Source organism: Sinohyriopsis cumingii, chromosome 12 (assembly GCF_028554795.1).
Source record: "Sinohyriopsis cumingii isolate HCF-2022 chromosome 12, ASM2855479v2, whole genome shotgun sequence".
NCBI classification, from domain to species: Eukaryota; Metazoa; Mollusca; class Bivalvia; order Unionida; family Unionidae; genus Sinohyriopsis; species Sinohyriopsis cumingii.
The window spans coordinates 55,344,416-55,416,504 of record NC_142972.1 but is presented as its reverse complement, the minus strand read 5'-3'; the positions used below and the strand labels follow the sequence as shown (position 1 = coordinate 55,416,504).

The 72,089-nt window shown below is 34.7% G+C and overlaps 1 protein-coding gene across 1 annotated transcript; it reads left to right on the top strand.

The window, feature by feature from the left end:
• The first annotated feature begins 28,302 nt into the window (after positions 1-28,302).
• On the top strand, positions 28,303-40,127 carry LOC149786493 (baculoviral IAP repeat-containing protein 7-like). The gene is made up of 6 exons (XM_089978213.1): positions 28,303-28,434; positions 30,445-30,508; positions 31,502-31,660; positions 32,088-32,263; positions 34,545-34,620; positions 38,237-40,127. The coding sequence occupies exons 1-6, from the start codon at positions 28,390-28,392 to the stop codon at positions 38,425-38,427; spliced, it is 711 nt and encodes a 236-aa protein (XP_089834339.1). The 5' UTR covers positions 28,303-28,389; the 3' UTR covers positions 38,428-40,127.
• The last annotated feature ends 31,962 nt before the right edge of the window (positions 40,128-72,089 follow it).

Here is a 72,089-nt window from a genome sequence, read left to right as displayed (position 1 = left end):
ATTCGCATTGGACCGAATTGTGCCAATCTAAGCAATTTGTTTCTAGAAACAAAAAATCATAAGAAGGCAGAAGAAATGAAAGATTGCTAAGGTGTTTCTTTCCCCTATACCCTTTTCAGGTATTAGGACATCGTGTTCTTTTGTTTTGTTATTTGTGGTGCCAGTATAAGTTGTGCACCATGTTAGGCTAGATTGCAGCACTGTTAAAATGTGTATCACGTGTAGTAACACTGAATTAATGGCCAATACAGCTTGCTATCTAGTAGAGTTATTCAATTTATTATTGTTACTTTACCTAGTTTAGAAACATTAAATCCGATATCTTGACTCTATGTTACTCCTTGAGAACCTGAAATCAGTCCTTGAATTGTTTTTTAATATTTTGCACATAAACCTGTATGAAACCTGTCAGTGTCACTTTTTATGTGGGCATTCACTGCTACAAGGTAGGATTGACTGTAAGGTTTGACAACATATGGTAACACGTCTATGTATTTGATATATGTCGGCGTGTAAAATATATCCACACGCGTTCTTTCAAAGTTATTTGAAAATGTCCCACGACACTAGCCTTAAGTTTAGGATTTTCAGTACTAAAATGATGAATGTCTTGTTTTCAATTCCTGTTGAAAAGCTTAGTTCCAAAATTTGGTACCCTTGTCTGTTTTCCATCATAAAGGAGGTCAACCGATTTGTTTCGGTGCAAGTCTGGAAGCTCGCAACTAAGTCGGAGCTCCAGCTGTAAGTCAATGGAACTATCCAAATTGAGATTGAAAATGCGACAATGGCACAAAACAAATATGTTTAACCTCGACTTTAACGCTAAATGAGAGACATCCGATTATATGCTTGCCACTTATGATCTATGCCAGCTACTTTCGTTTGACTTTTGTAAAGTATTTGAAAAATGTTTATTTTTACGTGTACGTCGATTGTTCTTGTAACCATTGGTGTGCGCCATGCAGACATTAACGTCTGAGTTTAGTGTTAGCGGTACTGTACAATTGCTTTGAATTTCTCTGTAGCCAGAAGCATGAGCAGGGTTGTAGTACATGCTGGGAAGAAATTCTCCGTTTAGTTGTAGCTAAGTAAGTCACCTATTGTTCTATTTTGCTCTTAGGGTGTTCTAGTGGTAATCCGGATTGCAACGCCAGACGTATCCGACGAGTAGTGCAATATAAGTAGGGATAATTAATGATTATTTGGTCGCTTGTTTAGACGTTTTCTTTCATTTATGTTTCCCCTTCTTTCGTCTTCTTTTCGTGTGTAAATAATATTGTTCAACCAAGCATTCAGGTCTTCTCATCTGGAAGTAGGGGATGGTATGAACAAAAAGACAATAAGGCTAACACACCACTAGGTGTTTGAGTAAATGTAATTTGAAATACTTCTCTTCTTTCTCTTCTTCCATCCCCTTGGTAGTGCATGCTAGTCTCTTTGGTATTTGCCGTTTTTATTCGCTTTCTATGACATTATTGAAATCTCTCAGAGCAACTAACTGTTTCGTATAATGCGTCCTGATGAAACAGTTGAAGGCGTTGCGATATTTTTGTTTCTAACAAATTTGTTCCATCCATCAAGGATTGCAATTCCTATTGCTAGTATGGCAATTCGGCAAGATTAGGGATATAAGGTAAATGCGGTGTCCGTTGTTCGTACCAACCATGCCGTTCCATCATTATTTGTAAGAAACTGAAGTTAATTTTCATCCTTCAATACTATCCATGTGAAAAAGAGTAATTTTTTTTCCACAAAAGTGTGTCCTTTCTACTTTCACGTCACTCTTCCAATAGGAGTTACATGATCGATCCTAACAAATAAGCATCCACTGTTACAAACGGTCCTGTTAACTTGGATAGCAATCGTCTTCGTTGAATGTGTATTTTTTATTTTGTATCGATTGTAATTTTACAGTACACGTTGAAGACATGGTAGCTTTTAATATAGTGAATTGTTGTAACTCAGCAGTGTTTGACCAAGGCTCGATAAGATCCACTGTGAGTTTGCAAATGTCAATGTTCTATACATTACGCATGTACAATCTTTTGCAATTCAGTTTCACGTTCTTTTAGGACTAAAAGCTATTTTATGATGTAAGTTTATGGAAGACATTTGTTAACACAGTTATAAAAGACAATTCTAAACCGCTGAATACTCATTGTCATTAAATATTCAATTCAAAAATAAAAAAAGTTTTCGTGTCAGTGAGTGTTATATTGTCTCCTTCTTCATCCTTTAGTCTCGATTAGATTATATTCAATTATTTCTGTCTTCTACGTTCAAACACAGTGTTAGGTACCATTTAATAACTGACAGAATGAAAGAAGACGTAAAATTCGTTGATCCTTTTTATGCGCAAGTTTAGTTGGTGAATGTCAGTCTTTATTTAAACCACGAGTTAGTAATTCCTCGCCACCATAGCTTGCATAGTGAATTCCGTGAAAGATCGTGTCTTTCTAAATGTTATCCATCGAGTATTGGTTTTAGATGGGGTTAGGATTGTCAGTGTGTTTGTACATCTCTCAGTTAATTTCAGTTTTGAGATAGAAGACACAACAAATAATGTCTGAGTTTTCAAACACAAAAGATTATACAGGATTAATACGTGATAATGATGATTTCTTCAAACAGTAAATAAAACTTGATGTTTACGAGGAAAGGTTGCACCAGTTTCAGAAATGATAACCAAAAGATAAGAAGAGAATGCATCAAGCATCATGCTGAACATGTGCTGCCACGTTTCTCAAAGAAGGTACATTCTCTATTGGGTGGAAGACAGATCAGGTTTGTACAGTCTCTCATCAAGAGAAGATTACGGGCTATGGGAAGTATCGTCTAGTGTCATTATACTGTGCCATCCTCAATATCGGCTATGCCTTCAACTTTTGTGAGGAATATAATAGTCTACACTCAATTAACATTGCTTTACAAGTGAGTGGAGCTGTTTGGAAACTTTTTTTTAAACTTTTTTTTACAGAAGACGGTTACCCTTAATTACTAGAACGTGCATACTTATAAGGCTTTCACCGGAAGCGATATGCGCATGACATCTGTCAAAAGGTACGTAACTCGATTAAAAACATTTCAAAAGTTTGGTTCGATGACTCTTAAGGTGTCATGGCGTAGGTGTAATAGTATGTACCAAAGGTACAACAATATTAGATAAAATGTATATTTATTTTCATTTTCTTTTAAAAAAATGAAAATTGAACAAAAGTATTTAAGAATGCGGACTACATCGGATCTAAGACTTTTCATTTAGTGTCGAGTCATGTCATTTCAGAAATCAATTATGAAAACGAATTCAACTCTTAACGAAGAAAACATTCCAGACACTATACAATGTGTGAGAGAGGGGCCCACTTAAGCACGTTGTGTATCTATGGTTATCATACAATATTAATTATATAAATTATCTGAAGCAAGAGTTGTGAGTCAATATATTGCGTCGGGGATTTGAAAACAGACTGTACAAGTGACCAACGTGGAAAATTCTCGAGCGCTATGGCCTCAATACGAACAATAAAATAAGCAACTAGAATATAAATTTCTTCCATTAGAAGTAAGTTGTAAGTGTAATTAAAACGTGCCTACTGTGCAAATTTCCGTATTCATTCAGTTCACTTTCAATATTTTAATCCTTTATTTGAATCGTTAAGTTTGCAAACTGGTTTTCCACCTTTGACTCCCTAGGTAAAAGTGAACATATCTCCCTCCAGCTCAGCCAGTATTCTTTACATTAAAAATCTTTCCATTCTAAGTATAAATACGGATAGTAATTAGTCTCTCTCAACTTGCGTCTACACTGCATCCTCACGTCAGTGGGTATTCCTCTCTGATCTAGGTGGTCTTATACGGTATTTGCAATCGTTACAATTAGTAAATACCTTACATTTCCTAAGGAGATTTGTTGGCCTTTATAGAAACAAAAAGACGTTTGAAAGCGAGAAGAAATAAACTTACGATATTGTAATGCATATTGTGCATCCGAATATCTTTTTCTCGAAATTTCACACTCAGAACCGTTGACATCTTGAATGCATCAAGTTGTTGACTACTCTGAGAAAGCCATACCATTGTAAGAATTCTTAAACAACATTTATACAACATGTATATTCTGATATTCTTGTATTAAGCACGTTTAAGTTATCGCTTTCCTAATATTGACTGGAAAGTAACATATTTGATAATTCGTTATGTTCATTGTTTCAATTATATATACTCTTTAATGCAAATGGTCTAAATACTGAGCGAAACAAACAACATCGGTGTAAGCATGCCTTGAGTTCAATTGTTTTCAATATTTACAAAGACTTCAAGACAATAGCCGTTACCAACTGAAGAGTTCTTAGGCGTGCAAATTCCACGGACATTCCTCTCTAGTCACCTAATGACCACGCATCACGAAACTCTAATTTCACACTTGCATGTTATTTTCTTGTTTCACATTCGTATGACATATCAGCATGCCTTTCCAGCGGATTGTTGCTACTTTATGCAATGCAAAACATTGCATAATGGGAACAATATTCTTCTCCTGCTCCGACGCCCTCTTCCATTCCAGGCAGACCCAGTCTCTATGTTTGCATTATTATGTTATTTTATTTTGTCTATCTCCAACGTCCGTTTTATTCGTATGCATTTCTAAGTATTATACGTTTTCTCAACATTCTTTTATGGCATTTGTAATTTCATTAATTTGATTAGCGTATGTTTGGTTATTGTTAATACTGTTTGATATAATAATTGTCATGCATGTACATCTCCATAATCATTTGATATTTTGTTTTTAATTTCATTCCTATCTGGAGCAGTCACTTTGCATTATAATAATATAGTATTACCTCTCGTTTTATATTGTATCTTTTTGCTTTTTTCACACTGGGCATGATGGTACTTTTGTTATTATATTTCTTTTACAAACCTGTTCCCTCGTGAGTCTTACATACATAAGGTTTTGCTCATTTCCCAAACCTCTGTCCACTGGAGCACATAGCGCTCGAGAAACTTCCACGTTTGTCACAGTAGATAGTTTTCTAATTCCTTGTATATATATATATATATATATATATATATATATATATATATATATATATATATATATATATATATATATATATATATATATATATATATATACTTGTGTCAATTACATCTTGAATGTATGTACACTTTAAGCTTTGTGTTTGAGTTGGGCCTACATTTTCCCGTTTCGTAATATCTCTGCACATTGTACGTTTGGATTGTTGAGCTCTATATGATCCTTGATTAGCTCTTTTCGTTGTTGATTAATTCATTTTACTTTTGTCATTGTTTTTACCACATTTTGTCTATATCTCTGTATTGGAATATAATGCATCTTCCTTGTTTTAATTTCCTTGGTAGTGCTAATAGTTTAAATCTAAAGCAGTAAATATATAGTGCTGCCCATTGATTTTTGTGTTACCTTTAATGGTCTTTAACCTAACAATTATGTTTCTAATGTTAATATATTGTAACTGAGGGATCATTCGTCAGACCTCTTCTTTGGATTTATATAAATACTTTCTAGGAAGATAATGTAATTTGCCTCACGTTAAAAAGTGACTTATGTCTTGTCTATTATAATCACCATAGGAAAAATGAACTCTCTCTCTCTCTCTCTCTCTCTCTCTCTATATATATATATATATATATATATATATATATATATATATATATATATATATATATATATATATATATATATATATATATATATATATATATATACATACATACATGCATACATACATAGAGACATACATACATACATATACGACTTGGACTTTTTCCATTAGGTTCAACTTAAATATGTCCATATTTCAATTTGAATTCAAATCTTGCCAAGCTTAAAGTTTGCTTGTACGGAATCGTGCCCATGTGATATTCCTAGTGCTAAAATTTGTTTCATTTTTACGATTTGGTGGTATATAATCAGTAGTGTCTCTGTTTTGTCGTGATTAACTTAAGACTATGTTGGCCACCCAAAATCTATGAATTTTTCAAAGAATTTGAACGAGAATACATCTTTTATAAAAATGTTTGCAGGCGTCTGTGTCTTTTACCATATTAATTCACATGCCACATTTTGTATTTTTTTTACCTTAAATATTTATAATACTGTTTATTTGAACTTCTATCACTAGAACATATAAGAGCATAGAAAGGGGGAATCCTTGTTGAGATGCGCACTCTACTGTGAAACTTTGAGTTTTAGCTCTATTTATCAAGCCTTTGAGTTGATAACTTCATATAATGTTCAACTATCTGTACGAACACCATACTGCGTGTTGTACTTTATTTAGAGTACATTACTGACCAATGAACATACCTAGACTGTACTGGCTAGTTCAATCAGTGCACAAATATTGTTAGATTCGTAATTGGAAATGCATGTATACGTATAATACAAAAATACATTGAAAATATCGCACTTTACAAACAGTTGTATTGTCATAGCTCACCAGTGCGAGACTTAGGGTAGATAAACCTACTGTGAGTTATCAAGTGTCTAGTGTCTGATCAATACATATGTAGGATCTCTGTACAGCAGTTCTTTCTTATTAAGGGGCTAAACACATTGTTCACGTAAGTATATGGAAGATACTTTTTAAAACACAATTTGAACGTTTGGTTAGTGTTATTGTTATCTTTCTTTTAAGAGTTATTTTCATTCATTCGAGTCATATGTGCCTTGCGTTTGTCCTCCTTAGTTATAGGACTCGAATGAATGAAAATATATATCACAATTAACTGCCACACTGCTTATATCAGAGGGATATGACTGAAAAGGTTTTAAAGCTACGTTAAAAATCCAAATCATACACTCACACATGTAAACAGTGGATTCCATGGAAAATCATGTCTTCCCAAATGCTGTCCACCTATTAAGAGTTTGGATGGGGGTGGAGGTGTGCATGTGTTTATATGAACTGAGCAATGTTTCTTTGCCTCATGTTTTGAGAGAGAAGACGATGCTGATACACCCTAGTTCTCAGACATGACAGATGATATGCAGTTTTCTTAATCAGTAGTAAGAAAGTTGAGGTACATAAAGGAAACTAGCTTTCTGGTACGAATCTATTAACCCAAATTACTAAGTGAATGTATCAAAGTATTATGCATAAAGGCTGCTGAGACGGCAAACTTCTTGTTGTCTGGAAGACTGGTCAGGTTAGTACGTCCAATAGGAAAAGGAAGAATGCAGAGTAAATAAATTGTAGTTCAGTCTCCTTATCCTGTCAGTCATAACATGAGTTACGCCTTAATCAAGCTTAATACCATGTGATTTTGGGGCTGTTGATGAAGGCTTTAATTGCTAGAAAGAATGCAGAATTTAATAGTACCTGTGTATGTAAGTTGTCCATCTATCCAAATATATATATTTGAATTACAAACTTTTTATTGGAAGGCAGGTAAGATTACTTGCGTGTCTCCTCTGGTGTGTGTTAGACTCAGAAATAGCACAGCATCTATTTTTGGTTCTTTCTTTTCCTGGTTTGTTCTTATGTTACCAGTATTCCAGACATAATGCATAGTAGCTTGGAAATGTTTGCAACTAACACAAATGTTGAAACAAAGACTGGTTTCATGATTTTTCTTTGACCATTCCGGTTGCCTATTATTTAGAATGTCCGCCTCGGATGCGGAAGGTCGCTGGTTCGAACCCAGATCGAATCATATCAAAGACTTATATAATTGGTACTAACAGCTACCTGGCTAGGCGCTCAGCATTAAAAGGTTAGTGTTAGGACTTGTCGGCCTGGTGTCAGGATAATGTGACTGGAGGGAACATTAATATACATGTCTGCTTTCATGATGTCCCAGTGCTAGACATCACTATAAACTCCCACACTGCAACCATTGTAGCGACATCGCTGAAAATGTTTTAAAGCTATGCTCAAAACAAATACAAAACACATCATTCTTCAAGATGATCGCAACAAGATATTTACTTGGCTAATAAAATGGCTTTTAAAACGTGAAGTGGCTAAACGTAAACCAATTCACCTGAGATACACTAGCCATAATTAGCAGAACACTGTGATAAGTGGTTAAGAAGAGAAAGACATTTAAGGGACATTTAAGAAAGGTATTTTAGAACGTAGACTACATTGGATCTGAAACCTTTCCTTCAGTACAGAGTCATGTCAGCTAAGAAAGAACTTTCACTATACAATACACTGTGAGTCCCATCGTAAACACTGTGTGTGTGCAGGAATAAATTTCATGCTTAGCTAATCATATTAAATATTTTCAGTAATATACGGAAGCGAGTCAATATAATAAGTCGGAGAGCATAGAACAGACGCAAGACTTGAAATTGGAAAGTGTTAATTCATTCAAACGGATTTTTTACCGCCAGTGTTTTCTGTTATTTTCCGCTCTCATTTGGTTCACTTTGCACTTTAAATATTATCTCCGTTTTAATGGCCATCAGTGTTAGTGAATACTAGAATCTTTAAGGTTACAAATTGTTTTCTCACTAAAACAAAGAACAAATAGCTCCCTCCAGGTCAAGCTATATCCTTCTTTACATATAAACGGTTTACTTTCAAACTCTTAATACTCAAAACAATCACACATTACCGATAGTACACTGTAACCACAGAAAAAAAAACACATACTGTATTGATATTGTTTTTAAATGTGTTTCAGGGATCTATAGTGAAAGGATTTTGAGTCGACATTAAATTCCCACCTATTATGTCGATATAATGTGTGTTGTTCACCAGTTCATGAAACTTATGTTCTCGGCTAGATTCCGAAGAAACTTCGTTTTCTGTCTGTTTGTTTTTGTGTCAGAGAAATTATCGGTACGTAATAGCTGAGAGGTGGTGAAAGCACGCTGACCTTCTTTTTCTTACAGTGAACTTCAGAGGTGTCACTCATTTATTGGGGCCCTGAGTGGCCGAGTGGTCACCGTTACGGATCATTGCTATCTCACCTCTGTCTGCGTGGATTTTAGTCTCGTGTTCGGCCAATGTGGGTATGTGAGAAAGCTTGCCAGTAGCTTATCGTGGGTCGGTGGTTCTTTTAAGGGCTTTCCCGGGTTCTTCCTCCACCAATGTTACTGCCGCCATGTATAGCCTATCTTGTGCTGACAAATTGCGTTAAACCCTACAACAACAACAACAACAACACTCATTCATGGAACTTGGAATACGTTACATGTATGCGGTACAGGTGTTGGCAACAAACAGTTTTTAGAATGATAAAATTGATATTACAATTACAAACAATAATTACAAAAGTAATAAGAAGCAATTTCTAACATTACTATATCTGGATATTTTCTTTTTACTTTGGCATACAATTTTCCACAAAGCTAAGCAACATAGTTAAAGTAAAGATAATAACTAAACCATGGAAATCCGAGATTTCCTTTTGCAGTCGTCAAAAGAGCACTAACCCGTTTTGGTAAAATTACAGTTAATACACATTTGGTGTTATGAAAATTTAATCTTCTACTAATGAGTTTACCATCCACTTCATAGTCTATACCAAGAACCAGATTCTCTTTCTTTGATGTCTGTTTTTGAAATGGATTACTGATACAAATTTGAAGAAATAAACTATTAAAACTTATTATATGGTGGCTTGAAATGGAAAAGATCAATATGTGCGTGGATTTTATTTTATTATTTAAAGAAAACATCGATCCAGAAAATGATTACCCTTGAGTTTATTTTCCATTCTTCCAAATATATGACGAAAATCCTATTTGAAGTAGTCTTTATGGCAGAGTGAATAAATAGCTAATATCTTTAAGGTAGATACATTTTAGTAATCTTAGCATGTATATAATTGTATAAAGAATGTATTGTTCAGATCAATGATTATTCCTCTCAAAACACAAATATTGATGTATCCTAATATTATTATTGAAAAGTTAATGTACAAAACACTGGGTTGAAAACGTAATTTTCTATGTAAACCACATTGTAAATGACGATATTTAATTTGTAATTGGAAATTATAAAATGTCCAATATATAACATAATGGATTGGAATGAAAGCCTATGGCCTATAATGTTCTGCTCTATTTTGCGGTAAAAAAAATAGTATATACATACATACATACATATATATATATATATATATATATATATATATATATATATATATATATATATATATATATATATATATATATATATATATATATATATATATATATATATATATCTATATATATATATATATCTATATATATATATATATATATATATATATATATATATATATATATATATATATATATATATATATATATATATATATATATATATATATATATATATATATATATATATATATATATATATATATATATATATATATATATATATATGGCGGATGATATCAAGTTTTAGTGACAAAATAAACTCAAGTTTTAATAGTCGTGAAAGGTCTTTTTCAAACATGAGCATTTATTCGATGTATTTAAAACAGGATGATGATGAACGATGTAGCAGTTGAAAGACGAGTATTAAGAAAAGAATGTATAAAGAAAAGAATGAAGTTAAAAGGAGAAATTATCAACTCAAATATTCTATAGAAATTTGAGTAACTAGGCAGAAAAGAAATAGGAGGCAGAAACTAAATAAGTAAATAAATAAATAAACAAAAAGCAAACTTAAAAATGAACAGTGATTCCTTCTAGAAAGAGGCGTTGCGGTGGAAATGGAAAATCATTTGGAAAATAGAGGAAATAACTGTTTGTTGCGGCTCATGACCCGTGATAGTAACACGTTCGCGTAAAAAAAACGTTTTGACTTTTCAATGCATTTAGAAACGACATCAGAAATTTGAATGTTTACCTCATGAGGAATCATTATTTCACTATATAAGAGGGTATTTAATGTTAAATTACTATATGGTGTGGGGAATTGAAAGAGTTCGATGTGTTGCTCTTGGTCACAAACACAAGATAATTGTGTTGTGTATATTTTACATATCCACATCTATAGATAGGTGATCCTGCTATATGTTTGTAAATACATTTAGATTAAGTGAAATGCAATTTTTAATTGAATGACGAATTTGAAATTGTATTCTAGCCCCATAAAAAAGTGTATGGGGACATACGTGTCGTGAGTATTTAATATGCATTTGAAATTGGTAATGGAGTCCCTCAGACGTGTCGTGATAAATAATGTAGTTCATTCTAGAATGATCGAAGGAAGAAACGAGCTGCAATAAAGACTCGTTCTAGCCTGTACCAATTGGAAATAGCTTACATTACGTAAGTCATAAGGAGTAATATAACTAACAGCTGGTGGAATCAGGGATTTGAGATACTGAGTGCTTGAACCATTTGTTATTAAACACAGGAATGCAAGTTTGTTTTTGTCGTCAGGATTCAATATTTACCTGTACTATTTCTCCGTGAAGGGTTCCAATATATGCACCAGTCGCAATAAATTAGGAGTTAGGAGTTATATCATATACGATTCCATGTTTGTATGTCAAGAAAGTTAAGGGACCTAAAGCGGATCCTTGGAGCACACCAGCTCTACTACACCTGTACTCTGAGAACGCGCCCGGAAGCATGACTTCAGTTTTTGAGATAGCTAGAGAACTATTTTATAAAGCTTCTTATGATATCAGTAGCTTGCAGTTTTTGAACGAATCCTTTATGCTAGACTCGATCAAAAGCTATAATTGGTTCAATCTTGATAAGTTTTGTAATAAATATTGATTCCGTGTTAATTTCCATGAATTTCAGCTGTTTTTAAATGCCATGAAATTCTACAGAAATAAATGTGATGTCTTATCGTTTCCAATATACAAAATGTATGTATTCAACCATCTGTTTTGCTTATAACAATGGGTCAGAAGGGTTGTAAAAGAAATTAAGGGTCTGTTTTGCTTATTGGAGACACCTAGCAACCACATATCCAGAAAGTAAACAAATGGGTGGAAAATCTAGCGAGCACACAATTTTATGTTAAAAGCATGAACGCAAAGTAAACCATCCATTAGATTTGGCATGCAAACGTGCGAGTAAACATTGGGGCTTTTTTCTAAAGCTTGACCGAAAGGCTGAAAGAGCGTGCTAAAGTGAATTTGTTTTATGAATCAAGAAGAAAGCAACATCTTTTAGCAAATGAATTTTTAATACGCCCAGTTATTTCAAACATCAGAAAATGAAGAATTTGGATTTGGGCACATATTTTTGTTTTCATTCACAAATATTCAAACATAAAGCTAAACATGTTCAAGATTGACAAGACTCGTAGGGTCAGACTAGACTAAAATGATTCAGTACAGTGTCTTTTTGTTTTTGATGCAAACTAGGTTTCTTAGCTAAAGAATACTAATAGGCATGATATTCACAGAACCGCATATCTACAAAACAAGACACTAAATGTTCTAAGGGAAATCGAAGACTTCGTTCAAGACGAAAATACACACAATATTGTCCACACAGAATTTAATCTGATTCTTGTATTCTCGCATTAGAGGGTTGAATAAATACACAATTTCTTGTCATAAAAGCAATGACGTTTTCTCCCAGATGTTTTAATCCATAAAATTCAAAATATTCCACACTGTGATCACTTTGGAAATAGAAGGCTACCAATAGGTTCCTGGACGAAGACTGTCGTCCATGTTGATGAAATAGGCTTAATACCGTGAAGTTTTTGATATGGATGTTAATATTTAGCACACAGGTATCCCTTTTTTACAGGTAATGATAAGTCATGAGTGTTCACCTGCAATTTTCTTTGCAAATATGTGTCAGTCTATAAGCCGATGAACTGGCAGACTCATTCGTCTGTAGCAAGGGAACTTTGCTGTATCGTCCCCAGAGAAGTCGATGGAGGTAAAAGATGGTCAACCGAAGTCTTTATACCGCTAGTTCGAATTCATCTCGTCTGTGATGAGGGCTGATGCATCTCCTAGATACTGTTCAAACGTTTCTTCCGAACTCATAATCAAGTATGTTGCAGTGTTGATTCTGATTCCGATTATCGAGTTCACATCCATGACAATGCTATGTCGAATAATATGTCTGCCAAGGCAAACGAAAAGTAGGAGACTAAATGTCATTCTTGTTCTGGACAACTTGACATCATAACTGTACCGTTTCCGTCTTTATAAGTAGTCTGTTAACCGCTCTTGCTCTGGATAAAGCAAGTCCTCTTTACCTATTTCAACAGCTTCCGTCCTTTTTCTTGTAATAGTCTAGGATCACTTCGCACACACTGTTGACTTCCAGAATATTTGTCCAATTCTGTGTACAAGATGTCGTTCACTGTACTTTCCAAGAAGACCGCATACTGAAATTTCACACGCAAGTGATTCATTTATAGGATGGATATGTACTTCTTCACTATCTTGCTCTGAAATCATATATTTGAGGATAATGACGATGAACGCAGATTAGCCCTCGTTTATTTTGATGACCAAAGCTATATCCGAACGAGCATCATGTGTGAACTGTGGTAATTTGTTGTCGGGGAAACACAACCATAGAACCGTCCTTAGACAAATTAAAATCACACTGATTTTTGATAGCGCGATTATTCTAGTTATTTGATGTCGAAGCATGACTTTCCAAGCTCATGAAAAGGGCTGTCGTTGTTCTGACTGTAGGAGTTGTTGCTACAGGTGTTGCGGAAAGGCTATCGTTATTGTTGTTGCTATCGGTAGTAAGTTTCAACTACAGATTTGGGGGAAAATAGGCAATACATTGGATGAGTACAGTAATCTTCTGTTGTTTATCTCCTTATGACAAAGTCAAAATTTCAATTGCTGCTCAAATGACACAATACGTCACAACAAAAAACACGATTTGATTTGTCCTCCTTATCAAACCCATAGGCGTTGTTTTTGTGATCCGTTGAGAGTGAATCTCTGAGAAGGATAAGTAACTGTGCTGAACGACCTGTCCGTAACTTCTACGTCACAAGTGATAAACAAGTTATCTTTTAATAGTTTTTAACGTTACAAACAATCGATCAATCACTATTGCATCGTCTGTATGTGTCTCAAATCTCAAAACCATGTACTAGCGTTCGTTCTATCGTATGCATATCTCTAAATCTCCTATGGTTTTGAAATCCCTTTTCATGTCCTTGAATATTCTTTAACTTTGTGAAAATAGGAACAAAATGCTATTTCTAAACTATATGTTTATGCACTTTATTTGTTGCATTATTAATATTTTGAAATAAAAATTTGCTTTCAAAGTTTTGAGTGGACAGCGAGTGAATGTTTTGTTCTACTAAATGAATGTGAGTGATCTCCCTTATACAGCATCCTGAGAAACATTTGCATGCTGGGCGTACATTTGGTTTGCTCATTGAAAGTGTACCACTTGTTCGTTTAGAAGGTCAACAAATATACCAAAGCGACTGATCCATTATGCGCCGTCACTATAAACGGGATTCTTGCTTTTTTCGTGATACATGGTCTGAGAGGAAGGAATATAGAAATTATCTTCGAAAAATTTATATAAGCGCCAAAAAAGCCTTCTGCTTTCCATGTAGAAAGCAGATTGATACTTCGAAATGGGATAGTCTGCATTGACCAGCCATGCAGGCTGAAATAAACATTCGGCGTTAATATGAGCAAGTCGCACTGCTGTTTCAATTAGAGACCATTTTACACATCAGAAATCCATTATGAGGAGCTAGCTACTATCACTGTGCCAATAGGTGGAATCCCAATTCGTGCTGCAACTAATTTTAATAGTGTGAGTATTTTTCTCACTAGAAAAAGAAACTTATCAAAAAACCGAAGAATTGAAAGACTCCTAAGCAGTTTCTTCCCCATACGCCCTTTCTTCAAGCTCTTTTTTATATTTGTTTTGTTTTGTTTTGTTTCATGTTGAGCCTGTATTAGTTTTACACCATATTAGTTTTGATTGCAGCACCTGTAAAAATTTTACGACTTGTAGTATCACTGAATTAATGGCAAATACAGCTTGCGTTTTAGTTGAGTTATTTCATCTTATTATTTTCACTTTAGATAGTTTAGAAGCATTATATCTTCTATCTTTATTCTATGTTACTCCTTGGGTTCTGTCCTTGAAATGATTTTTAATAGTGTGCATATAAACGTCTATGTACCCTGTCATTATGCAATCAATGTGTAAATATGCTTGCGGTGACTGAGTGGCATTGTCATAAGTATAATGTAACCAAAGAGTTCCTAACTGTTTGGTTAACACTTGTCATTGAGGATTTGACTTGAAAACACCACCGCATAATGGGCATTCAGACTGATGCTAGGATGTGCATTTTTGTGTTGAAATAAATTATGAGTAATGTAAATAATACTTGCATTACTATTGTGTCCTTTTCGTGTAAACCAAAGTTTAATTTCTTCTTAATTTTCTCATAACATGTCATTGAAGATGACGAGATGTGTTTGACTATCACATCATCTTCGTGAGTAATTTTACCAGCCGAATGGATTCTCTTTGACTTTATTCCAGTTTATATCAATCACTTTGAGAATTCAGTATGCGGGCGCAAAGCTTAAATTTAGAATTCTGATATTCTACAAAACGACACAAGATACTCTATGAATTTTATACAGGTTTAATAGTTTAGACTGTAACAACAACAACAACAACAACATATTACACATACCAAAGTAGCAAGTTAGTCATTCACACACAATGTATTTAGCAAATTCAGCTACCTGTTGTGCCCAAGCCTCGAATATAATACTTTTTCAGGCATGTACATCATTAGACTAGTAAAACTGCTAGCGGATCTAACTGATAAAGTACGACGAATGTCTTCTTCACACGAAGATTCAAAATAGTGTGTATGTCTATTCGCTAAATTTCTAAAAGAATATCTATTTCATGCGCAGGTAAAGATTTGGTTGTCTTGTCTTTGCTGCGTGTCTTGTTTATAAATTTGCAAGACCGAATCTGCTGGTAAACAAATTATAAGCAATATTGTCACACACACACATACACTACCTCATACCAAATAGTTATTGGAAATGTTTTGTCTTGTGGAATCTGTTCATTAACATAATTTAAATGGGCTTGAATTCTTGCCATGGTATTTGGTCTAACACTGATGACAGAAATTGTGAATGACAAGCTTTATAACATCATCTCGCTTTAACAGTGTCTGGCCGTTTGAATATTTTCAAAGCAATGGTGTTCTTATAACATTCAGTTACTATTTATTAAAACGCACAAACGATTTTGGATGCAATTGGTTTTAGCGTTTCGCTTGAATCTAGACCAACTCTTTGCAATTGCATTCTCGCCGTTCCATTTGTCGATTCTGAATGTTCCGTTCCCAGTTTAGATTATCATTCACTGTTTCTTCAACAGACATTAACGTAATTTCAAATATACATTCAGTGGCTTGTAATTCTAAAACATTCTTTTGTTGTGTATTCATGACATTACAATTGTATAATAACTTTCTTTCTATCGTAGTTATTCTTCTAATACTAGTTATATATCTTCTCTTTGCATTTATTCTTATTTTCTGATACCAACACCACAACTACTAAAAGCAATCATGACTATTAAAAAAGCAAAAGAACAAATAATAAACAAATTTAAGTTTAGTTTTAACCTAGTCGTTCATAGGAATGTCGTTTTGACGAAATTGGTATACATTTTTCTAATCAGAATCTACTGGCAAATTATATCAAAGTACGTCAGTCATTAACTCACACACCACACGTTGTGCAAAAGACTCTCCTGAGGCAATATGTGTTTTAACAGTCTTTGTATGTCTGTAAATCTTGAGCCCTTTGCCGGACATCGTCGCATGCAGTTCCGTCTATTATATTAACATTATAGGCAGAAGCTGTGCATCCGCAATTTTATCTCTTGTTCAATCTAGAACAATATCTGACCATTTGAACATTTTCTGACATATCAGGTTTTTTAGCATTCGCACACAATGGATAAAACATCTATGCCGTAGGGCACGCAATGTTTCTTTGCGTCCTTGTAGTTCCAAAGATAAACTGCGAATTCTCTCTGCTAAATATCAGTGAGGATAATAATTATGACCCACCAAGGGAATGTACTGACAGTACGGAGACCATCTGGCATGTTCCAAAAAGGTTGAATCTTATTGCTTCTATTCATGGATTTTCACATCACAACTGAAACACTGCAATTTGTCTCCTCGTCACGTGCAGACAAATAAGGGCTCAGGCTAAAGTTTTGGTAGGGGTTAATCCATCTATATCTTTAGGCCATTTTTGAACGTTTACAATCGATTTTCAAAGTCATAATAGTCAGGCAAAGCCACGTTTAACTTGTATCTCCAATTGTTTTGTAAATCTCGATGAACCAGTGGTATTTAGAGTTGGTTGCAAGTTCATGTATGCCATCCGTAAATAGGCACACGAACGGCATCGTTATAGCTAATAACGTTGAAAGGACGTGTGGCATCACTTGTTTTGCTGGAAGAGCGGAATGGTTGTGCTGCATAGCTTTCCATAGCAGAACGGCTAGTTAAGCCGTTTCGTTAAGTCGCAGGGTATACCATCACTGTGGTCACAAAGCATCCCATCGCACTCAAGTTCAGTGAACTTGGATGCAGTATTTGGTTCCTCGCTCGGTTGTTTTGTTGAATTCATCTTTCGACGTAAACCTTTATACTCAAAATGATCTTTCATTATTTTTGTTGGAACCTTTTTATACTGAAGATGAGCCTGCTCCTAAGGTATCGAGTTATGACTGGGAAGTGGCAAATGTTTTTGCTCGACGGCCTGATATAGTTTTTCCATTGGTCGCCGGACGATTCGGTGATCTTCCAAACATACAATTATGTGAGGATCTAACGTTTTCACCCGTAAGTCCTTATCTCGTCATAGCTTTAAGGCATCTTTATGTGTGTCAAACTTCACAAATGGACTAGAACGAAAGTTTTTCACTTTACAGCGGTATAAATTTGTCCATATTTGTCTTGGTACTGGTATCCATACCGTTTTGGTCCAACACTACTAAAACTCAAGATTGTGACTTAAAGATGTTCATCAAACCAAGCTCCTAAACCTTCGTTCTCGATGCAAAAGTGATGGCTTCCAAGGAAATCGATGTGCATGCAAGTATCTGTGTCCTAAATATTCCAAAACAGACTGCACGTTGAAACAGGTATTGTCCGTCACGCAAACTGCAATAATAACGTTTCCGAACTCACTGGGTGGTGCGATTGATGCGACTTCAGCGAGTAATTAGACCAGGATCAAGAGCTCACGTATGATTCACACGTGTTTAATCAATTTTTCATTATCCTTGATGCGTTGATCTTATTGACTTGGATCTATCAAGTATTCGCTATATGACAATATCGAACAAGTTTGTTTTCCCCACCAACAATTCAGCTTCAAATTTTCAAACAAATTTCTTCCATTGTTCTTTTCTACGTGTTCCGAAGTGATGTCTTCTTATGATTGGTGATGTTCTTTGCATTGATCTTTGTCGTCCTGAGTCAGACACTAGGAATGATAGCCACTAGCGTCTTGCTTCAGTTTCAGTTTCAGACGTTTCCGAAATTCGCTGGCGTAGCCTGATAAGATCCATAGACTCGATTCGTATTTCTTTTGGCATTGTCCTTTGGTAGCATGGTAGCAACATGTAAAATTTCGTACATTTAAGTAGCTGCTATCCGCAATCACTCTATCAAGACTCGTTCTTAATCACGATGATAAGTTGGTTTTGATTACATATTTTCAATACATGTACGACATACAAATCAGTTTTCCGTGGCAGTAATATTGCAAAATGGAATGGTACAAGTTCGTCTGTAGATTACCTTGCATTTGATCACAATTTTGTATTCGTGCATTTGTTTCACGTCGATGCGCTCTGCCAATAGTTCCGGATGAACAGAGGGGAATCAAAAATATTTCGAGACCTAAATAAACTCAGAGCCCATGTTGATGTATTTCGTTGCTCTCTTTGGGATGCTTCTACATTGTACAGCGTGTATGTATCATTGCATATTCCTCCAAACAAACTAACCCGTTGATTTAAATGTTCAATATATACTACATTATAATCTTCGAAGATACGTTTAAAGTCTAGCTTTCTTCAACGGTCGATAATAGTCTTATTTCCACATTTCCATTACATAGTATCATTTACTTTCCAAATTCTTGCACCTTTTCCTAGTAAACTCTTGTTTAGATCTGGTTGAGGAAAACAAATATGACATACATGAAGTAAATATCACTTGAATTCGTAGACTGTTAGGAGTTTATTAATTCCTAACAATCCACAAATCACAGAAGTAGTTAAAGTTTCGTTTCTCCGACGTTTCTAGCATATTGTATCCACTTGTCTTAATTTGTGACGCAACTGATGGAGAGACCGTACTGATATGGCTGAATATCAGCGGCTACTAGAGAGATATAAATGAGTTGGTATGTTGGCTAGTTTGTACTCAGGCATGAACCTCTTGGTAGTATAATCCGCACACTCTAACAATGGCAGACATTTTCCCCAAGAGCTCGATACCTTCGTGATCGAGAAATAAAAGTCAGAACCCTCCACAACAACGTCGTAAAATATCCACATCAGATCAACACTATTTCAATATTTCTTCCTAAAAGTCTTCTTGAAGGTCAAAAAGGTCAAAATGTGAAGTTTGGTACCAAGCATAGAAAGCTTCTCGTTTTTTTTTTGTTTTTTTTTTTTTGTGTGCATACCATCAGGGTGGTAGCAAGGAACTTCAGGCAAATGCGGCAGCACAACGTGTTTAGTAGTTTCGGTATTAAAAAAGTTTGTACATAAGCCTGCAATCGGTGCTGTCAATGTATATGTTCAAGGCAATATAGTCAAAGGCATAGCCAAATTACTGATGAAATCTTTAAATTGTATTTTACCTACTTTCATGCAAATGATGTTGCTCGGTTTATGTTTATGTTTATTATTTTCCTTGTACTGAATAATGTTTCAAAATAAATTGTCCGTCCAATCCTGAGAGAATGTGTGCCACGAATGTAGAGTATTGATGACAGTTTCAGCAATGAAGAACTTCATCTTCGCTTCAATCATCGGTGCGGTGCAAAATGTTTTCGGCAAACTCAGTCCCAGAGCCTGGAAAGATCTTTTCGGGTCCTCCTGGAATCATGTCCTATTTTTGACACTGACAAACTATCAGTTCTTGAAAGTATTTATCCCTAGCACTATTAGTTCCACAATAATTAGGCATCTGAAGTTTAGTGTCTTGTGAAATATAAAGTTTAAATAAATCAATTCTGAACGTTTTTGCTATAATCCCCATGTAATGCTTCTCATCAGAGTTCATTGTCCTATCTTTGATTATACCATTGATAATTGAATTCAATAACTTTATCAAAATTATTGCACAAAACATGAGACATTTGCTTATTCGTACGAACATGATGTCCTTTAGCAAAACAAACTGTCGATAATTCGAAAGCTCTTGTCTTTTGTTTGGAAATGTATCGTACGATTTTGCTTGTAACATGAGGAACCGAGGAATACATGCTTGCATGTAGAGTTTGGAATCCGTTTTAGACCTTCAGGAATGCATAGTATTAAGGTGAAATAACCACGGCATCACTCTACACCATTGCTCCTGATTAGTAAATCGATGGTCTGGATTGTCGTATTAATACGACTTTTAAAGAATACCTTTTTTGAATGCTGTAACAGCATCGACATGATCTCGATGGGGATAACTGTGAATATTTTGTCAGTCTGGTAAATCTGGTCCTCAAAACGCGGGAGCTCCAATGAGGACTTAAGGCATACTTTGAATGTATAACGTGGCATCAACACGTCTTGAAGATCTGCATTTCAGGAAATATGCACAAAGGTTCTTTGGCAATGCTTGCTTGCTGCAAAAGAAGTTCTGATTCTCTATATTGTTTAAGTTTGTCAGATCGTCTACTGTTTTTCCAAGCATGTTTACTTTATTCTTTACGATTTTTCTCTGCATCGGTTTGACCCACTATGATGACATTAGCTAATTATATCTGGCCTTGATGGTTGTTAATTTGGACAATAGATTGCCTGGAACTGCTAAGGTTTTCTACCAGTTACAATATGTGATGTTTGGTGCCTCTTGGAGGTGAAACGTGTATCATGTATCACTGCTCCGGTGGCCTAGTAATTAGAGCGTCCGTCTCGGATGCGAGAAGTCGTTGGTTTTTAATTTCCCATTAGATGGGCAGTTATGTTAATTGCCAGTATGACTTTTAAGTGCTCAAAGGGCACAACGTTTCACGTTTCGTTTTCCTTGTGCCATACTATACTACTGATTCGTTATTGTTAAAAAATTTAAATAATCAGAGAACGTTAAAAATATTCTATCCTCAAGCAACTTCTACCTAAAATAGTTGTCCCATTGATGTCTTTATCTTGCAATTATAATTGCCTGTAAGTACAAAATCATGATAATATTTGTAACGATTCGATAGATTTTCTTGTTAAACTAACAGCGTAAATAGATTGTTTTGACAGTCGTAATTAGACTGGAAGATGGAAGCCAGTACGAGCATCAGCAAGGAGATATACTGAACAAGTAAAATAACTTTCAATGGTACACTTTTTCTCACCATAAAACAATTATCAGTTTAATAGCAACTTAGTGCAATTATTAATATTATATTGCTTTATTTTTAAAAATGTATTTTATTTGCAGGTTTACTAATGCTCTATGAATCGATCGTTGACCATTCTACATCGACATTCGCGGAGCAGCACAAACGTACACAGATCTATCTAATCACATTGCTAACGCCAGTGCTATCGGTCATAATCTTTTCTTACCAGCCGTATTGCATCTCATTTAGGTAATTGCATTTGAAAATTGGACGTAACTGTGAAATTTTTTGTTCTGTATTGGTAACCTTGCCAGTTAAATACTGTAATTAGGGTTGATTTTAAAACTCTAGTCATACGTAGGAATGAAAATCCCGATTTAAAGTTCGTTATTTGATCATATTGTAGAGAGTGGTTGGATTATTCAACTGTGTACAGTCATATTATTTAGACGAATCGAGAAAATAATCAATGTATAATATTAATATATATTTTGGTTGGTTTGAATTTATAAATTATTCTCTCCGAGTTATGTTTAGTTTTGATTTACTTCTTTATTTGTTTCTACAACATTCAGCACTTTCGAGATAGTTAGATTGGCTGAAAATTAGGGAAAGCATGAAAACCAATTTCGATCCAAATAAACAGCTGACAAATTATTTTTAATCATTCCATAATCATATTAACAGAGGCCTGTGAGAGTCCATGCTTTAATTGATTTAGGAAATGCCAAATTCTTGTGGACATTGACCGAACTACATTAATAGTGCTGCAAGATATATATATATATATATATATATATATATATATATATATATATATATATATATATATATATATATATATATATATATATATATATATATATATATATATATATATATATATATAACGCAAACCCCATCGAAATGGTGTATTTTATATTTGATCAAAATATGTTTGGTATAAACTGAAACCTAACCTCGATAGATCTGCTATCTTCAAAAATAGGCAGCCAAGCATTTTTTATGTTAAACAATACGTTTGCGAGAAGGAAATCGAGCTGTACATAAGTTAATTAAAACATTATATATATATATATATATATATATATATATATATATATATATATATATATATATATATATATATATATATATATATATATATATATATATATATATATATATATATATATATATATATATATATATATATATATATATATATGTAATACAAACAATACTATCATACAGGTGAGATAACCTGCAATTCGTACTCTACGGAGATTCGAACCCAGGTCCGCGAGTAAACGGCACCCATCGCCTTGACTGCACACACCAGCCTATATTCCATCAGGATTAAACACACATCACCGAAAAATGATCCTACATAATCGACTTTATATGCGCTCATGCGTAGCAGACACATTCACATGACTACCCAATAATTGATTCTCATCTATCTATACAGTCATTCTGGATTACTCTGAAGAAATCAAGGTATACATGATTAATTATAGAGATTAATAAATATACACTAGACTGAACGGAAAGTGCTATTCCTGGATTCTATAGGCAAATGCTTGATAATAGTAGGCAGAAGTAATATTTAATACAAATAATACTATCATATAGGGTAGAGAACTTCCCATTCTGGCGTTTGAATTTCCCAAAATGTACCAATTTTGAAAATCCTAAAGTTTCGTGATTTATCATTAGCTTCTTGTGTTATTGGTCAAGTGAAAAACAAAACAATTTATTCACGTTCTTTTGTAGGAAAAAATGTTGACAAGATATGTTAACAGTTGTGGTTGCAAATATCAACATAATTATTATACATAAATCTGAACAGTGCAACATGGATCACTGAGATGTGTTTTTAAATCTTTAAGATACTGGGCAAACATCATCATTTACAAATTAAATTCTCATATCTGCTGACCCATGGCAACCCATAAGCATGCCACATAATTGCTTTCCTTCAAAACTTGAACCACCAGCCAGTTATAACCCATAGCATTATTTCATTTCCTCGTGTATGAAATTTCCTATAGTTTCTCATTTTCTTGACATGGTGTTTATACCTGTCACAAACCACTTTATGCTCTGTTATATTTCTTTACTGAAGACGATAGTGGGACTTTCTCAGCTGCTATTGTTTAAGAATTATGTTTGTGCTGTTCTTGAAATTGATGTAATGCATCTCCGCCTATCATATTTACTGCACTGACTGTAGACAGTAAGATATCAGTAGAAGAAGAGATAGCCACCATAGCAGTAGACAAATGAGTTTAGGGTAAGTAGAATATGTAACAAATGGCCTGGATTGTATCTATTTTCAATTGCGTCGTGGTGTTTAGTATACAAAGTGTTTCAAAAGTATCACCTAGTACAAGAGCTTGACTTTGCTCTTTGAGTACAACTTTATATTAGAAACGATCTTAGGTCGTGAAAAATGCATGCATACATTTGCAGTTGGGAAGCATAAAATTCTTTTGTTATGAACTTTGTTAGCTTGTCAGGCAAAGTGTGTAATATTTTTATGTTTTGCTTCATTATAGCTATCCAAAAATATTAACCCTTCTTATCATACTTGTGCATTGTTTTACGAATTTCCATATTAGTCAGTTGGATGTGGCATTAAGGGATTCCACCTTAAGAAAAACTGTTACCTTATTGTCATAGTCAACCATTGTTATTGGTTCTGTTTCTTTGTATGGAAGTAAGCAGTTATTATGAATTAGCCACACTATACTACCTTTATTTCTCAAAATGCTGCTCTCTGCCCTATGGAAAGCTCAATTGAGGAGGAGATAACTGCGTCTGGTACCTATATGATAGAACAAGTTCCATAGCAACAAAGTTACTTATGTGGTGCTTAACGTACTAGATAAGGTAAATGAATGATGGTTGTATTTTCTTGCTCGTCCTGTAGGTAGCAAACTCTGTACTCCTATAGTAATAAATATTACTCATATTTCATAGCAACCATACAAAGATAATTGCATAACATGTCATCACACATTCTTCAAAGGTTAGATTCTATCTACATCACATCATTGACTGTAAAGTTGACAACAGAAATCTAAAGCGATAAAAATGAATGCTTCAATCTTGAACATTCCTGGGTATGTTATCAAAGGGGCGATAGCTTAAAAATAAGTAGCAACCTGTGTTTGACAAAATTGTTGCATCCTAGGTCGTAAATATTATGGACTAATTCCAGAGGAATGTTCATTGTTTGTGCATGGCTCGGCAGAACTGTAAAGTGAACTTCCATGCAATTTCCTATTACTTTTCTACTTCATCTTGTATGCCAGTCTTTATTTGTACCATAAAGCTATGTATCAACAATACCTTTAATATCTAGAATGCATAGTGAATGACATAGCGGATTGGGATTTTCTCTGGGCATGCTGATTCCCTTAACCAAAATCAGAGTTACTCTGCCTTTATCAACTAATTATACAGGTATATGCCTTGTCTTTCAAGAATGATCACAAGAGGAAAAAGTTTTTATGTCATTAGATTGAACCATTTTAGCTAGTTCAGAAAGTTTGTTGGAGTTAACAATACATTTTTCCTGTCAAATTCTCACATTCCTCTGAGCACTAAAAGTTTATCAGTATTACTCGTTTCTTTACTCTACTCCGTTCTAAATTCGTATGGTAAACGTTTAGGATTAATCATACTTATAGCAAGCAACAGCTCGATCTTCATCCAGATAGTCATTTTCATCAAACTGCACAAGATATTCACATTAACGGACAAATTTAGCTGTCACAAATCTTGCGTTTTGTTATATCTACCTTTTAAATGCCAAGCCATTGAAATCATGAACTGAATTTTATACTGTTGCTATTTGTTCAATAACTAACTAAACTACATACTATCGTTTTGAAAACTCATAAATCATTAAAGAGAGTTATATGTTAATGTGAGTTTGCACACTGTGCTAATGAGGTGTTTATATATGCATGGTCAATTTCAATGGCCATTTATCATTGGATTTGTTGTATGTGTCGCTTTGTAGGCATATTAGGGTCCAGTGTGTCAGCACAACAACCTTCCAACATGAGCTAACGTTTGTTGATTAAACTTTGATCTTACTCAACGAACAAAATTGTGAATAACCCCCCACACAAACACACAAGTACACAAACAACAAGACTGCTGCTATTAACAAGACCAGAACAATAACAATATGTTATAAACCTTTTATCTACATATCAATCAATCAATCTAAAGTGCCTTATTTAAATCACTGATTTTATTTTGCTTTCTGTTCAGTTAGCTAGCACAGTTTATAGACCATTTTCTGTTTTGTCATTGACAAATAATAGAGGATCTATCTATCATTCACTCATAACATTTATAACTCCAAAATCCTTCATTTCATGTAAGCAACATTGTAATATACTTTTAGTTATATACTTTCTATATGGTTGTAAAAAAAGACAAGAATTATCTGAAGTTGCGCATAATTGTAAACGTTAGAACAAATGTAGACCGTCAAAATTTATTATATATATATATATATATATATATATATATATATATATATATATATATATATATATATATATATATATATATATATATAATGCAAAGCTAATTGCCACACTGTAGTAACTTTTCTAAAATAATAATAATAATAATAATAAGAATAATAGCAGTAGCAGTATGTACACCCCGAATATGGTGACGCCGGAAATATCTGTAACGTCCTAAGACAAAGGCGGAGAGTAGTTCATTAAACTTATCAAGCAGACAGAATTAAATAATACCTGCAAGAGTAACATTTTTAAAACATTTCCATCTTTTAAATTATCTAAATTAAGACAGATAATAGCACAAGCAATTAGTTTACATTACGAAAATGATTAATCATTATTTTGGACGATATCGATTTATTTATTTTTGTCCATGCGTGCCGGTGAAGTGTACAAAAGCACCAGATATGTGTTTTGCGATGAATTCGGATCTTAAATGAACATGAAGATTCAAATCTTATATATTGTGTGTGTGTGTGTGTGTGTGTGTGTGTGTGTGTGTGCGTGTGTGTGTGTGTGTGTCTGTGTGTTCGCTTGGCCCACGAACTTTACATTTTTTGTCCATTTGACCCACAGTGTTTAATATGTAGGTCGACCAAACTAGTCTGGATCACTTTCTTGCTCAATGAAGAAACTCAAGGATATGTTTTGGGAGCTGATTTTTTCAACGTAAAATTGTCGATAGTGAGGTCCATGACATTTATTCTACATTGCACTCAGTGGGTTTTGTTAATGTTGGTTCGTAGTACATAATTAATTAGTTTATTTTTATTTCATTCAGAAATGCGTTTGGACAACGAGTTCGCTGTTATGATAAAAGCCATTCCGTGTAATGGGAGGAGACGTTTCGATATGTGAGAAGATCGGTGGGTACGTTAGACAAGAAAGAGAATTCAAAGTAGAAGAGAAATACAACCTCATGCAACTACAACTCAAAGTGTGCCACCGGTTTGATTGTTTCTTGAAGTATGAAAAGCGTTTATAAGCTTTACGCATTCTAATTCAGAATGGCGATGTTAAGAGACCTCAACATCGTAAACATAGATTTGAAGAAGGCCAAAAAGAATCATCGCATGGACATTTACAGGGAAAATTTAGAAATGATTGAAAATAGTACTTTCATTATCGATATACAGTTTAAAACAATTGATTACATTCCTGAGTCAGTTTCTAACTCTGAAGTTCAGGCATATATGAGAAACAACAAGTGTATGATATTTCCTTCAGTTCATAAATGTCTTTGCAGTTTGAATCAACAAAAGCCAAATGTTGTCTTAGCCGACAATAATCGCGCTTATGTCACAGACAAAACAGACAAACTGGTTCGGATTCTTCAAGGTCATTCTACTGTATATGGAAAAACATTTTATCTTGAATACGATGCAGTTAAACACTGTTTGAAAGAGAAGACCAAATCAAAGGAAGGAGAGAAAGATGCAATCAGTATCAACCATATTGTCAAATTTCAACATATAGCGGTTTATGAAAATAATGAACGTGAAAGTAAAAAAACGACGAATACTACACGAAAAATAATAAAGCCTCGGAAGAAAATGTTGCAGTCTTTGTGCGGCCATCCATTCTGTCATACCAATGATAGAAATCTCGTATTGGCCAAAGCAGTAATCAAAAGTAACATAGATCCTAGACTTTTATGTGATGCATATTCACCATTAGAAGAAATTATGGCCGATTGTGCAGAACCAAACCCTATGATTGTATCTTCAAGACGTCGGCCACAGCCATTCCACCAATCACATACCAGAGAGTATACTGCACACAATGCCATAGTAAGTAACAACAATAAGACTCCAATAGGACGATTGGTACAAGCGTCCAGCTCGGGTTCAATTCCTCCTTTTGTTCATGGTGCACAAGAACAGGACGGAAACATGCAGCGACCGCCTAACCATCCAAGAAACAGTACCATTTTTGAAAGAAATGCATTAGATGCTACCTTTAATGAGTTTCGCAACCTTGATGCCAAAGAGCTGGCCATGACAGAATTATTTTATACAGGTGGGTGTAACATTTATTCAAATATTAGAAACCTATATTGCCTGCGAACTTTCAACCGATTAGTTGTACCACTAGCAATATGGAAATAGCGCCCTGAATATAGGTTTCTATGCATTTCTGTTATATTCAGTCATATTTATTGGTTACTTTACAGTTTAAATGAAATTGCATACACAATTTAGAATCTTAAAAGCCAATTTTTTTTGCAGTCAAATCGGATGAAGTACAATGTTCAGAGTACACAACTGAACATCGGAATTGGAGACCTGGCAAAGATCCCCTGTTAAAGCAAATGACAGAATCACCAGATGGCCTATTTCTGGAGACACATCTTGATGTAAGCACGCTGAATCAATATAAAGTAATCATATTGGTTATCCTTAAATTTGAGCTAGAAAGAACGCTGCATAACAGAAGACTAGAAGCTGAGATCATGTTTGAAGAAATCGCATTAATGACATGAATATATGATTTTGGTAACATCCAAATATGTTATTAAATGTGCAAGGGAATTATTAAATCTTGATTGTTTGTTATTTAAGCCGTTCTTTTTTAGTTTTTTGCAGTGGGTGAATCCAATAGTTTTCTTCCCATTTCCTATTGTATATGCTTCATTTTGATTCAAATATATATCACTGAAAGTATGACTGGACGAAATGAATTGTTCTACCAAAGGACTGCTTCATTTTTATTTTGTTGTTGTTTTTGGTTTTTAGTTTGCCAGTCTGACTTGTGGAGATTCAGTTTGTTATTTAATTTCCTTTTTTTCCAACATTTTGGATACTGTATACCTTTGATGTAGGAGATAGTTCCAATGTTCAATGTTACATTGTATAGCCTATATCTGAATATCCAACTTCTTGTTTTATTTATTTTAAGGTATACGTTTAGTAAAATTAATTAGGCATTTGTTGTTTCATGAAAGATATTGTACAACCATATAAATATTCCCCATGTCAGTAACTATAGCAATCCCTAGATATACACTGTGGAGTTACATCATCTGTCAGTCCGAATTGCATATATGGTGATTGACTCTTTAGGTTTAAATTTTCAAAAGTATTGCATGAGACACATGAGTGGATTTTAACTGCAGTGCATAATGTCCTTGCTTCTTAATTGGATCATAGATTTTGGAACAGTAAGGAATACATTCAAGTATATATCCAAAATTCACTAATTACAGTGCTTTCAGACTCTTTTTATATTTAATTAAATACAAGACAGTATTGATGCATTGAGTCTTAAAGGTGATAATTTAAGAACATAGGTTTAAATAAATGAAGAGTCAGTATCTTTCTAAAACGGGACTATATTTGCAAAAGTTATTCTAATATTTTAATAGGAAAGCCCTAAACAATCCAATGTTCTTTGCTTCTTTTTCTACTTGAACAGTGGTAAATATTTCTAATCAGCAAACATACACTTCACTGCATGTGCTTCATTGATGAAACATTGTCAAAAACATTGTAACTAGATGTGCTACTTCTACATTTACGTCACATTGCTTCTCTGTTTGACACGTCTACCTTTATGTTACAAATGTTTGTCCTGTTTATCATCAGATTTACTGAACGATATTGATTTTTCTGTAATATTAAAAGACGAATCGAAAGTTACTCCACTTAAATTGCTAACCAAAAATATTTTGAAAATCCACAGATCATATTATTGAAACTCTGAAGCTTGACATTTAATTTGGATAACTTGGGCAGATGCAGGAGCCGTAGTTACTATCCCGCAATTATATGTTTATAGCTTAGTTGTAACTATTAAGAGGATCTGTTTCATGGCACAAACCATTGGGTTTCATTAGGTTTGCCAGGTGGCACCAGTGTGTAGAGTCTATTTAAAAACGTGGTAAAACGTTTTCCAAACATTTGGTCATTTCTTACGGAAGCTTGAATCTTGACATGATTCCTTGGGTCTTTCTTAGCTTGTCTGGATTCTTTAATTTTTCAGCACAAGATTTCAGGGGTGAATGAAATGCTCTCTCTCAGACAAACACATGTTTGGTGTCACTTTGCACACAAGATTAATCTAAGAACTAATTGTCAGACATGTATCCAAAATGCTATTATCAACCTCAACTAACTGAAACTGATCAAAGCTGCTTACGGTATTCTCCATTATCTCCAGCGCAAGCGTAATTTCATATATGTCTGCATTCCTTAAATTATACAGAATCAAAGAGTAAACAGTTGTGACAAATGCCTGATCAGCCATGGAAGGATACATTAAATGAGTATGCATATATAATGTTTGTGCCTATTACAAATTTGCATTCTTTTGATTTCTATATTAAGACTGTTACATTCTTTTAACAAAAACTATGTTGTGTCTTCAGGCTCATATCAGATCAAGTAAGAAGATATCACCAAGAAAGCGATTCTCAGGTCCGTCCACCAATGGTTAGTTACATTTCGTGGACGTATGATATTGAATACTCACAAAAATAATAGTTTTAAGACCCCTAGAATAAAGTAAATCCTGATTCAGTATCTTTTAGCGACGTTTCGTTAGTCTGTAAGATGACACTGCATCAGTCTATATTAAGTATTATAATAACATCTAAAACGTATACAGACACTATTCCTACATTTCGTATTCTTCAGTCCATATATTTGCCTGCATGTTTACCTAATTTTATATTTACCTATATGCATTGCTATATACCCAACTACTTCCACAGATGCCTGTTTATATATCTTTATATTTACCTGTTTAACTAATATATGAATGCGTTTGTATAGGTTTTTATATTATGAAAATTATCTAAGTAATATACTATTGTATACGTGCGTATGCAGTTGTGCAATAATTCCAATGAATATTAACGAGAATAAAGAAACAGTTTTCTGATGGTATACAGATATGCCGCAATAAAAGAATACTTTGCGTATTTGTCCTTTCACTAATATTTATTTCTTGCTTTTACTGTTTGGGGTAGGGGAGGTAAGGCACTTTGAGCATATTTTGGCAACATACGAAAGCCAGTCGAACAATTTCCAAAAAGATGATAGAAACATTGTATGAAACTAAACATGGCTCCTGCATAATTCTAAATTATTCTTTGATGAACTGCGGTCTGCATACTAAATTGCCTGAACATATATTCATGAGCATAATAATAAAGATATCTTACTATCCTGCAACATGTATTCTCTGCCAGCAACCTCCTTCTGACAAACATTAATGATATTTAGGCAAGAAAATAAGTGAATGGGCTAGCAGAACATTTTTTGCAGTTAACGAATACTTAATTTTTGTGATGAGGTGTAAGGACACAAGGGGTCTGACTCAACACAGCAAGTCTGACCTACGTGTTTATGACTAAACGCTGTTTCAATGTATATTCAATGAGATATTATTTGCACATTACTCCTTAGTAACTTTATTTCCAGGGAAAGAAACTGGTAAAACCTCTATCTCAATTTTTACATCGAATGTCAGAGGTTCACCATATCAGCCCCACCCTCTGCGCCTCTTAACCTTCACAAAGTGGCCGCCATCTATTGCACAAAAACCGGAACAACTTGCTCAGGCAGGGTTTTATTATACCGGTAAATCATATTTATGTAATTATTCAGGTAATGTTGCACTTTACATGTGTCCCTCAATTATCTATTTTTAAATCTAAACTGGCTAAATATGAAGGATCTAATACGATTGATAACGATTTTCTCTGGAAAATACTACGAACTAAATAAACAGACATCGACATTACCACATATTTGTGAATTATATAGTTAAACAGAGCACTCGAACTTATAGCATGATGATGAACGCACATGTACTGCATACATTTGAGTTGCATATATACAGTTCATTCAAAGAAACTATAGTAACAAAACTCACAGTAACGCATGATATGGTGTGTACTGTGTTTTGTAATTTGTACATCCAACCTGCTGTTAACCTTAGTCTACGTATATCGTAGAAACGTCGTGGATCTATGGACGAAATGTCAATACATTTTTATTTCCACAGGTCTCCAAGATGTTGTGAGATGTTTTGCTTGTGATGGAGGTCTCAAGAACTGGGATCCATCGGATGAGCCCTGGGTCGAACACGCACGTTGGTTCCCACAATGTCCTTTTGTGCAGAAGGTAAAAGGTACTGAATTCGTTGACCTTGTCAGAAGAAGGACAGGAAAGTTTGGCGAGGTACGCCTTTCCTTAAGATTTCATCGAAGATCAGTGCAGTGTAGTAGAACAATTTACAACCTTTAACATTCTGACATTAATCTAAGGATTTACGTATTATGATTTTTAGTGCTGAAAGTTTTTGCACGAAAGTAAATTATGTAACAGCATTAAATTAATTGCATGCCTTTCAGTGTTTGTTAATGATGTTTGTAAATAAAGTAAAATCTTCATATAGAGCTCTCCATAGAAATATATGAATCAGTTAGTTAACAGGTATGCGTAGTATCATTCCACACTCATCGAGAAAATATTAAACATAACGTTTGCAAATTCTATAATACATATCAATATATTTGCATGATGTTTGAATCACTCACATTTAGAATAACACAAATTACAAATTGAAAGTATTTGGTAAACTCGTTAAATAGATGCAGTTAGAATGGCTTTATAAAATTGTACCATCTCGTTCTTTTTCTTTCAACATATTTGTCACTTTTTAAAGTATGCACCTCACTGATCAGGTGTTCCTTTAAGGTATTCTTCATCCCTACGGTAAATATCTTAAATGCAACCGAGACCTTGCTATGTAAATAAAATCAGTGATCAACGAGTCGGTTCTATAGGTTTACACTTGTATGTGAAAAGTAACTATTTCATCAGCTTTATCTTCACGTTCTGGCAAATGTGCACTAATAAAAGCACATGTAACACAACGCTCCAATAGTATCACACCTACGAATAAAATATTTATTTCACTATCCAAGGGTAAGGTGACTGATTATTTTTTATCTCTCAAACGTCTTGCAACGACAAAAATTCGTTAAATGTTTGTGAATTGGACGATTTTAAATGCATACCTGTCTATTTAAGCATACTAGTGGCTACTTGACAAGATATTTAAATTAATTGTACATGATTTGATTATTGTACATACGATATGCCTCGCATGAACAAATATTAGACTGAGTTCACTTTTTGTGGTTTTCTTCTTGCGTTTTCCCTACATGGCCAATAATCTACAACCTAAACATCGCTGATTTTTTAGTAAAAGTATTTGAAAAAGTAAAACATCAATAAAATAAATAAGAGCGCTTTTCAATATTGGAAAACTCTGTATGAGGTTAGACATGTTTGGAAACAGATTAAGTAATTTGACAATCTTAAAGAACCAAATTATGTGATGTAGTTTCGTAACGATTATAAAATACATAACACGTCATTCAATACAGCATTTCGTATGTTTATATTTAATTTACACAGGATGTTTTTCACCAGACTGTTGCAAAGACTGTTCTTTCATTAAATAATGAATTCTCAGCATAAAGATCTGACTGAGGACCAGTATCTTAGTCATGTCGTCTGCGAGACACTTTTATAATCCCTGGATAAAACATTAAAGTTAGATATATGAGAGAAATAACTTTGTTGATTGAAGAATTTGAACTAAAGTCGTTTTTGGGTAGTATCTACATTAAGCGCTTCAATCTGAATTAAGTCTAGTTTACTAAACTTGATATAAAATGAAGGAAGCGTCATAAGTTAACATCGCAAAAATTACAAATAATAACGGAATCATTGCAAAGTCTAGAAAATCTGACAGGCAATTTTTTAGCATTCCGAATTCTTGAAAGTTCTATAAAGAGAAAGTTCCCAAATATTCCTAAGATGACCTTTTCTCGTCATGCAAAAACTGGGTGTTTATTTATTTCGTATGATTCTTTATTCTTTTCAGTACAATTAAATATAATGGGGCAACATCATTGAAATTAATCATCCATTGCACTGGTTTTGAATACATGTGTCTATACCTAAATCTTTATTCACTTTCTAATTTTTTATGAGTCATTCAATCATGCTTTATTTCAAAGTGACTCCTTCCTTACTAATTGTCATTATACCTACAGCACACGCTTTTTCTTATCATGTCTTCGGTAGACTTTAAAGTAAATTTCGTTATTTTCGGAATATTTCATTCTGAGTATCAATCTCAGAGAACCGGCATTGCAGCTCTGGTATTTTCACAATCACTTCAACAATTTATTTACTTCAGCAATTTATTTAAACACTAGCTGCATCAACTAGTATGCCTTATCTGGATAAATCATACTTACTAAGATCTGTAAAGCATATATATTAAGATCTGTATTAGTGGAACTTCTTCATTCTGTCTTGTTTCCACTGACGTGTCTATCAGGTAGTTTTATTTCCAGAGATATTTTTATCGTGATAAACAAACTATGTGCACAGTTTTTGAAGACAAACTGAAAATACAGGACGTGTATTGTCTTTGATTTAGGAAGAAGATAATGTGAAGCAACCTCCATATTTTCAGCCTCTATATTTGGAGACGTCTAGGCTAGTAACAAAGTCAGGTGAGAATTGTATCTAAGTACGTCACGGCACGTTGATATTTTCAGAGTATGCATTAAATATTAAATTGCCTTTAAGCTGAACATGTTTAGAAGTTTGAAGATTTATAATAAATGATGGGCATAAATCTTACATCAAAAAGTCAGACTGTACGCGGTTTTAAATTATCATATATAATCAAATACCTATGGATACATTAGTTTTCACAGTTTGTTACAGGTAACAGATTGTTCAAATTTTATGGGACAAATTACCAAATATTGTGTGAAGCTCAATCAAAGCTTAGAGTTCAACGCTGCCAAAATGTTGTAACATTGCACTATAGGTGCGGCAACGTTGTTATATATTACGTTGCATGAAAGTGGGGTTCTATTTTAATAATGCGGAATGTTGCTACAACATTATCGTATAAAGTTATTATTTAACATTTGTACAACCTTTTGCAAAGGTTAATAATCTAATGCAATTGAAGAAGGAAAGCTACTTTGTGTTTGTGAAGTACATATACCCCACTTCTAGTAAGAGTGTCCAACCCACAATTAAGCGCTTAACGAATATAGCAAAACAACGATACCATAACTCCTCAAAGATGTAATCCAAAAGATTCAACACCTAATACACTTTTTAAAATGTTTTTAGAGCCTGTTCATTCACTCTACCGCTCTTACATTCTTGCGTTGTGTCTCTTTCTATGTACTTATAAGGATAGGAACAGAGACATGAACGATATAACCAGTTTAATATCCAGTCCCACCTACTCCAACCCCACCCTCTCTTTTGTTTGGTCATTCATCATTTAAAATTCTTCACCCCCAATTGATCCAGTTCCCCCTCCTTTCGTTCTCTCTATATATCTTTCTCTCTCGCTCGCTCGCATTCTCTTTCTATCTCTCTCTCTCAATCTCTCTCTCTGGATCATAGTCTCAAGCCACGGGTGAAATTCCGTGACAAAGGAGCGTAGAGGATCTTTGCACATTTCATGCAACAATATATATGGACCTATGTTAGTTAAACATGCAGACATACCGAGAAATAGAGAGAGACTTTATAATTAATTTATGGCCAGTGATAATTGAAAGTAAAGAATAATAAGAATGATAATGAATTAGATCAACTGTAAACTTTATATTTTTAAGCACCCATCAATTATTCGTCATTTTTCTATTTCCTAATCGTTCCTATTTACGCGCATGTGATCGAATGTCTTTGCTTTTACTGATTCGGACACTAGCCATGCAATGTTTGTAGTGTCACTCATTCTTATTTCAACCAACCGTTTATGCGTAAATATGTTTTATTTATTTAGTTAACATGAATGTAACTAAAATCGAACAAAAAGAAACATATTAACAGTTTCTAGAAGGATATTGAATAGCTACAATAAATAAAGAACTACATGTTGTAGCTGTCACACAGGGGTGATATGGGGATAGTTCGCTTCCTTAGTCAATACAGAGTTTTCGAAACTCAGCCTTTAACACCGTTTGGAATAAAGGCATGTGTATTTGTATACGATATAAATTAAATTATGTATATTATACACGTTGCATCTTTGATATACCACTAGTTGTATTAACGTTTTTCTTAAAAGGAAAGTCGTCTTACATAATGCACAGATAACTGTATAATTAAGTATATATTTGGCTTGAAGAATTTAGATGAGCGAGTCAGGTAGATACGGATGCTGCACAAATTGTCATTCAGACAGGATATTTTGGACCGTGGTTGCCATTGCAATTGATGCTTAATAAGTAAATAAGAATAGTAATTATTTGTAGTTTCTTCTTATTAGATGAGTCTTTTTAAGGTTCTTTAATCATCAGTTAACTGTAAAATATCTGATCCGCCTAGCAATCTCTGCAACAAAGGTAATGTTAACACAAAGCTATATGTTCTTAAAGATGAATAACATAACTTGCATCATAATTTGCAACAGTTGGCTAAATACTAAACAGCACCTACAATTAAAAGCCATTCTGATCAATCTGCCTAAGTCAGGAATCTTCATTCACATAACATTCTCAATCAAGACAAATCAAGACAACGCCCAAGGTGAGAGAGACAAAATAAAACAAATTTTATTTTTTGGATTTGTGAATAGTTACTTCAAACTTTCACACATATTCTATCCGACTTGATCCATGTCAATCCAGCTTTTCAGACTGTATTGTACTTTACTCTGGTTATGACCATCAGTGAACACTGTACAACAATAGTAATGACTAAAAGTAATTTATACTGATAGAACATGTTTGGCAGTGAAACTAGTTGATGTTATGGTTTTATTTCATCACTGAAATTTTAAATAAACATCATGTGCACACGTGTGCTGGAAATGATATCTAAATATATCGGTAAAAATGGCAAATTATATGAGGTTGTTCATCCGGTAAGAGGACGCATACAGCCCAGGATCTCATGGAAGTTATGCCGGATAAAGAAGACAGAAGAGTACCTCTGCCAGCAGAGAACGATTCAAAATTATTTCGAATTCCAACCCAGAACTTCAAATCTATACCATCTGTAAATGAGGTCACTGTAATTTATTTAAGAGAAATTCCAGGGTCAAATGTTAACATATTTTAGTATATCTGTATATTTATATGATACAAAATGATATGTTTCAGACATATCAAGATCCAGCGCATGTACCGTTTTTGCTTCAATATAATATATCTAACATATTATGCTATCTTCAGTATTAAACTTAACAACTCAATTAAAATTAAATTCAGTGTAATAGGAAAATGCTGTCACAATGGTCACGGTCACAGCTTTGAATCGCAAAATATGGGTTGAATTGAATCATATGAACATAAACTCTAACGGTTATTTCTGATTTGAAAATAGCGTCCTGGATGGTATTGAAATTTTCAACTTCTAAATTTATCACGCCACTACAGGAACTCTGTTTTACACAAATGCAACCTTTCTGTATTAAGGATACAACAAATGTATACCGAAAACTTCAGATCAGGTCCATAAATGATAATCTCTTGTTTTTCAGATTAGCAGTCATTTAAAAAACATAATGCCTGTCCTATTCAATATTGTCTTGTCATATTTTGATCGTTATTAACCGATATTATATCGTCGCATTAATCGCATCATTAACCATTTAATTTGATTACGTTACTGTTAATGTGACATCGAAATGTAAATGTGTATAGATGAATTTGCTTAATTATCCACGGATATTGGGAGAGAGAAAATGTGTTTTATTCAATTTTGTAAAAATCATGTCCCTTCTTGGTTTGCACTTACTAGTATGCATAAACTAATACATGACTTTATACCTCGCCTGGTATTTCTTTAATTCTTTTTTTCCGTTTTTTCATTCATTAAGTATCGGTAAACGCAGATGTTTCATATCATAAAATCAAGTTGATTCTACCAAAAGGAGCCTTATATCACATTTATGGCTTTGTCTCAATAATACTGCATTTGTTTAATGTTCACTCTGTCTGAATATCAGAATTACATCAATCTTTTAAAGCTTAGTAATCATTAAAACTTGCTTGAGAAAGTTATTCATTAAAAAAAGCATATTTCTTGGATATTAGTGTGACTTTTGAGCTTTATATTTGATGTTTATAAAATATGTTGTTCTTCTTTCAGACACATTTCAAAGAGAGAACGATGATCTGAAATCAATCGTCACGTGTATACAGTGCAAAGTTCGAGAGAGAAATGTACTCTTCCTGCGATGCACACACTGCTGTCTATGTCAGTTGTGCGCTGAGAAGCGCTCGCTATGTCCAATATGTTACAAGATCACAAAGCATAAGATAGAAACTCAACTGAATTAAAATCCAGGTCATATAAATATCAGTCATCATGGTATATGATGCAATTATAAGAAAAGAAATAGCTTACATTGGTACATATGTAAGTCTCTCTTTCAAAACAACGCCAATAGGACAGAGATGGAGGTGAAGGAGGAGCAAAAAGAAGGGAACCAACTTAGGGAGTGACAGGCAGCGATGAGTCAACTTTGACAATAATGGCAAAACAGAATGGAAACCCATCGTGAGGTAATAGACCTTTCTTGCAAAACGCTACCTGAAAATGAAATATATTTTCTTCAGAAACGAATAAAATTTGGACCTACACCTAAGGAAATATAACAGACCAACGTGCAGACATAAAACCATTCAGTCGTAGCTGTAACTCACCGAAATAGGTTACGCAAGTGTGGATGAAGAACAGAAAGAACATCCCTTGGTTAGAAATAGAACTGATGGAATTCACCCAAAAATACAAACAAAGTATTAGAAGATGTAAGTCGAATCTGAACAGAACGTTCACTAGATAATATCCACAAGCAAAAGGTAAAATATGACAGGGTATATTTTATGTCTGTATTAGACATCACATCAATTATTATTAAAGAAGCTGACAATGGCGGAGCTGTTATGCTTATAGATAGAGTTATTTTACAAAGACAAAACATACGAAATCCTAAATGATCAGCAATTCTGTCTATGAAACATGTGGACAACCTAATATTGGCATGCAAAGACTAATAAACCGTGCAATTTAAATCATGGAACGACGAACTTTGTAGAGAAACAAATCGTTATTTAACGAATGACAGAAGAAACTACTGAACAAAAATCTGAATATGTAAAATCTGAACAGGCCAAAAGAATTAAAGCTTAGACTTAATGTAGGAGGGCGTAATAGTTGCACACAAGGATTAAGTCATTTTCTTGCTATAATAATGAAACCACTTAGCAAAGACGTTTCTAGTTTCATGCGGGATTATGTTGATTTTCCAATCTAATACCAAACACCATGAAAAAGGAATAAATACTAGTGCATTGTGATATAGTACACCTTGGACTAACATGCCTCACGATCTTCAAATAGAAGCTCTGAATGTTTGGCTACAAATGAATTGAAAGGGTGGGGGATCCAAGACAGCCACCAGAGCAAATAGCTTGTGAAAAACTCAAGCATTGGTGTTTGTTCTGTAAGTTACAATTTTATGGAGTATCATGGTTGAAAATATGAATCAATGAATGTTTTTTCTATGGATGTATCTTCTCAGACGTTTTGTGGAATATACAGTTTAGAAGGACAACCGTATGTTTAAATTGTATTGGAGACCTCTTGGTATGACATGGCATCCTAATCTATTTCTGTTTTCTGCTGTAGATATTCACAAAATCAGCCTATTGGTAACCAAATACATTGATATTTGTTACAAAATGATTACATTAATTGCAACTCTAATATTAGCATTGCGTGTAATACTACGAGCACAGTTATACTACCCTCAATGCAAATTTGCAGAGACAAATAAAAGGAAGCTCGAATCCCCATCCATGTCAAACACTAACTCACAATCAAGTGCAACACAGGACCCAGTGGATTTAATCATTGGCAATGAGGAACACGGTTTTGTTAACCAAATCCATAGATACTTGCAAGAAACTGACGATAAAAGGAGATGCTACAAACGAAGATAAGAAGATGTCAAGTTACTGGTAACAAGAAGATTACGGTTGGTGGTGTCAGAAATTTTGGAAATATGTTGTATATAAGAGACACCAAATTAAAATTTAGAAACCACACAGTTAGCTAAATAAGTTACATTCAAAGGCATATATCAGAGAGACATACTTGCCAATCACATTACTCCCTGTCTGAGGTCAAAATAGTCCCTGTAAAGAGAGGAAGAAACTTGTACGAAAACATTGAATAATAATGTCTGAATAATGTAACCCAACTAAACACAGGTCTCTCGTTAACATGCTCTCCATGCACTCGAAGAAAATCTGCATGGCACTTTAATTAACGTAACTTTGCACAAACAAAAACAGGGAGAAGACATAGATTCGGGCTTTTTGATGACATTGATTCAGCGATTAATTAGAAAACATAAATCTCATATGTATGGTTAAAGGTATAGTTGGATATTTTTTCACCAGTCAAAATACACAAAGCACCAAGATGTGCGTAAATTAGTCCACACCGTCGTGTTGGTGGTAAAAAGGTTTGCATATATCATTTTGTTATTTGTGCATAGAACGTTTCCTAAGTATTATGAATGGTATGATATTTCTTAGGTATCAAAATGAATATAAAGAGTTACTTGTAACCAGATAGTATAAGAGGATGAGAATTCGTCTGGTAGTAAGAATTAATTATTAGATAACGTTTACATGTTGCTGCTATTCTTTTTGCTTTTCTTCATTTACTCATTTATTTAGGTATGGATAATGCTTAATTGTGTTCTTGCTACAAAGTTCTATCTTGCATCTTCTTATTTATGTGTAAAAAAGTAAAACATAATAATCCATAGATTAAGTAATTTAACAGCTACTCTTTGGTCAAGCTAAGGTCTTCATTAACCCAAACAATTTTGTCTGGTCTTGGTGCTTTAGCCTTAACTGGAAAATATGAGTAGTAACTCACCTGTAGCTGAATCATATTAGTATTGTTGAGTATTTGATTGCCATAATCTTACTCAGCCTATCATGCTGTGCTTCTTATGATAGTTAAGACAGCTTATATGTCAGAAACTCTGTATACAACTTTATGGATAAACTAATAATTACAGTGATAAGTTATTTGTGCCATTCATGCTGCTGGTTGGTTCGAGATGTTTGACATATAAAGTAATAAAACTTAACACCAAATTTTTATATATTGTCTCTAGTAGACAGCAGGTGAATATTTATCACTCATCTCACAATATCCTGGAAAGGAGATCATATTGACCTAGTTTTATTGCGAAATATTTTCATTCAGAGTTGCCTTCTTAGTGTAATTCCTAGGCTAAAAGGTGTCCTATATTGAGCATATACAATATCACCTCACTTCTAAGATGCATTCTTAGTGCATTTATTATAGCAAAAGGCGATGATGCGTTTAAATTTTAGCCAAGAAATAACTGTCACCAAATTTTTGTGCTAAATAAGAGGTCATAATGACCCAGTGTTCATGTGCGAGACGTACCCATTCTATCACAATACGCACACATAGTACACGTTTTTTGTAAATATGTTTAACATATAGGAGTTTGTTATATCTTTCTATATTGCATGTTTAATTTTTGTACATGATTGTACAGTGTAAGGGTCATTTTGTACACAACCTATTATATAGCTAAATTTTGTCGATGGATGCAGACATTAAGATAATATTTGCAATCATGTTTACTTGGATCTGAGTTCAGGACATTGTTTTTTTTTCCCTTAAAAAGTCCAGGTCTACTGATGTTTGTAATGTTCTTTACTAAAATATAAGGAAAAGACCTCGCGTAATATATAACTAAGAACTTTCTGGAAATGGAACTTTATGTCCCTCGTCCTGGTCTTCCTACTGTGTCTTAGGCGAAACTACTGTGAGGAAAGTATAACTTAAGGAATGCTGATATCGAAACAAAATCTCGAACGATGAATGGAGGTAACCGTATAATCATTAACCCGTCCTCAATTGCAACTTATACCACACTGAATGGTATTATTTACAAGATGGGACGAACATACGGATAATTACTTCGATGTAATGATAATACAAAGACTGTTTTAGAACAAATGAAAAGTATTAATAGTAAGAGAAAACCCAAATATTAGAAACAAATTGTCACTAGGACCAAATATAACTTCTTTAAAATTGTGGCCAATGTAACTAAAGTGGTAGGAGTAAATGCAAAATATGTTCTAATATAATATAATAGCACTAGATTAATTTTAAAGGGGTAGGATATTCAAAGTCAAACATGACATTTGATTTCAATTCAGCAATGTGGTTTATATATTGATATTAGCTTTGTATATTATAATAATATTTTACAATACTTAGGAATAAATGATGTTCAGATTTAACTTTATCTTCTTTTAGGTCATATTTTTAAACGACATATATCAACGCATTTGCTTTAATCGCAAGCTGTTCTCCTCGGTTTTAGTAGGTGTTCCTCACTCGATAAATGTATAATCACGTTTTTTAATTGATCAAATGCCTCCTTTTGATAATTAAAAAAGCATTTTATTTATGTATGATGATGACATAGCTGATCAAGCTGTTACTGGAAAGACTGAAAATACTGAGGGCAAGGTACATTCTGACATGTCTCTCATTTTGATAGCGAACTAACCATGAATTGCCTCCATGCAACAAAACTTTAACCAATTGGCAATACTCAAAAGAGTAACATCCGAACGTATATTTCTTTATAATGTTAAATGACAAGCTTGAACATTTACATTGTCAAAAATATTAATCTATCATGGAAATAGCTACTCAACACTGTAAGCATCATTCCTTTAACGCAACATCGTTTGGAAAAGAATAACCTTTTTTATTCCGAAATGAAGAATTACTTTCTTTTTATAAATGTTGCATTATACTGTTAATTGTGTCAATATTCGTTGACAATATTCATGTTGACTCTTACAACGCATTGTACGCCTGCAAACACAAAACTAGCTACATTTGATTCTCTCTTGGAGACAAGATATTTAACGTCCATAGAAAGCTAAGATGTTCACCTTGTGAACATAGATAAAATTGCAAATAATCTTTTTTCCCATATACGATATCGAAAATAACCTGGTATCAACAACACAAACATAACTTTAATTCTCAACTGTTTCTGATGTTAATTGAATTTGAACATTTTGGCAAATTTCCTTTAAAAATAATATTTGCATTTTGAATGAATTCAATTATAATTGTGCAAATACCCGGACTAACAAGAGTTCAATACGCCTGTATATGATTGTTGCTCAAGATGAGAGTTGAAGAGACTGAAAGTGAAGCCTTTATAAACAGATTAAGTTCTCATGTATCTCCACTTAACAATTTTTAAATTAGCAGGATTCCCATGACTCTCACATTATTTAGCATCTTATAACACATGGACTTGAAATTTGTTATTGATAGGCCTATTCAGTTTACATTGTTATAAACATTTACATGCCAAATGTAGTCCGTGCAACAGGTATAACTTCTGAAGCAGCCTTACCTCATTTCGAGACACAAAATGGTAATATACGTGTACAGCTATCAAAATTGAATTTAATATGGCGATAAATGAAACTAAGCAAAAATGTCTGAAGTGTGTGGATGTAAGGGCCTATGAATATTAATATTTTCATTCGACAAGAACATGTATAATGGTAAACGTTTAATTGACGCAAAATATTGGTGAGCTAGCAAAAGCATTGCACTCAATTATGCAGATATACCAACATAATAATTTATACAGTTATCATATAATAGTAATTATATGACTGTACTAAGTCTCTACTTTTTCATTTAACATTTATGTATATCATTTAAACGGTGAAAGAAGAAATTACAGGATTGGAGAAATTGTTTTATTCAGAATTGGTGGTGTGTGTGTGTGCTTTAATCATTGTCTTGTTCATGATTGGAGGTAGTGTATATGCTGGAGTAATAATAAGATATATCATGATAATGTATTGCGCAACCAAGGGGGTATAGTCATACAACAAAAATGAACTGACGGTCAGTGAAGTTGATGAATGTCCTGCCCAAGGAGGGGTGTCTAGATTAAACAGATAGAGGTTCCTTAACAAAGAAAGAAAACATTTTCCTTCATGATGAAACTGACTGAGCAATGCTGAGACATTAGAGCAATTCGGATACCCTTGCTTCGCACTTTGTGCTGACTTCAACTGCACACTGGATTGTAATGGTAGATCAGTAGATGCGCAATCTGAAAAAGCAGGCGGTTTTGATATATATTTATTACCCATATTCACTTGAAGTTTGCAAAAGAAAACAATACAAAACAAAATTTTAAAAACATTATAGTCCTATAGTTATATATGGAACTATTTTTATGATAATTGTTTCTTTATGGTCGCTCGGATAATTGATTAACGTTAAGGGCGTATTGCAAGAGATATTATTTTTCTGTTTGAATGATAGCATAATGCTCTGTGGAAGTGATTTTATGACACTAGTTTTAATGTCTGCCAGCCTGCCTCATAACGCAACTCGAGAAGAGATGGACTACATGATAATTATTTTGCAACCCAGGCAGAAAAAGGAATTATTTTAGGGAATGAGTGTATGATAATAGTATTTCTCTATTTCTTGGTTAACCCATTTCTGTTCTGGGGATTATATGATAATACCATATCTGGGTCGGTGTTATAACGTAATTATGTTAGGAATGCATATTGTGATTATATTTTCTCTGGATCTTCATGCCAACATATTTCTCTTCGGAAGTGTTTGCGTGATCATAGTGTTTTCTATATGTCTGACAACATATTTGTTGAGGAAATAAATCAGATCTAATATCAACTGTAGGCCTGTATGATAATACAATTTAATTTTAGTGGGACTGGATGATAATATTTTCTATAGGTAAGTCTAAAAGCAGGAGTCAGTGTCGAGTTGAATGCATAATACTATTATTTCTCTATGTCTAGTCATAACCATCTGTTAGGAATGAACTACACGATATTATTTGAGTTGGATCAGCATAATAGAATTATTGGAAGGGATTGTAGTCTTCTTTCTTAACATCTGTTTGGAAGTAATGGTATCAAATAATTTACAATGATTACTTTTGGTAACAATTCTGTTGGATCCTCGCTGTCTTAAAGTAATTGAATGATACTATGATGCGCATCTAAAAAATTAGAAAGACTGTCTTGTTCATTAGACGGTACATTTGTCTCTGTATCAGCAATGTTTTTCTAATTTAAACATTGGATTAGTTGGTGATTGTTCCTGGTTTTTTTCATTTGCATAGCTAGAAAATAAATGCTATCTGTATTCCCAGTACGACGATGTCAATAATCTACTTCACATAAATGTAACTAGACATTAGTGTGTGTTGGTAATTTTATAAACTAAATATTCTCATTGTTATGTTGTGTTTACTCTGTTTAATCCTCATTATTTCAGAGAAAACGCAAGAACGGTTACTGTAGGTTTTGGTGGATAGTTTGTTAGAGTTTCTTTTTTTAATGCAGATTTTAATTTCATTCTTGCACTCGCTGTCAGAATAAAAAATGAATTGCTTGTCCTTTCTAAGCGAATGTTATTGGTAACAATACTACAACGGTTAACTCCAAACCCATGAGGTAACATTATCCTATTTACAAGCACTGAATTTCTGTGATCCACAAAACCTGTTGCAGTAACAATACTACATATCATCCCCCAAAACCCATATAGTAACAATACCCTATCTCCAGGCAGTGATTTTGTAATCTCCAAAACCTATTGTACTAACATTACTACAACTGATGTAGTAACAATACTAAATAGCTCTCCTGCTATCCCCCAAGGCCATGTAATAACATTACTCTATTTACAAGCACTCATTTCACTATGTAACAGTTTTTGTTCCTGTGTAGTAAGTGTTATTTTGTAATTGCGTATGCCTAATAAGCATAGAAATTTACTATTATTCCCCACAAACATTGCTTATATGGCCAGGACAGTGATATTTTGAAATGTATCTATTTCCAATGAGAAAACGGGCGAATTTGTGTATTTTCGTTCACACAAAGTCGGAAAAAAAATGAATCAAAATTAACATGTATTTACACTAAAGTAAAACAAAAATGACCACAAACGAATTAGAAGCTAGTAGTTTTTCGAGATTTACGATTATATTGTAAATCACTTTCACGAATGTAGTCTCCCATGATGTTCTCGTTATTGCTGTCCGTACGCTCCCATGTTTTCCTTGAATTTATCAAGATTAGCATCAAGGATATGGACTTTGAGGGATATACTGCAGCCCATTATGACGTAGTTCTTCACTAGAGTATCAACCAGCGCCATCTAGTTTTCGACCTGGTGATTACCCAGGAAGCCCGAACCACTGCAATTAAGCTGTTCCAAGCCGCTTTCTCCTTAATATTGAGCTTCTTTGGGAATTCATTGCACTCCAGGATTTTCTTTATATATGCTGTCCGACGAAGACATCGGCTTTGACCTTTGCCTCAGACAGCTTAGGGAAGAAGCCTTGAAGCTACTTGAAGGCTACCGACTCCTTATCTAGAGCTCTGACAAATGATTTCATAAGGCCCAGTCTGATGTGCAGTTGTGACATCAGCACATTCCGAGGCTCCCACTTGACGTTGTTCCTTCCCATATAGAACTCGGTCCACTGTAGCAAGTCCCGCCTGTAGTAGTGCGCCTTGGTGTCCCTGCTATCCCAAAGGCAAAAGTAGCAGGGAAACTTGGTAAAACCGCCTTGGACATCCATCCGGAATGCCACCATTTTGAAATCTCCGATGACCTCCACCTCTGAAATTTTCGTCCTGATCTACAACGACTTCCTCGCTCACTGACACGGTGCTCTCTTATAAAGACGGCTGCTTTCTCTCCGAAGAAGTGGGTACGGAGAGCTCAGGGTAGTGTGGCACCGGGGCGATGGATGAAGGAAGGTCTGGATACGTAAGCAGGTGCATTCGTGCCAGAAGGACGCATGGAAGGGTCCACAATGCAGAAGTAGCAGTTGCTTGAGTGGTAAGTGTGTTCCGGCCAAATTCTTGGTATAGCGAACTTTATGATTCTCATTTCCCCTCTACCATCCTACAAAAATACACATATTTTACCCATTACTAATGTGTAAGAGATTCTCGCAACATTTTCATATATGAGGTATGTTTTCAAAAACATTGAAATTTGTAAAACGTTTACAATTTTAAAATGTTAACAAATTTTATATCATAAAAGTCCGAGCAACAATTGTCCATCTTACCTTCCAGACCTTGTTTTGCAGTGCTGGCAGGTGAATGAGGTACCCAGGGTTTGACTTGATCCCCGACAGGCATGCCGAAATATGCCTTGTAGCCTCACGCATCTTAGTTGATTCTTCCAGGGAGTACTTTTTCTCTCCTGTCTTAATAAATTGGATGCAGATATAGAAATGCGTCAACCGGATGATGCCATCCCAGAAAAATGCAGATATGTATCCACTTAGGCAGCTAGAACTAAACTGAACTGGCATGCTTAAGGTCCCTATATGTCCTGCCACAAAAGCGATGTTTGTGTGGAATAATAGCTATTTTATATACCTTTTAGGCATAAGTAATTAGGCAATAACAATTACTATCCAAGAGCAACAAAACAAAACTTTGTTGCACGGTATTTGTGATACGAGAAACCTGATGTAATAGAAATACTAAATACTCTCCTGCTATCCCCAACATCCATGTAGTAATATTATTCTATTTCAAGGCACTGATTTGTGACCTCCGAAAACAAATGTAGTAACAATACTACAACTTATGTAGTAACAATACTACATAGCTCTCCTGCTACCTCCCTAACCCATCTAGTAACATTACCCAATTTTCAAGCACTGATTTGTGGTCTCTCCGATTGGATACAGTAATAATACTAATAGCTCTCCTACTATCCCCCAAACCCATATAGTAACATTACCCTATTTCAAGGCACTGATTTACGGCCTCCAAGTTTTGATGTAGTAACCATACTACATATCATCCCCCAAAACCCATATAATAACATTAACCTATCTCCAGGCAGTGATTTTGTAATCTCCAAAAGCAAATGTAGTAAAAATACTACAACTTATGTAGTACCAATACTACTTAGCTCTCATTCTACGCCCACCCCACCCCCCAACACATCTAGTAACATTACCCTATTTCCCAGCACTGATTTGTGGTCCCTGAAACTGGGTGTAATAACAATACTAATAGCTCTCTTGCTATCCCCCCAAACCCATGTAGTAACATTACCCGATTGCAAGGCACTGATTTATGGCCTCCAAAACTTAATGCTGTAACCATACTACATAGCATCCCCCAAACCCATCTAGCAACAGTATCATATTTCCAGGCACTGGTATTATGATCTTCAAAATTTAATGCTGCAACAATACTACAACTTATGTAGTAACAATACTACATATCATCCCTTAAAACTCATCTAGTAACATTATCCTATTTTCAGGCACTGAGATTGTGATATCCAAAATTTGATGTAGTAATAATTCTACAACGTATGTAGTAACAATACTACATATCATCCCCCAAAATCCATCTAGTAACAGTATCCTATTCCCAGGCACTGGTATTGTGATCTCCAAAACCTAATGTAGTAGCAATTCTAAATTGTTTATCACCAAACCCATGTACCAGTAGTAACATTGCTCTTTTTCAAGGTAAATGGTGACTTTTTATCTTCAAAACCCGTTGTAGTAATAATACTACATTGATCCTTAAAGCCAATTACTAATATTGCCCTATGTCGAGATGACAGTGTAAAACTGATTTTGTAATCACCAAAACTTGATATAGCAACAATACTACATAACTATTCTCCAAATACATGTAGTAACATTACCCAGTTTCAAGGTGACATTGTAAAACTGCTTTTGTGACCACCTAAACCTGATGTAGTAACATTGCTACATAGATATCCAACCGAATACATGCAGTAATAGTATGCGATATCCAGGTGACAGTGAAAATATAATTTGCGATCTCTAAAATCTGCTTTAGCAACAATACTATAGTGCTATCTTCCAAAAACATGTGGTAATAGTACCCTATTCCCCGGTGACAGTGTAAAACTGCTTTTGCAATCACCAAAACCTGATGTAGTAACACTATTACATTGCTAATTGCCAAACCCATGTACAATAATTAATCTAATCCCAGGTGACAGTGCTACACCAAATTTATGATCTCCAATCCCTGCTGTAGTAACAATACTACATTTGTAAACAAAAAGTCATGTAGTAATATTACCCTATTTCCATGTGAACGTGTACCACTCAATTTGTGACCTCCATAATCCTGATGTAGTAACCACACTACATTGAAAATCACAGAACCCATGTAGTAATACTACCCTGTTTCTAAGGTAACAGAGTAACACTGAGTATGTGATAACCTGATATAGTAATAATGTTATATGGCCTCAAATCCATTTAGTATCATGACTATAATTTCCAGGTGAGAGTGGAGCACTGAATTTGTCTTCTCAAAAACCTAATGTAGTAACTGTGCTGCAAGGATGAAGTTTAATGATATGCATTAATGATTTTTGTTAATAAAGTAACATGACAAAATTGTTACTCCTGAAACCCATCTTGTGATATTTCTTGCTGATCGTGCTTTACTACTTTGTTAATATCAAACACCTGCATAAATATTACCTTATTTCCAAGGTAATAGTTCAGTATCACAGTTTTTATCTTTAAAACCATTACCTGGTACAACATGTATTACTACAAGTCCGAAATTATCTGCCATGCCATAATACTACTTGTTAAGTATTCCACAATGCTTTCTTCTCATCCCGGTTCTCTTCATTATATACACTCATCTGCTCCCAAGTGTCATGAATCGACCTCTGGTGTCACAACATTTGTAAACTGATGACTGCCAAATATACAAAACTACCTTCCCTAATGGAGGCTACTGTCTATCCAAGTCATAGAGAGGTGCTATCTTTGTTGTTGTTGTGTAGGGTTTGACGCAATTTTACAGCACAAGATAGGCCATACAAGGTGGCCAGTACACATAATGGAGGAAGAATCCGGGAAAATCCTTCAAAGAATCACCGACCCACGGGAAACTACTGGCAAGCTTTCTTACATACCCACATTGGCCAAACCCGTGACTCGAACCCATGCAGTCAGAGGTGAGATGGCAATAAATAGTAACGGTGAACGAATTTGACCACTTGGCCACTCGGGGCCACGTTGCATAGATAGGTGCGTTTCCATTGTGAAGTAATTGGTGACATAACAAGCTGCATATGAATGATGATAAAACTGAAACGATCCGGATCACCACATAAAAGCTTTCTCATTTACATCCTTTACCTCAAAACAATAAATATTAGCTATATCAACATTAAATTTTTCGTCAGTACGAAACCTAGATGTCACTCTTGACATTACGCTCTCATTACACCAACATATATTGAACAGATGCAAGTTTGCATATCTGGGGATGAGATTATTATTATGCACATATTTATGTTTCGCTATGTTACTAAAACACTTTTGTTTACCTTAGTATTTTCAAAAATGGGCTATAGTAATTCACTTATATATGGTTCATCTCAGATTACTTCAAAACTAAACATAATTCAAAACATTGCTGCTCGGATCATCCTTAGAATACAAAAATTTGAACACACCTCCCACTGCTCTGTAGCATTCACTGGCTACCCATTCAAACCAGAATCAAACATAAAATATGTTCACTATGCTATATTTCATTTACTTGCTCCATCCCAATATACCTATCTGACCTCACCAACGTGTACCCCACATCTAGAAACTTACACTCCTTTTCTGAAACTTGTATTCTCATTGTTCTCCCCTGCTAAAATGAAGTGATATGGACAACATTCCTTTTTTTACAAGGGCCCAGCTAAGTGAAATGAATTGCAAATTGATCTTAGACATAATGCCACTGTGATCTCATTCATAATTGCTCTTAAAACTCATTTATTTTGACTACAAGAACAAGCATGAAGAAGTAATAATATTCATTTCCGTAACTATTGTCAGCATGATTTTTTTTGGTGGTAAATGTATGGTGTTTTTCTTTATAAGCTGATCGTTATTTATGTTTTTGTTGTTTAATACTCTATAGATTAAAATATTAGGCAATGTATTACGCCCACAATTTTATTATAATTATTATCATCAATGTATTATTATTTTATTATTATCGTTACCATTATTATTTATTCTATCCTTCAAAATATCGCTACTGCAGGAATTGCATGAAGACATTATTGAGAGCTGTTAAAATATCAACAATAGCTGACATCATACCTTTTTGCACGATGATAAAAAGAATATTTAAGTTGATAAATGTTGTGCCCGCACTCCTCGTTTGTTTAGGCTTGAAATACATCCTGGAACTGAAAACTACAAACTGATAAACATCTCTAATTTTTAACGCGGGTATTCTAATAGATGAATACAATATTAACACAACAAGAACATTACAAATCTACACATACCTAGATTGACAAAACCCATTATTTCACATTATTTCACATGACCTTTGACTTCATCATCCAGGTCAAAAAGCAAATTATAACAAATTTGAATCAAAAGTAGAATATTTTAGAGTCATGTAAAATAATATAATTGCTACAGCTGAAATCCGTTATGAGAGATATTACAACTAATTACAAGCAGAAAAGACAGAATCCTCCAAATACATGGCATTTAAGGTTTTGACATTTTTTTGACATTGTTTTGTACATGACATTTAAAATACTATGTACCACATATCCAAACTTATGAGTTCAAATGTTAACTGCACAGACCCAAATCTACTGTAACATAATGCAACAGCAAATCTTGGTCCGTGCAGTTTGCTAGGAGTAATCAGTAGAACAAACAGCATAGACCCTGATCTCCAGGATCTTTATGCTATGGCACATCTTTGTGGTTTGTAGATTGACTCGAATTATCAATGAATGGATATATTACCTTGATCCTTTTTAATCAATGGACGGTTTTTCGTCTGCATTGAACCGCTTTAGCGGCCTAGTGGTTAGTGCATCCGCCTCTGATGCAGGATATCATGGTCATACCAAAGGCTGATAAAGATGGTACATCCAACTGCCTTCCGTGGTGTTCTGCATTAATAGGTTAGTGCTAGGACTGGTTCTGGGTGACCTGGTGTCAGGATAATGTGACCTCAGTGCTAGACATCACTATAATAATCGCCACTGCAGACATCGTAGTGATATGACTGACTAATCGTTAGAGCTACTTTGAAAATCCAAAACACACACACACACCATATGTATTGATTCTATCTCTGTATTGATTCTATATCCTGAAAGCAACTGCTTGATCAGCTGTCATTGTAGGAATTAAGGATAATCCCAAATGCATCAACATCATCTTTCTTGGTCATGTTATCATCTTGCAAAGAGGCATGTTCATCTGCCACTAATGTATCTGAAGCATCATGATGTTTTGAGAGATTGTCTTGCAAAGAACTTTCCAATATGTTAATATATGATGTCCCTAGAATATCAATATTTATGGAGATGTCATCAGGACACACATAATAAGGTTCATTAGTGATGTTTCTACAACAATATTACTCTCAGATTCATAATTAATTTCCATGGAATTGCCAAATCAATCAATGCCAAAGTCTGTCTCACTGGCCATTTCTGTGTTACATGGCAATTATTTTTGATGATTTACTTCAAGCAGCTTATAGATAATACTTATAGTATTAAATAACAATCTGTTTATATTTTCTGCTAGATATAAATAGTTATAAGGCAAGTATCCACACTGCATAAACCACTTTTTCTGTTATACCTAATATATGACTGGATTTTCTCCAGATATGACATTGTCTACATCAATTCCACAACCAGCCAGTAAATGGAATCCCGTTGACACTTCAGTAGTTGTCATTTACTTTGATACTCATACACATAAAATCTCAGTCAGATTAGTTTCATAATTTTAGTCCAATAAAATACGCCCTTCCCCCGAAGTTTGCCATCTCAGGCAATATCACTGCTCTGTCACTGTCTATACATGTTTTCAAAGTTGTTAACTTTGATCTATTTACTCAAGAGACTCTTCCTTCTGTTGGAAGTAATTAAGAACTGAAATATGGCTACCAAACCTGAATTTTCTCCTTTCTGCAAACATACCTATGTGATGCGTTCCTTCATTCTTGAAACACTCAATTATGCTGCACGGACAATTAATAAAAGCATATTATTTTAAACTTGTATACATATTAAAAATGTGTGTAGATAGTATTGTCCGTGCATTTCTGTCCTACAGAAAATGACTACAGAATATGGACAAAAGGTGACAGTATGTATGTATGTATGTATGTATGTATGTATGTATGTATGTATGTATGTATGTATGTCACATCAGTAGAATCATGCCGACCACTTAGAATGAAGTTAATTTGGTATCAATAATGGCTAAGGTACAATTTCCTTATAAGTAAATATTCAAACTTCAACGTAAAAGGAAGACATGTATTCCTTAGATAAAGATGACAAATAACGATGTAAATAAAGACAACATTATAAAAAAAGAAAAAGATATATTATCAATAAATAAAAAGATAAATGGTACATAAAGACAGACTCCTCAAAATATATGGCATTCTAGGTTGAAGAATTTATACCATGATCACTGCAGACAGATTGAATCATATTACATAAGCAACGAACATACACACAAAATTCAGGAATCACTCTTACACCACCATATCCCATGGTGAGAATGAAAGTTCACAATAATGAATTCTGACTATAACCTATGAGACACAGCTGTAAAGGTACTGGGAGACTGAATTTCATTGCCCCATCTCAACGGCATTAGAGGAAAGGTACATAAAAAGGTAAATAAACTGGTCAATGGAATTGATCTAAAAGATAAAGCTTTGGCTGATACATGAAATGCCATACAAGAAAGAAACATAAGTGTAACAGTGTTCATTCCATGGAATACCTTTCATGAGTTAAAGCAAAAACAAAATAAACTATAAAATATTGAGCGTTGATGTTTACCTTGACGATAAAATCTACATATGTAATGCAACATATTTTTTTACAATATAATGGCAAACTTTATCCAATAATCTAAAACAGCTTTAAAGTAAATGTTCTCTCTCTCCACTACGTTCAGCAATCCCTTTCAATATACAAATATAATAATTACAATGTTTAGTATACCCTAATAATGTATTAAACAGTCAACTTGCCTTACATTTCACATTTATTCTATATTTGTCAAATATGCCATATCACATAATTACCTAATGATTCAATGTATCATATATTATTAAAAACTGCCTGCTAAATAGCTAAATAACTTAGCTCGTCCAAGATAAAATAATATTCAACATGCTCCAAATTATGAAATACATTTTTTCTAAAGTCTTTTAAACATAGTACACAAGTACAAATATAAAAAATTGTCATCCTCTACTTTGTTAACACAAAAATCATCACTTGGGATAATAGGTCTTTGATAATGGTCAATTTGAATTTTACCATAGCTGTAAATCTCTGGAGTTGTGAAATTTGAAATTGTATAGTTCAATTGTTTTTATTTTAAAAACAGTAAATTTTGCCTGGAGTATATAGGACTTGATACCTATTATTTAATTAGTAGAAAGATTGGCTAAAAGTATCATTGGAGTTAGTGAACAGTTGGAATTGTAATCCATAAACAACAAACATAGTTATGTATATTTAGCTTGCATTATTGTTTGGTTTTTCTCTATGATTATATGTTTCTTATATCTATATTATGTGAGTGACCCTAGCCAGCAGATGAGTTAAGTTAAGGGTCTGACTGAGAAGTGACATTTTGTTTGTGTGCCATGGTGGCCATACTGAATATCATATTGGCACCATTTCCATCTTGAACAAATATGACATCAAAAGAAGCCTTGCGGTGAAAGTACAATAGAGATAACACGATTTACAAGATAGTCTTCGTGTTGACCATAAAGGAAGTTAGACTGGCACCATTTTAATTTTACAACCAATTAGACTTCATAATCTTTCAGTGACAACCCTATGCTGATGGGACCATTCATTCAGGAGAAGTGATAGGATTTCATTCACGATTGCCACTGTAGTCAACTAGAATCAACTCAACATCATTAGAAGTCTGCTGGTAAAACTCCCATGGCAATATGTGTTTCCACTGAGAAGGAGTAGCCATAACAAGATTTTTAAGATATTGCTGTAGCAGCCATATTGGATATCAGATCAGCGCCATTTTCTTTAGGACCCACTGGACATCATCCGAACACTTTTAGTAGACACTTCATGATGATAGGATCATCCATTCAGGAGAAGTAGCAATAACAAGATTTCGAAAAGGCCATTCTGGATGCCATATTGGATGACCACCCAGAACCATTGTTTGGGACCATGTAGACTATAAGGTGATATTGTATGTCAAATGTCATGACAGTGGTAGTTGAAGAGAAGTAGTAATAATAACCTAGAGTTAACAGAGGGATAGACAATAGACAACAGAGGGATAGACAATAGACAACATATCATACATAAGCCTACATGATCTGTGTCACGAAGTGCTAAACTTGATGCATTTACCTACTACTCCCGTGTAACAAGTTACAAGAGATAGAAAGGTAAGGAAATTTTGCCATGTACCTTGCTTTAGGAATACAACATAAATTATAAACTATATCAGTGATTGAACGGTTATTGCAACAAACGAGTGTAATACGATATTATCAAACATAACAGACAAAGAGAGCTTAGAAATGTTCATGAACTTGCTGCTAGAATACTTATTTATTACACATTGATGAAATCAATCATACTAAAAATAATAATAATAATAATAATAATAAGAAGAAGAAGAAGAAGAAGAAAAGTAAAAAGAACAAGAAGAGGTACAATAAGAAGAAAAAGAAGAATATTACGAAGATGAAGATGAATATTAATAAAGATAAAAGGAAAAAGACGAAGAAGAATAAAAAGAAGAATATTATGAAGATGAAGATGAACAGAAATATCGTAATAATAATAATAATAATAATAATAATAATAATAATTTTATCTAATTTTTTCACATATATTTAATGCCAATAAGTAGATTATATATTTTAGAATATATCAACTATAATCAATTTCTTTTGCCTATTGTGCTAACAAAGTTTTCATCCAAAAGGTACCAATTCCAATAGTTAAAATTCCAAGTCCAAATAACCCAGCTAATATGTAAAACACATTGCTGAAGAATTGCGTAACATTCTGAAAATGTAATCAGCGTATTTATTTATAACCATGAAAACATGTTCAAATATATATGATTGTAGCTCTAATAGCTTTATTGCCATTGCGTTAAAATGAATTCAGGATGTACATACAAACAAACACACATAATGACAAAGACATATACTGACGGACATGAGCAACTGGCCATTTATGCTATTGAATAACGGGTGAAGCGAATAGAAACAAACATGAAATTGGAATAATCACATACTCCTCGCCCTTTTTCAAAACATGTGGATAACTAGTTAGTTCACTATATGAACTTGTAGAAAGCAGTAACACTCTGATGTCTAGTATTTTTGTCTTCAAATAAAAAACATGACTTCATTCTTCTTTTTTTCTCTCTCTCACTCTTTCTCTCTCTCTCTCTCTCTCTCTCTCTCTCTACTTACAGGTGATTCACGACAAAACCAAATAAATCAAACACGTGCAAGTCGTTCGTGAGAACTTGATCTAAGTCAATTACGAATAAGAACTGGACTTTGTAGAAGCCGACGAATTTGGAATGTCATCATAGCTGCTTACGTGACAGAATTTGTTTCTACATTGTAAAGACCATCGCACCATTAGTCTCAATGCTCATTACGTGGTCTTGTTTAAACGTCATAGATACATCACCAGTGCAGGTCTTAGTCAAACAGTCGGGAACGCCTTGGCTGACTCATGCATGCGACGATGCCACTCAAACCCCATACGCATATTTACTCGTTGATTTAAAACCCACTAACTCCCCGATTATTTGCGATTTTGTACCAGTCTTTTTCACCACTGGTGCCAAGACGGACGGCCTGTCGTGTACACGTCCCCGTCGTTGACTTAACAACAACAGCAACAAAAAATCCATAAAAACCTCTGACACTTTGAGTCTGCCTCAACATGACGTCCCTTCAGTCTCTTCTTCTCATCAAGTTGATTCGTGCCTTGTACGGCATCATTCGCGTACAAAATCCACAAATACGTGCTAGTGTCTTAGAAGCCAGTCTCAAAGAAGTCTTACGATGGTTTACGGAGACAGCACGTCAGTTACTGTAAGGCATCATTCACGTTCCTCATCAAACCAAACGACACTCACAAAAAAGCAAGACGAACCCATAAGAAGAAAAAGGATAATGGTGTCAGGACCAGGTCACAGCCCCAAAAAAAGCAAATCCTACAGAAAAGAAAAAAGAAAAGTATCCAGAAAATGAAAACCCCAAAGAGGGATTACAGTCTTCAATAGTTTCCAATAGTAAAGAATGACTTCTCCAAATCGTTTGATCTCTATCTAATTGTCGAATTCGGCATACAAGATAACGTTCACTGTCGTTTCCAGCTTTTCTGCAAACTGAAGTTCCACACGAATCTGACCGGATTTTATAGGGTAGAAATGTCCATCGCTGCTGCCTTGGTCTGGAGTGAAATCAAAAGCCCATTAAGCGTAACCTCCTGCATATTCTTTGTACGGAATGCCGTGACTGGCGTTGCTACCTAACTGCAATCTTGCTAGCAATGGGAGCTGCTGACGGTGTTTGAAAGACTTCTCGTACCTCTTCTTTCTCAGGCATTCGTGGGGCTACGTCTGTCTTGACCTCTAAAGGGTTTGGTTTGATGTTCTTTTTCATCAGGGTCCTTAAAATCTTTCAGAATTGGCAGAACTGTTTCGTCTAAATCTTTCTGGTGAAAGAATTGCAGTCTTTGCAATAGTTGACTGTACGTTTGCGATTTTTCTGTCTTGGACAAATCGTTGCGATCCATCAACGATTGCATTTCTTGTTGTAACTGGCACATCTCTATCAAATAAGGATTGGGAGATAAATGAGGGGTCCGTTCTTGCCAACGATGTTATTCTTTTGTAAGGCACTAAAGCAAGTTTTCGTCCTTCCATTCGATTTCAGTGGTCACGACTCCAGAGGTCCCATTTATCTTTCTGGAAACATGGCTAAAACACTTCCCAGGAGCCCCAATGCGAGTCCTACTATTCCTTTAACAAGAGTTCCTAATAGGGGTAAAACTCCTTCGTGTTGGATCAAGTTTTTCTTTGTACGGATGGGTATTGTCTTTTGAACCATTTGACGAAGAACGTGTAGATGTTTGGCTAAGCATTTTTCTGGTGTTTAGACAATGGTATCGTGTCTTTCAAGACGTTCAAACAACATTTGCACACGGTATCGATGAGGTCTTTGAAAGCTGTTTGAATGAGTTTTTTTCTCGCATGGGTGGAGAAGCTTTGGACGGGACGGAAAACATGTCCCCATGTTTGACTAAACGACTGTTCCTTCCTTTGGGGAGTGAAGAAGGCTGTTTTTTTTCTGAGTGGACATCTTTCTTTGTCGGTTCCAGGGCATACACCAAAAAGTACACTGAAGCCGATGAATTGATACACGCCCTTTTATCTTTATCTTGACTATCGCTTCGTCAAAAAGGTGGCAATGTGTTTCACTAAATCGCTAAAGAATCCTACTGGACGCATATCTTTTTCTTTGGACGACTCTGTCTTTTGTGGGGGTGACATCGATGTTTGGCTACACGTTTTGCTTCTGATGACGAGACTGTCCTTTCCTTTTTCGTTTTCCTTTTCGGACAGGGGAACGACGATGGTGACGGTGGGCACTTTTTAAGGGGACATCTTTGTACGTTCAGGAGCACAAAAAGACTGATTCACATCGCTTGCCTCGGGTCTTGTTTATACTGTAATGTGTCGCCATGTCGTGGACGGGCTCGCGACGGACTAAACCGGGACAGTTCTTACTTGGACAAATCCAGTAAACTCTGTAACATGCCCGATCTCTCTTTGACTTTGATTTTGGGGGAAGGTACTTTGTGAGGAGCTGTCACTGCAGTTACAGAGAAGAAGGGTGTCTCCGCTGGTGGGGAAGATTTTGGTTTCCATATTTTCATCAAATGATGAAGAACGGGTGTCAAATTTGGTTTGGCAGGCATCACCAGCAACGGAGAAGTGGATGAACCTGATGATACTGGAGACGCGGTCACAGTCGCTGCAGGTCGTGGTTTGCGTATGTAAGGTTGTGTCCTGGCCGAAGTGTCTTTCTTGGCGGTAGAGGCTATTTTCGACTTTATCAATATGTCATGTTCGGCTTTGTCTTGGGGGTCTGTTTCCATGGTATCCTCCCATTCCATTTCCGTAGACAAAGCCAAAAAGGACATATTGATAAAGTTCAGACACCTGGCGGAAATTGTTACGGAATTGATAAAGAAAGATTGATATGGATGTCAAAATGATCATCCCAGTCAAATTCGACACGATAAGTGTCTGATGCAGGGTCAAGAAGAAAACTTGGACGAGTATCTGGACGAAGCTTGGAGTCTCATCCCCGACGAAGCAGTGTTGCATCGGTGGTATAAAGACTTGCGCAATGATTCCTCTCCTCTATTGATGGTTCTAAAATCCATCACATCGAAGCTCTCTTGGCCCAGGGTGCGGAGACGAAGAGAAGAAACGGTTGCTTGTTAGAGATTTTCAAGCAAAAAGTCAGGATTGAATTGAAGACTTATCATTGCCTGTGAAGAAAATAAAACAAGAAAAGCAACAAAACAACACAAAAATGGATACCTGGGAACTTTATTGCCTTTTTGAACCACAGTTCGTGCAATGCTTCTTGGAAACCAGTGGTGTGTGCTAAAGATGAACTGTCTCATCGCAAACCTCAACCCCATCAAATTTATGTCATCAACAGTGACGACAGTTATCTCCCAGGAACCCACTGGGTAGCCATCTACTTTCCTAAAGATTGCTGAGTGGAGTATTTAGATTCGTATGGATTGCCACCTTTGGAAGACGACATCATTGACTTTATGAGAAGAAATTTCAAGAGGACGCGATTCAATAATGTCAAATTACAAGGCATAGATTCCATGGTGTGTGGACAATAGTATGTGTATTGTCTTCATCAACGCTGTCATGGATATTCTTTAGAACATTTAGTGAATTATTTGGATCGTCACTCTTCCAGAAACGATAACAATGTAGATCGAGGATTTTGTGCCCATTATGGTTATCTTATGTCTTTACCTAGGACACTTAGCTTACATCAATGTCCCAATGACTTCCATCTTTGAAAGTCTAGCTTAACGTTGTAAACCTTGTCAAAAACGTTTGTTATTTGAAAAATGAGTGTTTGTTTGTTTGAAAAAATGTTTTATGGTTAATTGTTGGTTCTTAGTTATTTGAATAAAAATGTTGTGTTTCGAAAAAATATATTTTTCCTTTGTTTTCAATTGTTATCATTAGACATGCTCTTTGACTTCTCTCTATCCCTCACCCTAAATTCAAACTATCATAGCGTTCTGACCCAACAAAAAATCTTAGTAATGTGTTATATCGCGTCCGCGCTTGAACCATGTAAAGCAAAGAAGTCTCCAGTCTGACTAATGCTACACCTGCACATATCACCCACTTTGTCCCCTTGAGCTGTCCAGATGTATAATCTATCAAGCAATGCAAAAGGTGATCGGTAATAAAGAAACTACCATTCATTCTAACATCTATAATCTATCATTACTTAAGGCATGATGAATCGACTTAAAATATACTAATTGTACTGGCCAACAAAATTAAAAATTATTAGGTGGCTTAAATCCCAACCATCGGGGCCCGCTACACAATGCGGCAACAATTTGAGTCATAAATGAACTAGAAACTAGAGTATCAACCCAAACTAAGATCTACAAGACCCCATTTACCATTCGGAACTATTGGGGACAAACGGGTGTAGGGTGCACCCCTTTCACTGAGCCCGATCCTCATTGCCACCTCCAGACATGTACCATCTAAGTGAGTGCGTGTGGACCATTACCACAAACTACTAGTCCTGTGAGACATAAATGTCTCGAAATCGGACCAATCAAATAGCACTTCTCAAGTGCATTAATACGTTGGGGAAAGTAGCACCAGGTCTTCCCCTTCGAAAAAATTAATCATTCCCAAATGGGAAATAAAAAAGTCGTACATGCCCGCAAGGGCGAACACGACTATAATCCAAACGACCGACCGACCAACTAGTATGACCATCCATTGTTGACTCATCCTCCTATGAAGATGCCCTCTAATTTAGCTAAACGAAACGATGCCTACGTGCATTTGCCTGATACTCAAGCCTGAAGAGATAGAGAATATCAGAATGCTGAAAGTGGTGAAAGACCTGATAGGAGAGGTCTTCAGAGAGGAAATCAAGAAAGAGCTACTAAAATTGATTGAAACAACGATTGGAGTGGTCGATGTGTCTGCGGTGCCCGGCCTGGTAGGTGTCTCCATTTACTAGGTGAATCTGGAGTTCAAAACAACAGCCCTTCTCAGGACTACCCCAATACTCTAGACAAGAGACTATTTAAGTTGGCTTTTTGTGAATGTGGTGTAGTGTGACTATAAACCCTCACTCCTTTCATGATGTGACTATGTGTGTGTTTGTGTGTTTGTATGCGTGCGCGTACGTTTGTGTGGATGGTATATATTGTGTTTATATGGATTACGTAAGTTTGTGTGATAATAGAGTGTGTGGGTTTTATTTCCTCTTCCCGTGTGGATAGTAGATTTTGGAGTTTGTGGATGGTATATAATAGTTATTTTCTTCCCGTATGTGGTTAGTATATTTGTGATTGGTTTTTCTTCTTCAGATGTGTGGATAGTAAATATGGTATTTGTACGGGTTAGCGTTCGTTATGTGGATAGTAGATAATATGTGAAGTGAGTGTAAGGGATGTTTTCCTTCACGTCCGTGCTTGACGTATACAAAGGGAAGCATTCTTCATTCGCGCCATTCAACATTGAATAAACCAAGATGGCTTCAAACCACCTTGACAAGATGAAGACGTTGTAAGACGTCCTTGACACTTTGGGGATGATAGGGGAGTTGTCAGTTGAACTGAAGGATGATTTTTATTATTATAGCCCCCATCGATTGAAGACGGAAATAAACAACTTAAGAAATTCAAACGAAATTGATAAGAGATCTCCTTAAACAAGTAAAGGAGAAGGAGGATGAAGAGGACAGAAAACAAATGAGAGAATGGAATGACAAAAATAGGAAAGGATGAGGAGAATGAAAAGACGAAGAAAGAGAAGGAGAAGGACAAACAGGAGGTGGAAAGAATGAAAAAAGAAGACAACAGCGATAACAAAACTCAGGAAATGGTGGAGTAAAAGAAGAAACTAGAAGAACAAAAAGAAGAAACCCAAAAGCCCTTATGAGGGCCACTCATATATCTCGGAAAGATATTTATTCTCTTTGCCATATATGTGTTTGATGTTTATCAATCTATGTATGTATGTTGTATGTGTTATATATGTATATGTAAAGTTGCCAATTTTCATAACATTTTCTTTGGTGGAATATTTATGGTGTGGGATTAGTTTGCACATAGAAGAATAAACATTTGACACTAAATGGATGAAAAAACTGTGGGACTAGTGAAAGATTTAAGAATCAACTTTTAACACATATTGGTGATACATGAGCTTAACATAAATCGAAATTAACCAGCGAATGAATCATATGTATACAATGTAACTGTTATGTTGAATTTTGTTATGGATTGAATTTTGTCCATACGTCGATGAACACCAGTTAATTTAATTGCCAATGTCTGTAAGCTCCCTCTGTACATTAAATTTGAAAATTATTAATAGACATTTTATCTTTATGTGGGGAGCATGGGCGCGTACACTTAGTGGCAAGAGGTGTGCACTTGCCCCCCTCCCGATTTTACATCTAACATATTTTGGTATACATCCGTAAAACATAATGGCTAACCACTACATATTTGCCCCCATCCATTCCGAAAATAGTTATGGTGGGGAGGAATCTGGTCGCACTACCAATGAAGAAAACTGTTAAGATTCGCAGAACCGTGTAGCTTATTTGATAAGGGGATGATCGGTATGGGAGTTGTTGGTGCCACAGAAAACAAAGTATATTCAAGCGGAAGAAAATATACACAGATGGAAGACTTGATATAAAATCTTCACTTACTCAGAGGGTTATATGTTCACCAATATTATGGGTAGCAGTACATGTGACAGTGAATGAAATATTCTAGTCATATTAAAGGGTCTTAAACAAAAAAACATGTCAGCCCCAAATCAAATAAAAAACAATGTCGGTAAGGTTCCCTCTTAACCAAAGATTGTTATGCAATTAGATTTTATTTATTGAGAATATAATTATTATCAGTACCAAGATACCTTCGTCATTATTAACTCTCTCTCTCTCTCTCTCTCTCTCTCTCTCTCGTGCTAGTATGATTGCACATAGGCTTTCTTTCCTGATGTGTGTAGATATCTTGTTACAGAATCTGGTGGAGATCACTGTTTAGATTAGAAGTAGTGTGTAATCTATTTGCCAGGGTGACGATAACAGGGCCTAAATTTGATTACTCAGTTTTAGTCGACCAAAGTACTTTTATCAAAGGACTGCTTGCCAACTTCGCTTCTGCGTAAGTTCCGTTTTCGCTTCTCATTAGAAAGAAGTTATATATATAGCTGAAAGCACCTCATATAAAGACGTTTGCACATCATTTAAGTGTAAAAGCACAGCATATAAAGAAGTTTGCACATCATATAAGTACCAATGCACATCATATAAAGAGGTTTACACATCATATAATAACAATTGTCATCTTAAGACAGCTCTGGTCTTCCATAATACAAATCTTCTATAAAGATAAAATATTACTACAAGGACTTTGGTTTACAGTCTTATATACACATCCAGGTATGTAGTAATCATCTTCAACAGAGTTAAGAGATCTCCACTTTAGTAATATTATTATGAGCCAGATAAAATCTGATGAAGTTCTATCTGCTATGTAGTAATATAAAAACATTACAACTATTTCATCAGCCGGATAAGCCCAATTTATTAAAAACAGATATAGAAATGTTTCATGCATGCCATGTGAGAAAAGTAAAGACTACATGAACATACAAACTTATCTTTTCTCAATATGACACTATTCATGATAACAATTACCAGATGTACCACCAATCACACACACACACACTTATATATATATATATATATATATATATATATATATATATATATATATATATATATATATATATATATATATATATATATATATATAAAAGCAGCTTCGCTACTTAAATAAACGATTGGCTCTTATTATATAGGGGCTACACGTGTGCTAGAATCTGGCTGAAACACTGTACAGGATTATGATAATTTCCAGTATATACTAAGCTGATCCCAGTGTTAGTGTGTATTCTGGACTGATCCCACTATATCTATGTCATGCTCTGATACCAGCATGAAGAAAGTAATCTGATTTTAAATTACATGCATCCTAATCACCTGAGCTGACCCCAACTAGGCAATATAGTAATATTTTCGCATTCATATGTGTATGGTTGTATTTTCCACTTTAGAAAACCAGAGTACGATTGCTTACTCATGTATAAAACACGTGGCCTTTATCATGACTTCTGAATATTTTGACAATTTGCTGGGAGCATAGTACACACACAATATCAACCACTTCCTTGCTTGCATCATCACTTGAAACCTTTTCGCAATAATCAAATAAAACTTTATTTGCAACATATTTGCCGCTCAGGTGGCCTAGTAGTTTTCGCGTCCGCCTCGGATGCGGAAGGTCGTCTAGTTCGATCCCCGGTCGAGTCATACCAAAGACTTACAAAAATGGTACTAACAGCTACCTCGCTTGGCTCTCAGCATTAACAGATTAGTGTTAGGACTGGTCGGCCTGGTGTCAGGATAATGTGACTGGGTGGGACATCATACTACATGTCTGCGGCATGATGCCCCAGTGCTAGACGACACTATAAACTGTCACACTGCAGACATCGTAGGGATCTGACTGAAAAAGCGTTAAAGCTACGTTAAAAATCCAAATCACAAACACACACACTCAACATATTTCAATATTGAACTGAGCAGTGGTTTAAGTTCCACAAAAATGTTTCACACTGATCGACCTAGCTACATGAACAGCTTCTGAAGTCCAATTCTGAGTTGAACAAGTTGTTGTTGTAATTGGTTTCTGTTTAAATATGTATATTCTCAGTGTTATTGCTTTAGCTTAAATCAATTCTAGCTCAAAGCTGAATGGAGAACTTTGTTATTATTATTTGTTTGTTTTGATTAATCTTATCAATACAAGTGGTCTTTATCTTGTGACCTGTTGATATCTGTATCACTGCACAAGCTACATACAGCACACAATTCGGACACTATGAATTGCAATAAATATAGCGATTTTGTCTACTAATACTGTTTTTTGAAAGCTGAAATAATTATAAATGTCACTAAAAGTTTACATTCAATATTTCAGTGTAAATCGAACTTTTTATGCTCCATCTTATGGTAAGGAAATTTTTAGTGGTTGTTTTGCTGCTTGAAAGTAACAACAGTATTCACAACATGCCTTTTTGACCTGGACCCCTCTTTTTAGCACATAAATGTGAGAAAAGAATCCTTCATTGTGCTTCAGAGCACGATAGAATCTTCCATCCTTGGGATTATAAATCTGCATCAAACACTCAGCACATCACTGTGTATTACTTAAAATTCTAAGCTTCGAATGCAATTTTCCAATTCTACACAAAGTCATACGATGGGTTTTATCATTCTTAGGGGCCATGAGTTACCGAGTGGTCTAAAGAGCTCAGCGTTATGGATCATTGCCATCTCACCTCTGTTCTGGTCGAATATAACAACACAAACTTCTCGTCAGTCGGTCGTTCTTTCAGGGATTTTCCCGGGTTCTTCCTCCACCATTTATACTGGCACCATATATAACCTATATTGTGCTGCATTATGGCATTAAACCCTTCAACAAATATAACTACTATCATAGCACATTCAGCATGGAAATGTGTAATATTACTTGGGAAGGTAGTACTTGTTGATAATCAACAGAGTAATATTGCTATGTTTCTGATTTGGATTTGTAACGTAGGTTTAACATTTTTTAAGTCATATTGCTATGATGTCTGTGTGACAGTTTATAGTGAAGTCTAGCATTGGGGAATCATGTCACAGACGTGTAGCATGATGTCCCATCCGGTCACATTATTCTGACATCAGGCCGACCAGCCTATACTCTAACCTTTTAATTTTGAGCGCGATGAGACACAGCTGTTAATATAATGTTTTATAAATCTCTGGTCTGACTCAGCCAGGGTTCAAACCTGTGACCATCTGAGGTGGACAGTCTATCCACGTAGGCCACCGGAATGGTAATGCTACTATGAATAAGGTGTTAGCAAGTAGTATTGATATTTAATATTCAATATAAGTGTAATATAAGAAAGACAGCACTGAAATTTCTTCTTTTTGTTCGGTAGGCAGGGTGAGGCATGCTGTAATAATCATACTATTTCATATTTTTAAATAACAAAATGGTTGTTAGACTGTTACCATGGAAATAGGGTAATATTACTACATGGTTTTGGGGGATAGCAGGAGAGCTATGCAGTATTGTTGCTAGATCATTCGTGCAATTGTTACTACACCAGGTCTTGAAGATCACAAAGTCAGTGTCTGGAAATAGGGTAACGTTACATATACATGGGTTGGTAGGATCGCTATTTAGTATTGTTACTACATCAGGTTTTAGACCTCAAACGATCACTGCCTGGAAATAGAGTAATATTACTACGTGGTTTCGGGGATAGCTATGTAGCATTGTTAAAACATCAGGTATTAGAGATCACAAAATCAGTGCTTCGAAATAGGATAATGTTACTACATGGGCTTTTGGGAATGGCTATGATGGATATGTAGTCTTTTATTACATCACATTTCAGAGATCACAAATCAGTACCTCGACATAGGGTAATGTTACTACATGGCTTTGGGGTATAGTATTAGAGATATGTAGCAATTTTACTACATCATTTGTAGTATTGTTGCCATATCAGGTCTTGGAGATCTTAGTGATCTTACTAGATCAGTCGTAGTATTGTTACTAGATCAGGCTCTGGAGATCACAAAATCAGTGCCTTGTTATAGAGTATTGTTACTACAGATGTTTGGGAATTATCAATGTAGTATTGTTAATATAGTAAAATTCCCTTAAAAAGGACAAGTAAACGATTCCTTTTTTATTCTGGCAGCCAATGTAACTGTAATAAGTTTACTCGTGCAACATTCTTTTACAAATACTCACAACGATAACGTTGGTCCATTAAGGTTGTCGTAAGGATAGGGCAGCTGGAGGTAAGAATAAATATCACATAAACTTGCTTAATCATTATAATGATCCGTTGTCTGTAATCAAGTTTATTTCAAATCAGGATTGCAATGATATTACTCAAGACCAAACTGCGATATTTTAATTTTGTTGTGCTGTTCATAAAATAGTCAATCCTATTTCCGGATCTGTGTTAATATGCATATTTGATGCATATGTGCATAGAAAGATAAATGTAAGAGTCCAAGCAATGCGCCGGGGTTGAATGGTTAGCTTTCTTGATTTGCGACCAGGAATGGACGGATTTTGAATCACACCACGGGATAAGCTACCATATTGTTTCTTGGGCAAGGCATTTTAATCCAATTCATCTGCAATAATGTTGTTAGTTTACATTCAACTTTGTATAGTGATGATTACACATATTTCCAGATAATATAAAATACGGATCATTTGCATATCGTTTAGCTATTATTATTGAATTGATGCAGTACATAAACCAAACAGTCTTTTAATGCTCATTTAGGTGCCGTAGGATCTAAATCAGATTGTATTTTAACTTGATCTTATTTTGTGTCATACCACAGTTAAATTAAGGGAGAAATAACAATGGAAAATTAACGTTTCCGTCATCATCATGCCCAAAACCAGAAGCGGAAGAAATATATGTTGAATAGATGACAAGCATGTATTTCACGTTATGTTACAAAACGAGAGAGAAACACAGCGTATAAAAGGCTGTTTCGGTAAGTATATTTCTCCATATAAACTTGTATGCATGACAAATGGAGAGAGTGTATCAACATATTTTAATAAATATAGGGTATGTGCCATTTGTGCAATCAGCCAATTTCTAGAAATAGATGTCATAATGTACAGTATTCACGAGACGTTTTGATACCATGGATTAGTTTCTTAAAATGTTTTACGTGTTTAGCAGCTTGAAATTGGGTAAAAGCAGAATAAAATGTTTCCAGTGGGCATGGAACCAACAAGATCCTTTCTAATTTAGAGGTGTTGTTTGGCTATGCCTTTCAATGAGAAATATTCATGAAATAGGCTGTTTTTACCATGAAATAATTTAAAAGGAATCATTCTTCATTTTGAGAACACTTTTCTTGCCTATGTGAAGGCGATATGGTGAAGGGGCAAGGAGGGTTTAACGCGTTTCGAAACTATCTATCCGTTATTTTCACGTGACGTCACAAAATGTGTGTACTTTCATATCCGCCATTTTGATTCTCTAGCCACACAAACCGGCACCTAACAACATTGTTCATCCCACATAATTATGAAGGCATGTCTCATTCTGTGCTCAAGGATATAATATAACATCACATTATGTTGTGCATATCAGCTGCACGAAATAAATGCGTGACGTTTCTCCTTTAGATCCATCAATAAACAGACGCATACACAAATGAATACAGAAACAAGTAGAAATATGTAATGATTTTCAATTTACGTGGACTGAAATCAATCATTTGATTATAGTTCAAGTCAAAAAGCCAATTGTTAATATATATTTTCATATTTTTAAAGGTAGTTCAAGAATAATCGGTTTTGACATTCGGCACAAAGTTATGCTCCGCTAGGCAAATGTTTCATTTTAATACAGTGAAGACAAAATTTCTTTGAACGGTTATCGCTATCATTCAATATCATTCTACGTCCATAATCTCCATCACAAATACAATATTTGACGCTACTTATTAAAACTGCTTTGTCAACTGTCTTTAGCACATGCACTTGTTTGGGAGAAGCGTTTGTTAATACAAGTTCTGGCATAATACACATGTTATGAAATTTTATTTCTGTAACTGTTCCTGTATCCTGACGATCATTGTCCGGAAATACTCTTTCAAGCTCACTAGCTTAAGGTCAAAAACAAAATATTTTTAAAAGACACTATTGTCTGTTTGTATAAAAAATAACTGCATTTTATATTTGAAAGCAATATAATCGATTACGATTCACCTTCTCTCTTCTCTATTTCGATAAAGGACAGGTAACTTAGTTTTAGTTTTATTTTCGTGCTATAGGGGCACATAATTTCTATTATAATCTATGCATCATTTCGAATAAATAAATATTCTAATCGACAATTAAATCAGATTATTATTTTTAATATACTTGATGACTCGTGTTGATAAAGGTTTGTTAGGGACTCAAATGGCGGCGCAAGATACCCGCTCGTTGCATTGTGGTTATTTGCGTACACAATCGTGTCGTCTGTGAAAACAACCCATTGACTGATTCTCAGATAGAAGAAAGTATTAATATTCAGGTTTTCGCTTAATGGAAAAATGACCCATATCTGCGAGCAGTTTATGTTACTAAGAATCATGGTCTATGCTTATGTATGTAGATATGCATAACTCTCTCTCTTTATATAATATATATATATATATATATATATATATATATATATATATATATATATATATATATATATATATATATATATATATATATATATATATATATATATATATATATATATATATATATATAATTATTATATGCTCCTCTTTCCCCCGTTAACTTTACATTGTCAAAATTGTTCAACATTCCCCGATACTGAACGCGCGCGACAATACACATATAGCATTCACGTGAATAAAGGAACTACTTTCTATTGTAAACAAACAATGACGCAGACACCAGCATTTTTTATTTGTGAACAAATCATATACACTCGCGTAAGAGGTTCTTTACGTTGTGGTTATTTAAATTTGTTTCTGAATGAACTAAAACATGTTTCGTGGACTGCAACAAAAACACCCAACTGTTTTGGCACATTCCGCGTTGATACAATGTTACAATTAGGCTAGCTACATTATATAAAAGACGGACGATTATGTCCTTACAAATAACATACAAGTGACAAGGTATATACTGTCTTCTTTATCTGGTGATAAGAATGGCAAAATAAAATATACTTACAGTTTCACATCCTGAATTTCCTCAAAATATTTTTTTCTTAATTCTGCAAATCCGAATTACATGAGCCATGTCATAGGTTTTCAATCTGGATTACACATTTCGAAAGTGTGCTGTAATTTCGATGATAAGTGGAATTGCATCCTCCTTACTGCACTCTAAATGAAATACACATTAAATTCCATAGCGTCTTTTTGAAAATTTCAATTGAAAGACTTCATATTTTTCCCACGTTATGATTTCAAACATTTAATGATAGAAACAGAAACACATCTGCAGACGTAAACACGCTGCTCTCGCACCACTTCAGTCCGATGTATTTCATGTATAATTTGCACAGATGAATCCAGTCCAAAATCACAAACTTTCGTCGAATCCAAACAAAATACCAAAATATATTCACTCCAGATCAAATGGAAAAGTCGTTGCAATGCGCATTCATTCACAATATGACTGCAAATTTCAATTTTAACTAGACACGCCATTTTCTTTCGAAAGTTATATCGACCGCGCGACTAAGTTCAAATTTATCTAGGGCGGAGCTATGTGCGCATTAATAATGATTACATGTTGTAATGTCAAATCTGCGCTTGTGTATTTAGTTTGGAATACGGCATTCATTCATTTACGTTGTTTCTTGTAGTGTATTTTGTTTATATAATTAAACCTTAGGTAGAATTAAAAAAATGAGCATATAATAAAAGGTTACTGCATTTGTATGGGAAAATATGAACTCATTTTGTCGGAAGGATATACTGCACTCACATGTTCGTGCACTATTCCTTGCCAAAACTCGTTCATATTTTCTCACACAAATGCAGATAAACTTATAAATATATATAAATTTTAAACAAAATTTTATACAAAGATAATGTAGAAGTATATTTGCAAAGATCCATCTTATTAAGTACCTTAAAACTCACAACACTGACCGGTTGATGGCAACAAACCTAAATTATCTTGAATTGTTTTGTTATGTTTGCTTGTTTTAAAAATCACAACATCTAAGCGATATTGCCATTATCACATTCAGAAGGAAGTTCATGTGAATTACGGAACTACACAAAACTTGCGATGCGTCGTTTGGTAACCACTAGATAGCTATACTTCTGTATCTTGAAAAAATTATTATTCACCTAACACTTTTGCCTTTAACATTTCGTGGGAGAACAAAAGACATGGACAGATACACAGACAATCAGTGTCAGTGTTAGAGTTATGGTGATGACTTTGTATATCAACATATCACTCCATTTCTCTGTTCTCTGTTCATTCATTACCAATTTTCTATCTGCAGCTTACTTTTAACAGGGATTTTTAATTGAAGTCAAGTTTTGCGTGCAACACTGTATCAGTAACATCTCTAATAAGTGTATTTGTCAGCATTTTTTCGTCATCATTTGGTGAAGACGAAGTCCCTAATTATACGTCCTTTTACATATTGGTTTCTGCAGCATAACTTTACCAAGAACCATTGAACGCTCCAAAACTTGAGTATAGCTCATTTAAAACAAGATTTCAGGCTATTTCCATTGTCAGAATTTACTCCCTCCCCACCAGTATCTGACCATTCACC

Excerpts from the sequence above, each read along its gene's own strand:
- LOC149786493 (XM_089978213.1), top strand. The coding sequence starts at position 28,390 with ATGACAGAATCACCAGATGGCCTATTTCTGGAGACACATCTTGAT. Across the intron at positions 30,509-31,501 it reads CTCAGGTCCGTCCACCAATG|GGAAAGAAACTGGTAAAACC; the intron begins GTTAGTTACATT and ends CTTTATTTCCAG. Across the intron at positions 34,621-38,236 it reads TAGGCTAGTAACAAAGTCAG|ACACATTTCAAAGAGAGAAC; the intron begins GTGAGAATTGTA and ends TTCTTCTTTCAG.